Consider the following 72089-nt stretch of genomic DNA (forward strand, 5'->3'; position numbering starts at 1 on the left):
CACCTGAAGCAGAGTGGCTCTGAGGTTAAGCCACCACCAGGCATCTCTCTCTAATGAGATAGCAGCTCTATGGTCCTCTGGATTTATGGCAATTTTACCTTTAACTGGAGTATATTTAGAGAGAGCAAAACAAAACCAAAAACAACTTCCCAGCCTGACAGCTTCTGAAGCAAAATGGTCTCCTGCCCAAAATCCAATCAGCGCCAGTTCATTTTCCTTTTATGCTATGAAATGGTAGAGATAGATTTTAATATCACCTTCCAACAATAGTTAATGGACTGAGATCATTTGCAAAGGGATTCAGAATTAATACTTTCAATTTTACTTGTTTATTTGGACTTTGCAAACACTTCATTTTTCAATCTCATCACTAATGTGCTTCCTATCCTTATCATCAATCTGCACCCAAAACCCAGGGGGGGTTTGGCAGTTGATGGTTGGAATCTACAACCAGACAATATACTGACAATGCCTCAAGTTGAAATAGATAGACAAAATACTGGCAATACTCTGATTAAGCAGCATTTGTGAAGAGAGAAACAGAATTAATCTTTCAGATCAATAATCAGAACTCTAGATAAATCTTATTTTATTAGCTTCTTTTCATTTAAAAAAATGGTCCCACCCTCAGTCATTTCATTGTCAGTTATGGGATGTAGGCATTTCATTGCCCATCCTCAACTGTCCTAGGGAAGATAGTAGTGAGCTGTTGTCTTGAATACAAACAAGCAGCTTGCAAGACACTTGAAAACAATTATCAGTATTGAGAGTCTGGAGTTACATAAAGGTTAGACAAGGTAAGGGCAGAATCCCTACCATGTTTTATTGAAACATTTGGGATTTCAATCACAGTATTGCTGCAACAGTCAAAATGGCCATTCTCCACCTATCATATCCACACCAGTTTCCCAAATGAGCAATTCATCCAGTGTCATTCCTGTCTTTGCTCTGTAACCTCACATTCTTCTTACGTAGATGACAATTAGAATGCTTCCAATGAATTTGCCTTCATACACAAGGCAATACATTCCCAGCCTTAAGTATTCTCTGCATGAAAGACTTTTGCGCTGTTCTTGGTTCTTTTGCCAAATTACTTTAAGCTCTTGTGTTTGCAATCTTATCAGTGATCAGTTTCAACCTTTGTTCAGCCCCAAGATTTGAAATTTACTTAAGGTTTCTTAGGAGAAAGAAGAAGAGTGTGGGGTGCTGGAAAAGCAGAGCAGGTCAAGCAGAATCAGAGGAGCAGGAGAATTGACGTTTCGGGCATAAGCCCTTCATCAGGAATCTTAGTCTTCTCTAAGACGGTTTCATTCTTGAAGATAAGAGGACATGAGGAGTTCAAAATCATGACAGATAAAAACAGGGAGGGTACACTTGTTCTCATTGGTTCTTAAAGTGGAGAATAAAAATTATTTATGCAGTGAATGGTTAGATCTGGCACAGGTTGATTGAACCTGCTACTGCTATGCACTATCATAGCTTTTAAAAGGAAATTGAATAAACATTTGAGAGAAAGATGCTGCAGGGTTTCAGGGAAAAAAGCAGGGCGGGGGACTAGCTGAGTTGCTCTTGCAGGCAGGCAGCACAGAATTCAGGTTAAAACTCTTACTTTTATATTGTGGAGGTGCCGGTGTTGGACGGGGGTGTACAAAGTTAAAAATCACAATTCCAGGTAATAGTCCAACTGGTTTATTTGGAACCACTAGCTTTTGGAGTGCTGCTCCATCATCAGGTGGTTGTGGAGTTGCAGGACACAGAGTTCATAGCAAAGGTTTGATGAAGGAGCATTGCTCAGAAAGCTAGTACTTCCAAATAAACCTGTTGGACTATAACCTGGTGTTCTGTAATTTTATATTGTATCGGTTCTATGACACGATGACTTGTTGGATTGCAAGCTCTCCGTTACAAATTTTAATAATAGCTTTCAGTGAAAGCACAGTGGTTGAAAAACAGCAAAGCTGAAACATGCTTTTAAATCATTGCTCTGGATTAACAAAAACCATAAAGTCATTGTGACAAAATTGGTTTGTTAAGAAATGATGGCTTCTTTCTCAACCTCCCACCTCAAGAAAGCCAAACTGTCACAATTTACAGTGAGTTTGGTGAAAAGCTAAAGTTCAGACACACATAAGCAAGTTACTTATTGTGAATTGGAAAAAAGGAACAACTCAAATCAAAAGGTACACAAGGATGAAAGACATACAACTGTTCTGAAAATAATTTGCAATATTAACTTCAAAATTACTTCTAAAAAATGTAGGCTTTCATTCCAATAACTTCAAGGGTCAACTAATATAATACCTACCTTTGCATATTGCAAATTACACTTGAGTAAAAGATGATCTTCTGTTTCATCGACAACATACACTATGGATTTGTATATGCACACAATCATCTAATGACCAGTGAGAAAATCACAACATCTCAAAGTCAGAAGATAATTCAAGAGTCATGCATGCAAGATCCCCACCAATCTGCAAAACTAAACACTACCTTATAACATTCTTATATCGAAGGTTACGATGGTGCCCAGATAACAGTTCTTAAGCCTACTCTCAACGCATTGATAGAAATCCTCATCCTGAAGGAGGATGTAGAATTCTACTTCATGAACAGCTTCCCATACATGGTCTCAGACATGACTGCCACCAACAAACAAAATCCAGAAACTCAATTAATAACAAACTTTTGACCAGCTTAATTATTCGCTAAGTTTATACTAGATTTGGTCAACTGATTTATGTTTCTGTGAATTAATGTGAATAAAATCAAATACAAACACTTACCTTGGCTCCAAGGTGACAACATGTTAAAGTGGTGCTTGCTATTCCTTTTTGTCTCCAGAAAAGGTGCTCCAATCTAATTAGATGCAGATTGTTACAACCATAAATAGTATAATCAATAGTAATAAGAGCTTTTCTAAATAACAGTGCAGTTGAGAGGTACTTTAAAAAAATGACAAAAATCATGTTTAGTATTGCAGCTTTTAATACCTCCTTTCTTAAACAAGCCCATAAATAATTATACATGAATCGCTGCTTATTGGAATGTGCAATGCTTTATATATAAATAGAACTTGAATTACTAATTCACAATCAGACAGTAAAAAGTTAAACTGAAGTAAAAGTATGCTTTTTCCCCTCCTCCAAGATCCAATGGTTACAGCCACTGCTAAAAGTGGAATGTCTTGTGCAGCACTTCACCAATATTCTCATCACAGAACAGACGCACTGAAAGGTTCTTTACTTTTCTTTAAAAAAAAAGTAGGTACATAACCAAAAAGATACTTAAACAAAATGCTCCCATTACTTAAAAACCAGTATTTCAAAATGTCAACAACCTAAACATTGAGAAAGCAGAATATTTATTAAGACAATTGATTACCAATAAATAAAACAAGAACAAATTTAACACATTGTTAAATTCTTTACAAGTTGTATAACCAATGTTCTATTTTTCAGCAAGTTGGAGTAGATAATGAAATAAAATGGCCTACAATGTGCATAGAAATATCTCATAACACATAGCCAAAAAATTTAATTTTTGCTTTTGAATATTGAAAATTTCAGCAAAATCATTCCACCAAGTCTAATATCCAAGAAATTATAGTCACATTTGCAAAGATTCTCAAACGGAGAGAAGTCGTTTCGTTAACACGTCTAAAAGGTGGTCTTGATTAAGCTCATTACAGTTATTACAGTAGAAGGCAAATATAATCCGCTTGACAAACATTGGGGAACTAAAATATTAACACAATTGAAGATTAAAATCTTCCCTCAAGCTGCAATGTAAGCAGATTTTTTTCTCCACCCCCGACTTATTTAAAAGCCTCAACTGAGCTCATCGAGCAACTGCAGTTAAAAAGGTGGCAATGGTCCAAAAATAGACCAAAAAGAAAACATGGTCTTTTAATTCCATTTATTTTCAGTAAGCTTTGGTCTTAAGCAAACTAAAAAAATTATAGATTAATGAATGTATTTAGCTGTACAAAAAACATATGTGCTTTTATGCAGCCATTTGAAAATCATATGGCAGTATGTGGAAGTCAATAAACTAGAATAAAATGGTTATAGTCATTTTGCTGGCGGTGAAGGGAGAACAAAGAAGGCAGAACATAATCTCATGGTAGCTCAATACTCAAACCTAATGCCTCCTTAACATTAGGTTGAGAAAAAAAAATGTTCAGAATGGGAGATTTTATTGGTAAGGGCAAGTCAATAATATGTGTTTTTGGGGAGTGGAAACATGACCAAGTTGCCAATGAACAAATTACTTGTTTGGTGCTTCGGCAAGAATTGTAGTGAGGTCCACAACCAATTAATTGTCAAGTAGGCTGACATGGAAGTGGACAGTGAAACATTTACAAGGGAAAAAGGTTGCTTTATTTAAAAACCATGCTGCCAAGACACTCACGAGGGCAGGCCAATTCTTATAAGGTTGGAGAATTCAGAGTCTTTTAAAATAGTATCAAAACAAAAATCAGTGTGAGAGCTGTTAACACAAAGTGCCTAGAAATATACCACCACTAAAACGGCTATCCAATTCACCATTGTTGCATCAATTGTGTAAATATGCCACTTGTAAATAAAATGGAACACTCAAAACTTGTCAGCTTCACACAATGCTTTTTGATTACTCCCACATTTGTGCACTTCAATGTGCACACAAACTTTGAAATTTAAACATAATTACAGTAAGTGTACAGTTACTAAAAAGTTTATGGAATGATCATAAAAGTAACAGCTGTAAATACTATGGTATCTCAATTGAAAATATTGCACAAATACAGGTCTTCCTTTTCACTGATTCAAGACCAACAGCTCTTAACTATACAGTGACAGCTATTGCAACTTGTGTCCCTCAAGTTACATGGGAAAATGTATGAATTTAAAATCTCTTATTCTGCAAACCAAAGCCTTTAAGCTGATTTGAACAAACAAACCTCCCATTAAATTATCAATTTATGTGAGCACAGTTTCCATTTGTTTGGAAGACCTGCAAGTCAGCTATCAGTGCTCAAAAAAATTAGAGAACTTTGAGTGAATATTTTTAAAAACATTCACCTCTGGTTTTACAAGAACCTTTGCACATCAGTGGACCTGCTCATTTCCCAAATGCAGTATCTAACTTTTTTTAAGCATAAATGATCAGAGATGTCTCCCAAATCAAATTTTTGAGCACCACGCTAATCTGGCTTGTAACAAGACATCACTTCAAAAGACCTAAGGCCATGAGTTCCATTTGTAATGGAAAATAATTGTGCAAAAAAGCTTAAATTCCTACTTCTTTGTGCCAGTGTTAAAGTTTTTTTTAAGAAAAAGGAAAACTCCAGGTCCGACAAAGTATTTTCTTGATTTCACAACTTGATTTTTTTCAACTTATTAAAAGAGGCATGATTTTCATGAAAAAGTATCTGCAAACTTTATGACAGCAACAAATTTCATTTAAAAAGTCGCTTCAAATCACTAGCACATCATAAAGATGGCTCATAGCATCACCTTCCCTCACTGTGCTTGACAAGTACATTTTCATGAAGAACACTTCTTCAAACAAGTATATTATTTTATTTCATTTTTTTAAAAATTGCAAATGCAACTGGTATTTCTGATTAAATATATTTAATGTTTATTCACTAATATTCTAAAGCTTCACTGTTCTTTCTCCCTTGCAACTAATGTCAGCTAGATTAGATAGATTTTAATTGTGCCATTACTTCAGTTGAGATGGTGGAGGCTCATTACCAAGCCAATGTAGGTAAATTGTGCTGTATGTTCTGCCAATTTATCTTAATACAAAAGCATTGTCATTGGAATTGTGATCTCAATGTTTTATGGACAAATTGCCAAACAAATACAGGATCAAGTGCCTGTTCAGACTGTAAAATTATAATTTCAATTGAGTTCAATCTTTGTATCAAAATTTTGTCAAATAATCTAATTTGTTCACAATTCATTCGCAGTGTATTATCCCAGTTTTTGCACACAAAGGCATTTTTCTCGCAGGACAATAGTCCACAGGCTCAGCATTTGCATTTTCTCTTTTAATCAGTATTGACATTACTTGATGGATGGTGGGAGATATTATCAAGTCAACTTTCAGCATGCATTTAAGTACCACTACATATTTGAACTGAAGTCAAATGATCCTTCAAAACCAAAGGCAGCAAATAAACATTTCAATCTTCTTCACAGGTTATTTGCTGTACTGGCACCTCGAGTTTTCCTTGACCAAAGCCCTGACCAAAAATGTTAGTATCCCACCAAATCATTGTTGAAAAAACAAACCAAAACACACAATACTAAACATAACATACTGCAGTATAGAAACAGTATCCTTTAAAATAGGCCAAATTATGAAATTTAGTATCTCTTCCGTCATGTGCCTGCAAATCATAAATTGTGGTGTAGCGGAACACTTAAGTGACAATAGTACTGCTGTATTCTTTAATAAAATCAACTAATGTGCCAGTCTTTGCAGAGGTTCTTCTGGCTAGAGGGGTGTTGAAGAATCTGGCAATTGAGACACCATAAATGTTAACTATTTATAAAAATCTACAAGCAGATACTCATTCGCTTGCTTTTTTTCCCCCACATACATACACACACACACACGTATGTTCTTAAGTATATTAGGCTTCAGATGTAAAGTTTAAGAATGTCTCAAAAATGAGTTTAGAAATGCTCTTTATACTCCCCCCCCCCCCCCAAACCAAATAATTATTATACCAAAAGAAAGTAAGCACCCATTGTTCCTGAGAGTTCTGCTGCATGGGATACTTTTGGAACCATCGATCTGTGTGAAAATGATACTCCATGCATTAAAAATAAAACAATTATAAATGGCCGTAGTAAGATGTCAAATAGAAGATACTGTTCCTTTAACATGCGAGTTATGTCTTACAAAAAAACGTTTGAAATGCATGCTGCACCATAATCATGGTTTTGTGCTATGTGACAAATTAATGATTATTTCACATGTATTAGCCCATCTTTAAGGTTCACGTGTGGTCAGGGCTTTGTAAGTTACTTTTTTTTTTAATAACAGCATTTAAGTATTATATACAAGTTTTTAAACCACTGCAGTCATGAGTTATCGTCAGTGTTGTACTTAGTACATGATCGCATACAATCAGGGTTTTCCAAATCTCTGACTCTTTGGCTCAAAAGGTAGAGATCAGGATTTTTGTTTTATCCACGGTATCTAGATATAGAAGACAAAGTCTTCTCAATTGGTCTCATACGAAGAAAGCAATGCAGCATCCACGGGTTCCATACATGAAGGGCAGGTAAAGGATCGCATCAGCCAGTCATCTATACAGTCCAGGTGATAAATATGCATGCATGGAAGAAACCTAATTGGATCACCATAAACGAAGTCCATCATACATATAACACACCTGAAATGGCAAAATACACTGCTTAAAGTACAAAAACTAGTTTATTGGCAGACAAAACCATTACTGTATAACTTTACCCAATCCTCTTTAAAATAACGCTTTGCGAACATTTAAGATACAAGAAAAGAAATATAATTTCAAGATGAAGATTATGTTTAACATTTTGTGGCTGCCAGAAGATAATAAATCAATTCATGCAAAATTGTCATGAATGAGGCTGAGCGCCGCAGGGGGTGGGTGAGTAAATGAGGAAACTGGTGAAATCCACATTGATGTCGTGGGCTTGGAGGATCCAGAGGCAGAAGAGGAGACGCCCGTTCTTCTGGGCGCTGGGTGGTAAGGGAGTGGTGATGGAGGATGCCCAGGACCTGAATGTCCTTGGTGAATGGGAGAGGGAGTTGAAGTGCTCTGCCACAGGGCGGTGGGGTTGATTGGTGCAGGTGTCCCGGAGATGTTCTCTGAAGCCATTTGCGAGTAGGTGTCCTATCTCCCCAATGTAGAGGAGACCACACCAGGAGCAACGGATACAATAAATGACGTGTGGAAGTGCAGGTAAAACCTTGATGGATGTGGAAGGGCATCATCAACCATGTGGGAGGGGAAATTGCAGTCTTTAAAAGGAGGAGGCCATCTGCTGTGTTATGTGGTGGAACTGGTCCTGGGAGCAGATGCAGCGGAGGTGGAGGAATTGGGAATAAGGGATAGCATTTTTACAGGAGACAGAGTAGGAGGTGTAGTCCAGGTAGCTATGGGAGTGGGTGGGTTTGTGGAAGATGTCAGTGTTGAGTTGATCACCGTTGATGGAGATGGAGGGGTCCAGGAAGGGAAGGGAGGTGTCTGAGATAGTCCAGGGGAAATTAAGGTCGGGGTGGCATGTGTTGGTCAAGTTGTTGGACTGTTCAACCTTCCCTGGGGAGCATGAGGTAGCGCTGATACAATCATCAATGTAGTAGAGAAATAAAGGGTGGGGATTGGTGCCAGTGTAACTATGGAAGATGGACTGTTCCACATAACTGACAAAGAGACAGGCATAGGAGTCCATACAGGTGCCCATGGCTACCCCTTTCGTCTGGAGGAAGTGGGAGAATTCAAAAAGAGAAATTGAGGGTGAGGACCAGTTCAGCCAAACAAATGAGAATGCCAGTACAAGGGTACTGGTGGGGACTGGTGGGTAGAGGAAGAAACGGAGGGCTTGGAAGCTCTCGTCATGGTGGATGGAGGTGTACAGGGACTGGATGTCCATGGTGAAGAGGTGGCATTGGGGGCTAGGGAAACCAAAGTCTTGGAGGAGTGGAGGAAAATGAGGGGCATGGATAGGATAAATAGACAAAGTCTTTTCACTGGAGTGAAGAGAATCCAGAAAGAGAGGGCATAGGTTTAGGGTGAGAGGGGAAAGATATAAAAGCAACCCAAGGGGCAACTTTTTCACGCAGAGGATGATACGTGTATGGAATGAGCTGCCAGAGGAAGTGGTGGAGGCTAAATTTGCAACATTTAAAAGGTATTTGGATGGGTATATGAATAGGAAGGGTTTGGAGGGATATGGGCCAGGTACTGGCAGGTGGAACTAGATTGGGTTGGGATATCTGGTCAGCATGGACAAGTTGAACTGAATGGTCTGTTTACTTTGCTGTACATCTCTATGACTCTATGACATGAATAGTGTCCCAAACATATGTGGGGAGCTCCTGGACTGGGGGGGGGATAGGATAGTATCAAGGTACATGGAGGTGAGTTTGCAGGCTGAGACGATGCATTGGCCAGGGTGGTTAGGTTCGTGGATCTTGGGTAGGAGGGAGAATCAGGCACTGCGGGGTTCCTGAACTATGAGGTTGGAAGCCGTGGGTGGGAGATCCCTTGAGGTGATGAGGTTGTGTACGGTGTGGGAGATGATGGTTTGGTGATGGGAGGGGAGATCGTGGTCAAGGGGGGTGTCTTCGAGTTGGCGCCTGGCTTCAGCGATGTATCAGTGTGCCACACTACCACTGCACTCCCCCCTTGCCCACTGGTTTGATGGTGAGGTTGGGGTTGGAGCGGAGGGCTTCACGTTGCGAGGCAGAGAGGTTGGAGTGGGTGGGGGGGGGAAGCAGATAGGTTGAGGTGGTCAATGCCATGGCAGCATTTGGAAACAAAGAGATTGAGTGCAGGTGACAGACCGGTATGGGGTGTCCAAATGGATGGGGGGTGTTGGAGGTGGGAGGTGGAAGAAGGGGTCCTTGGGAGGTGGGTGGGAGTCTTGGTGGAAAAAGTAAGCCTATATAACATAATGTTATATGTTATGACATAATATGTTATACGGTGACTGAAGAAAAAGAACAGGAGAAGGTAATGCAGATTTGACCCTGCAAGGATTGAAAAAAAAATCAACATCAACAGGCTAATCTGAATCAAATCTCTGGTAAATGTTAAACAGAACAAGTACACTACCAATATTTACTGACAGGGAAACAAAAAAAAGAGGGAAGGTTTGTTCAATCAATTTTAGTAATCATTTAAAGCCCCTTTAAAAATGGTTTTGCTCCAAAATACTAGGTTAACTGTAGTGCACTTCTACTGGATTGTTGAGATAAGATTTTGGGCTGAGATTAAGTGACCTATTTCTGATCTTCAAAACTCACTCTCTAATTTTCTTTTCTGATCCATCGCTTCCTGGGTCATAGACCCCTTTGGGTAGGTGTTGAATGAGACCTATTCTTTGCGCTATTCTGATCTGTTCTTCTTCAGTAAGTTGAGTGGCCAGCCGGGTTTGACTTGGAGTAGGATGGTAGACAGGAACCTGAGCTTGTTCCTAAGAATAGTTAGAATGAGGAGAAATAAAACATAGGAATAATGTGATTAATAATGCTTAAGGTACAATAGCAAATCAAAATACTGTATATAAAATCATGTTTATATTACCAGTATCATTGTAGCATATTTTTTACATAATAGAATAGGAGCCAAGTAAAAGCAAAGTTGGCATGAGAGACACATTTCCATTATCCAATAACAGTAAAATTGTCAGTTACCCAAGATAGCAGTTTAGCAATGAATCAATGAAACCATAGATTCACAAGGTGTTGCGATTTTCCAAGTATTTTTGGAAATTAGTTCTTGTGAATGTTTAAGGCTGAGATACATAGATTCTTGATCAGTCAGAGAATCAAGGATTACAGGAAAAATGAAGGAAACTGGATAGGAGGCATGTCAAATCAGCCATGAATGGTGGAGCAAACTTGAGGGGCTGAACAGCCTTCTGGGTTCATAGTATTGTAATTTAGAATAGAAAGTTAAAAGAAAGATCATGTAGCAAAATAGCAAACTTGCCTGAAATAATAACCGTTCAACTTTAAAAATCATTCATATTAAGACGTCTGACATTGGGTTTTAATGAACTGTTTATTAAGAATGATTTGAAATTGAAATCAGTGTTGTGTTCAGAAGTGGTTAAGTGTCTAAACTGAAGATGGTGTTCTTCAAACTGGAATTAAGCTTCACAGGAACTCTACAGCAGGCCAAGGGCAGAAATGTGAATGACAGTGCAACATGCAAATTAAAATTGCACAACTTGGAGCTTGGAGTCATACTTCCTGACCAAGTTATCAATTCTGTTTATAAAGGAGACTGCATTGAGGGTAGATGATTTTAATTTATTCTAAGATAGTGAAACAGTGATTTGTTTGTATTTAGGAGTGGTGGGCCCTTGGACAATGAGGCAATAGGAGACAAAGTTACAGGTATTACATCACCTGCAACTTTTGTCCCTTTCTCAAAATTGTTGTTACGAAGGACGAATGGAGTCAAGAAACTGTGGAAAACAGGCAGAATAAAAGTTATTCAATTGTAAATGGAGAAAAATGCAGAGGAAGACAAGTCAGAAGCAACATACTTTGGATGCTGGAAACCTGAAATAACAAATCAGCGTTAGCTCAGCAAAGAAAGAAAAAAACTGAGTACCCAGAAAGAGACTGGATCCTTCAAACTAGGAAGGAAGGGTGCTCAGTGGTTAGTATTGCTGCCTCACAGCACCAGGGACTTACATTAGATTCCACCCTCGGGTAACTCTCTATGTGGAGTTTGCAAGTTCTTCTTATGGCTGCGTGGGTTTCTTCTGGGTACTCCAGTTTCCTACGCATTTTTGACTGTGGGAGGCGAGGTTGATTAGCCAAGCTAAATTGCCCACTGTTCAGGGATGCGCAGGTTAGTTGCATTAGCCATGGGAAATGCAGGGTTAGAGATTGAGTGAGATGTTCTTTAGTGGATCGGTGGGAATCCGATGGACCGGAGGATTCAATGAAAAAAAAATGAATTTTTCCAACCACAAACCACAAGAATCAAGCTCAGCAGATGGGATGGGCACCATCAGCTGAAACAGATTAAAACTTGAAACAAATAAGTCATGGCATCCAAGCTGTAAAAAGCAATCCACACAGCACCAGTCCTGATTTTCAGAAAAGTCAGGAAATCAAATCTCAGTATTTTAGTCTCTGAACAAGCATGATTAAAAAGCTATGTAGTCTGCATAGACAGGTGGCCTACCAATAAAAACCTAGTCTAAAAGCAGTGATGGAGAAAATGGACATTTGTGCTCATTTTTAAGGGCATACGGAAAGTAGCAGTACTTACATCAAGGTGAAATTATGCCATTGTATTAAATTCATTGAATAGAGTATATTACCACAGAGATGGAAATGTGTTGCTGGAAAAGCGCAGCAGGTCAGGCAGCATCTAGGGAACAGGAGAATCGACGTTTCGGGCATTAGCCCTTCTTCAGGAATGAGGAAAGTTGGTCCAGCAGGCTAAGATAAAAGATAGGGAGGAGGGACTTGGGGGAGGGGCGTCGGAAATGTGATAGGTGGAAAGAGGTCAAGGTGAGGGTGATAGGACAGGCGGGGGCGGGGGCGGAGAGGTCGGGATGAAGATTGCAGGTTAGGAAATGGACCCACCACCAAGGAACTAACCTCCATGTACAGCGCATCATCCGCCGCCATTTCCGCCACCTCCAAACGGACCCCACCACCAAGGATATATTTCCCTCCCCTCCCCTACCAGCACCCCGTAAAGACCACTCCCTCCGTGACTCCCTCGTCAGACCCACACCCCCCACCAACCCAACCTCCACTCCCGGCACCCTCCCCTGCAACCGCAGGAGGTGCAAGACTCGCGCCCACCCCTCCCCCCTCACCTCCCTCCAAGGCCCCAAAGCACACTTCCATATCCGCCACAGATTCACCCGCACCTCCAAACACATCATCTATTGCATCCTCTGCACACGATGATGCCTCCTCTATATTGGGGAGACAGGCCGGCTAGTACATGGAGGTTAGTGGGGTGGTAGGTGAGGACCAGTGGGGTTCTGTCCTGGTGGCGGTTGGAGGGGCGGGGTTCAAGGGCGGAGGATCGGGAAGTGGAAGAGATGCGGTGGAGGGCATCGTCGACCACGTCGGGGGGGAAATTGCGGCTAGGAACCCTCCAACCACAAGGGATGAACTCGGATTTCACCAGTTTCCTCATTTGATGGTTAGTTGATGTTCATGAATCCTGGTGGCTACTTTACTGCCTGTTTGTCCAAGTATTGGACCTGATACATGATCAACTAGCCATAAAAAGACATCACCCACTCTCACTAGTGTCCTTACATACAGAGGAGGAAGGACACCACTTCGACTGGGACAACATATCCATCCTAGGACAAGTCAAACAGAGACATGCACAAGAATTCCTAGAAGCATGGTATTCCAACCGGAACTCTATCAACAAACATATTGAGTTAGACCCCATCTACCACCCTCTAAGAAAAGGAACCGGAAATGACATCACCACAGGAAATGACATCACCAACCCAAAGAAACCTAAACACAAATAGAAATAAGGCCATACCACCAGTGCATCATCTGGAGGCTCACTGATATTACCTAGTATGGTGACGAAACATCTAAAAACAAACCTTCCAACTCAGTGAGCAAACCTACATCCAGTGCTTACTAATCGGTATCCTCACCATCACTTATTCAGCGAATGCCTCACCTAAACTGGTGCCAAAGCTCTCAGCCACACTTTCATCAGACATGGCTTCCCACCTTCCACCCTCCATAAACTTCAGTTATCCAATTCTGATGACTGCATCTCAATCTAAACCAAACTTGTCTCACTTAATGTTTCAGTTGTCTCAACTGGCTTCCACTCCACTGCTCAATGCCATCTCCCTTTCACCCAACCTAAATCTATTTCATTTCAAAAACTGCACCGTTCAATTTGTTTCTGGACTCATCCCATCCATGAAACTTCGCCAGCCTTATCACTGTCAAAAGTTTCATTTGACACTGTCCTCTTACGCATCCCTCATTCCCTTCATCCTTCAGTCATTTTGGCATCTAGTAATAGAATCTCCTCCAACTTTCCTTCATTCATTAGGCTCACTTTCAAAAACCAAGTTTTAGTAAACACCCAGAACATCCTTAGACTTGGTTTCAAAATGCTGGATTACTCTTCTCTCAAGAGCCTAAATGCTGTTTTGGAGGTTAATCAAACTGCTGCAGTTTGCCCTCCGGTTTTAAAAAAATATAGACTCATCATATGCAATAATTGTCAATGTAATTAGATCTCATTCAACTTCTGGATTAAAAAAAAAATCAAATACTTATCCAAAAGTGGCATAAACAAAGGATATCAGTCAATCCACTGGTTTCTCAATCTTAAACCATGTTTTTCTTTTCAAAAAGTACACGTGTCCAGACACATAATTCCCACCAAAAATAAAGTTTTGTGACACAAAAATAATTTTAAAAACTGACAAGGAAACAATGAATCACCATGTGTACTTATAAAGAAGCCAATTGTGACTTCTGGCCCCAAAAAACATAAAATTTTCATATACTTTGTACAATAAAGTTAACCCATTTTTCCCAGGGATTAATCCAAATTCCGTTTCGCTACTTATTGGTAATTACAACTATTCATTAATTCAAAGGCACATGCAGGAACTTTATAATTTCCCTATTAATCAACAAGCACCATATATTTGAACAAAAACAAAATAACTGCGGATGTTGTAAATCAGAAATAAAAAACAGAAGTTGCTGGAAAAGCTCAGAAGGTCTGGCAGCATCTGAGAAGAGAAATCAATGTTTTGGATCCAGTTACCCTTCCTCAGACCTGTTTGTGGAGAGGGAAGGAGGAAAGAGAAGAAAAATGAGAGAATGGTTTAACGACCAAGAAAATGGTCAGAGTCTTCAGGAGGTAGGAAATTGGCATTCCAGGATACAAAGCCAGTGCTGCATCTCATACAAATCATGAAAGGGCATATTTTAGTAATCAGAAACTAGTTTTATCTGAAATGGATGATAAAAATCAAATTCCACCATATTCAACATAAGAATGTACACCAATTGGCCTGCATTAAAACGTGGATGAAATACTCATTTTGAAAAGGTCCTCAAAGACGGTCACAAAACGCCTTGATATGGACAGCACAAAATTAAAGTCAATGGCAATATTGCCTCTCCAATGAGAAATTTCAGAGAGGCATCGTCATCCATATTCATGAAAAATACAGAAGGACGATGCTCAAAAGAACTGCATAACTGATGCATGGAGGACTGCGTGAAGAAAAATGGTTTGCTAAGACACTTTGGCATTCCACTTACTTTGACAGTGATCAGCAACTTCCAACTTGGCAATTCTGTGATTTTGAAAATCTTGTTCAGCCTTTGGATGGTATGTCTGAATGAATACCTTCCTCCTATATTACAACTTACTTCATGCCTGATTTAGCCCCAGTTGACAGTCAAAGTGAGGACTGCAGATGCTGGACATCAGAGTCGAAAGAGTATGGTGCTGGAAAAGAACAGCAACTCAGGTAGCATCCGAGGAGCAGGAGTGTTGATATTTTGGGCAAAAACCCTTCATCAGGAATGAGGTTCATTCCTGATGAAAGGCCTTTGCCCAAAACATCAACTCTCCTGCTCCTCGGATGCTGCCGGACTTGCTGTGCTTTTCTAGCACCACACTCTTGACTCTGTCAACTGGGGCTGTTTGTCAGCTATCGATTAACTAATTAGATTGACAGGTCAACTATTAATTGGGTGTGAAAAGAGCAAACTGGACATGTTCCATTGACTGGTTGCTTTTCAAGTTACAGCATACTCTAACTTGCTGTATCAAATCTTAAGTGAATTGAAGTAGATTAGTTTCTCACTTGCACAAAGCTCCAGAGTGAGGAATTCAATGTGAAAACATAGTTGGCTTACTTCAAAGATAGAAAGAGACAATGGCAATGACAGCAATGTCACTGGACTATCAATCCAGTGGCCAAGGCTCTGGGAACAGGTCCAGTTGTAGAATTTAAATTCAATTAGTAAATCTGAAATATGAATCCAATGTCAGGAACTGATTGGTGAAAAACCTTCTAGTCTTTTTAGTCTATGTGACTCCATATCTACAGCAATGGGGTGAATTCTTAACTTTGTTCTAAAATAGCTCAAAAAGCCATTCAGTTCCAGAACAATTATGACAAAAACTAATGCCTATATCCAGCAAAAGAAGAAAAGAAGAAAAAAAAACTCAGTTAATGTGAATTTTACAATTCAATCTATTTATAGAACAAAACCATGTGCCACATGTTATCTTGTAGAATCTCACAGAATGCTTAAACAAAAACAGAATCAGGAAAGAGGAAATGGCTGTATGCTAATGGAGGGGTAATTTGCAAGAACTGGATATGCATATATGGGAAAGTAGTAATCAGTGTCTTGGAATTTATAGAAATAAAACTTGGGCGAGAAAATAGGAGATTCAAGTTCAAATTCTTTCTGCTACAGAGTTGTTCCATAACATGCCTGTTAAAAGTTGATTTTTTTTAAAAAATTCACAGATAAAAGTATTTGTCTGAAAATGTATCTAACCAGGATTTAACATTGGCAGCAGAGAATGATTTGCAGTTTGACATTCAAGGAGTGATGGTTAGTAGGTTTGCAAATGACACCAAAATTGGTGGTATTATGGACAGTGAAGAAGATCATCTCAGAGTACAATGGGACCTTGATGAGATAGGCTGATGAGTGGCATATGGAGTTGATTTCAACAAATGTGAGGTGTTACATTTTGGTACGGCAAACCAGAACAGGACTTAAACAATTAATGGCAAGGCCCTTTGGAGTACTGTCGAACAGGAACACCTGGAGGTGTAGGTGCATATTTCCTTGAAAGTGGAGTTGCAGGTAGAAAGGGTGGTGAAGGCGGCTTTTGTCATGCTTGCTTTCATTGGTCAGAGTATAATATTAGGGGTCGAGAAAAGAGCTGACATTTCAAGTCTAACTGACCCTTTGTCAAAGCTTTGACAAAGGGTCAGTTAGACTCGAAACGTCAGCTCTTTTCTCTTCTTACAGATGCTGCCAGACCTGCTGAGATTTTCCAGCATTTTCTCTTTTGGTTTCAGATTCCAGCATCCGCAGTAATTTGTTTTATAATAGTAGGGGTGTCACCCTGTGCAGCTGCACAGAACATTCGTGACCTAACAATTGGAATACTGCATGCAATTCTGGTCTCCCTACTTTCGGAAAGATGTTGAGAAACTTGAAAGGGTTCAGAAAAGATTGACAAGGATGTTGCCAGGGTTGGAGGGTTTCAGCTACAGGGAGAGGCTGAACAGAGCGGGGCTATTTTTGCTGGAGCAACGGTAGCTGATGGGTGGCCTCACAGATGTCTAGAAGATCATGAGGGGCATGGATAGGATGAATGGCCACAGTCTTTTTCCCCAAGGTAAGGGAGTCCAAAACCAGAAAGCATAGGTTTAAGGTGAGAGGTAGAGGATTACCACGGACCTGAAGGACACCTTGTTTGTGCAGAGAGCTGTGCATGTACGGAATGTGATGCAACTAGAAATGGTGGAGGTCAGTACAATTACAAGATTTAAAAAAGCATCTGGATAGAAGGGACTAGAGGGATATGAGTCAAATGCTGGTCAATGGGACTATTTCATACGGTCAGAGCTGAAGATTTGGATCTAAAGGTCTGTTTCCATGCTGTTTAACTGTGACTGTATGAAAACTTCAGCAAGATAGGTGCATTTAAATGTAAAGGGTGCGAGTATAATAACTTTCTTTCTGAAAGCAAACTTTATGATCAGTGTGTGAGTGTGAGAGCAGCCTGGAAACACAGGTCTGTGGTCTGTTGGATCTAGTAGACAATCTCGAAAACAGGGGCAGAAGAAAGAACCCGAGTGTTGTTGGCATATGGAGGGGACGGAAGATGAGTGACTGGTGGAGTTCTTTGAGAAGTGGTTCCTGGAATTCCTTGGTTTGGAGGCTGAGAAGGGAAGGATAACAACAGAGGTAAACCAGTGGATCACGGCATGAAAGCCAGGTGCGGATCAACGCCCGTGCCCTGTCCTGGGAAGGTTCCATTATAATCAAGACAAGCAGAGGGTTCTGGAAGACTCTTGAGCTAGGAAGGGACCAGAGGGCTTTGGTATGTGGTGGCTCCAGGGTCATGTTTTTCCAAGACTTCTTGGTGGCAGTGGTTCAGAAAAGAAAGTCCTACAATGGCGCCAAGAGGAGATTGAGAAAGCTTGGAACCCAGTATTCTAAGATATTCAGCGGTGCTTCGGATCAATCATAACGGATCCGTACATTTGTTTGGCTCGCCAGAGAAAGCGAAGCACTTTGTAAACACGTTGACTTAGGTCAAACGATTGAATACGCTTGGAGGAGAGAGCTGTTCGCTTTTGTTCTTCTTGAAATAGGACTTGGTGGAGTCTCCTTTCTGGGAGTATGTTGAGTGAAATGATGTTCAGGATGGATAGAGTATTTATCTTTAATCTCTAAATTATGTTAAAGGACAGGCAACATTTATTTGCTGTTTACTTGTCCATAGTACTAACCTTGCTCTTGGTGTTTTTTTTTCCTGCTAAGGGCAGGTGACTGAGGCGTCAGTGGGGAAGCACTTTGGGGCCAGCGACCATAATTCTATTCGTTTTAAAATAGTGATGGAAAAGGATAGGCCAGATCTAAAAGTTGAAGTTCTAAATTGGAGAAAGGCCAATTTTGACAGTATTAGGCAAGAACTTTCGAAAGCTGATTGGAGGCAGATGTTTGCAGGTAAAGGGGCGGCTGGAAAATGGGAAGCCTTCAGAAATGAGATAACAAGAATCCAGAGAAAGTATATTCCTGTCAGAGCGAAAAGGAAGGCTGGTAGGTATAGGGAATGCTGGATGACTAAAGAAAATGAGGGTTTGGTTAAGAAAAAGAAGGAAGCAGATGTCAGGTATAGACAGGATAGATCGAGTGAATCCTTAGAAGAGTATAAAGAAACTAGGAGTATACTTAAGAGGGAAATCAGGAGGGCAACACGGGGACAGGAGATAGCTTTGGCAAATAGAATTAAGGAGAATCCAAAGGGTTTTTACAAATATATTAAGGACAAAAGGGTAACTAGGGATAGAATAGGGCCCCTCAAAGATCAGCAAGGTGGCCTTTGTGTGGAGCCACAGAAAATGGGAGAGATACTAAATGAATATTTTGCATCAGTATTTACTGTGGAAAAGGACATGGAAGATATAGACTGTAGGGAAATAGATGGTGATATCTTGCAAAATGTTCAGATTATAGAGGAGGAAGTGCTGGATGTCTTGAAGCGGTTAAAAGTAGATAAATCCCAATTACCTGATCAGGGGTACCCGAGAACTCTGTGGGAAGCTAGAGAAGCGATTGCTGGGCCTCTTGCTGAGGTATTTGTATCATCGATAGTCACAGGTGAGGTGCCGGAAGACTGGAGGTTGGCAAACATGGTGCCACTGTTTAAGAAGGGTGGTAAAGACAAGCCAGGGAACTATAGACCGGTGAGCCTGACCTCAGTGGTGGGTAAGTTGTTGGAGGGAATCCTGAGGGACAGGATGTACATATATTTGGAAAGGCAAGGACTAATTAGGGATAGTCAACATGGCTTTGTGCATGGGAAATCATGTCTCACAAATCTGATTGAGTTTTTTGAAGTAACAAAGAAGATTGATAAGGGCAGAGCAGTAGATGTGATCTATATAGACTTCAGTAAGGCGTTTGACAAAGTTCTTCATGGGAGACTGATTAGCAAGGTTAAATCTCATGGAATAAAGGGAGAACTAGCCATTTGGATACAGAACTGGCTCAAAGGTAGAAGACAGAGGGTGGTGGTGGAGGGTTGTTTTTCAGACTGGAGGCCAGTAAATTCCTCGAATCAGAGCCTTTGGCAATTTTTTTGTTTTTCTGTTTTTGCTATACATAGTTTTTGTAAATTTTGTAGATTCGTTGGCTGTTTTAGTCTGTGTAGGTTTTGGGATTTGTGGATTCTTTTGCAATAAAGCTCGGTGATCTGTAGTTCAGGTTCTTCCTCCCTGGAGTCTAAATGGTGTTATAGAGGGTTATGGCGAAGGTTGTGCTTAAGTGGTGCACCTGGAATATTAAGGGGAGTCGTTCATCTGTCAAGAGGAAGAAGGTACTTTCCAGCCTTAAAAAGGGAGAGGGTGGATGTTGCCTTATTACAAGAAACACACTTGGATGATGCAGAGCATTTGAAGCTACAACAGAATGGGTATGACCGGATTTATTTTTCATCTTTCAATATGAGGAGAGGGGCGGGCATTTTAGTTAGAAAGAATCTCCCATTTAAGTTATTAGAGTGTATTAAAGACACACACGGGAGATTTGCAATCCTCAATGCTTTGATACATGGGGAAGAATATAGGATCGTAAATACTTACTGTTCCCGGCCCACACCTTAAATGCTTGACAGATGCACTTTTGACTGGTTAACCTTGCATCTCAAAATATTATCGTAGGAGGGGTTTTCAATTGTCTAATAGACTCTACAGTAGAGAGATTGCCAAAAGGCCTGTCGATATCTTCTTTGCAATCAAAACAGTTAAGGGATTTGTGCGCTGAATTGGGGTTGATAGATGTTTGGCGGCATCTTTACCCTACTGGCAGGGACTTCACATACTTTTTGAACCCACATAAATGCCATACCAGGAATGGTCTTTTTCTCACCCCTGCAGCACATCTGGGCTTGGTGGAATCATGTACAATTGGCAATATCGCTATTTCCGATCACACCCCAGTGTATTTAATGGCTAAGATTAAGGATATGGTGGTAGATTCGAGGTACTGGCATCCTTAAGGAGAGCAAGTTTACTGAATTCTTTTCAACTGAGTTCAAGGCTTTTTTAGATATTAAATTCAAGCTTGGCCAGTAGCCCATCTATTCTTTGGGAAACAGCTAAAACCTATGCTAGGGGGTTGGTTATTTCCTATTCAGCCAGTAAGAAGTGGCAGATGAGTGAGCAACAATGCTTGCTTGAGAAGTGTCTGAAAGTAGCTGAAAAGGCATACTTTGACAGGCCCTTGCTGGTTAAACTGCAGAGGATCACAATGCTTCAGTCTATGCTGAATTCTATGCTCACACGGACAGCCAAGAGGGAGCTTGCATTTGGAAGTCAAAGGGTTTTTTTTAAAGCATGGGGATAAGCCAGGCAAGTATCTAGTGTACATTGCTAGGAAAAGGAGTGTCCCCCAACCATTACCTTGATCAGAGAAATTTAACCTACGGCCTTTAAAGGATTAATGCAGCATTTCAGAAATTTTACTTTCAACTATACCAATCTGAAAACTGTGGGAGTGGGCGGAGTTTTTTTTTAAGAATTTGGACCTTCTGGGAGCGACTCCTGAACATGAGTATCTCCTCAATGCCGCGTTGTCAGAGCAACAGGTGCAGGAGGCTATGAGGCAGTTCCAGAACTGAAACGTACCGAGTCCCAACGGGCTCCCCATTGAGTTCTATAAGGAATTTATAAGTATGTTGTCGGGGCCGAAGCTTAGTTTGTTTAATGACTCACATAGACGTGGCCTCCTCCTACTATCTCCAAGAGAGATGAACATCTCGCTCTCATTCTTAAAAAAGGGAAAGTCCCAGAGGACTTTGCTTCCTTGAGGCCCATTTCACTCCTGAATATCGACTTCAAAACCTTAAGACTCTGGCATTAAGGCTCAAAACAGTACTGCCCTCCATATTGAGGACGACCAGAGAGGGTTCATAAAAGGTCGTAGATCAATGGATAGTGTCAGGAGATTACTTAACATGATCCACGTATGTCAACATCGACCGGTAAAGGGATTGATGAGCTCCTTAGATGCGGAAAAGGCATTTGACAGGGTCGAATGGCCATATCTTTTTCATACTTTAAAGTGGTTTGACCTGGGCTAGACCTTCATCAGGCAGGTAGAGGTTTTGTGTAGTGATCCTCTTGCCACGGTCCTCACCAATGGTATACAGTCAAGTAATTTTAATATTTGTAGGGACAGTTGACAGGGTTGTCCCTTGTCACCACCGCTTTTCACATTGGTGATTGAACTGCTGGCAGAGGCAATATATAGGGATCCCAATATAACCGCTCCAGAAGTGGGGATAAAGTCACGTAAGATCACATTGTATGCAGATGACATTCTTGTCTTCTTATCAAGCCCAACAGTCTCACTGCCACACCTGATACAATGCATCAATTTATTTATGACTTCGAGTTATAACATCAATTTTGCAAAATAGAGGCGATACCCATGGGTGGTCTCCGAGACTGCCTGGTCCTGAGGGCGGATCTAGATTTCCCTTTAGATGGTCGCAGGAGGGCTCCCTCTACTTCGGTATATTTATTACTCCCATTTTTGATCGGCTATTTAAAGCCAATTTTGCTCATTTATTCTACAGAATCAATCAGGACCTTCGTAGGTGGGAGGCGCTTCTGATCTCTTGGTTACTTCGGATTGCCCACATTAAAATGAACATTCTATGCAGCCTGTTGTATCCTTTGCAAATGCTTCCTCTACTTTTTACGAAGCAAATATTTAGAAGACTGAACGGCTGGGTCAGTTCTTTTATCTACGATCGCAAGCAACTCCTAATTGAATTGACTAAATTGCAAAGTTACCTTCCAGTCTGGGAGGAGTGGGCCTCCCAGAAATCAAAAACTATCAAGCTTGTTGCTATCTTATGTGAATGATTAGGTCCCAGGGAGACCCTCAGTCGCTTTGGTTGGACATCAAAGCATCTCAGGCAAGGTGCCCCCTTATTAGCCTGCTGTTCTTAGGCAAAATGAGAACAATCAAGGAATATTGCCATAGCCCAATAAACATCAATACTGTCAAGGCATGGAGGGCAATGCATCAGGATTAGGGCAAAATTGCCAAAACATCATTGTTGATACCCACAGTTGGTATGCCAGGCTTTCAGCCAGGGATGAAGAACTCAGGGTTTAAACTACGTGCAGCCAGGGGCATGTCTTGCCTAGGTTATTTATTTGAAAAATATTGATGTCCTTTAACCAGTTGGCTTGGAAATAATGAATTGCACAGTAGGGACCTCTTTCGTTTCTTTCAAATTAGAAACTTTATACAAAAACAGACCACACTTCTAACTAATTCTTATTAGGTCCAACATGGAGAAGAGAGTGTTGAGTGCTCAGGGTACGTTATCTGTAAGTAACACTTATCTATTGGGAGGGGATCCCTCAGACAAGACCAAAAGGCTCTAAGATATGGGAGAGGGAGCTGGACGTTGAGATCTCTTCTGAAATATGGGAGGATATCTGGGAAAATGCAAGGCTCTCGATTTGCAACAGGACCCGTACCTTGCAATTGAAGATTCTCTGCAGGGTCCATTAGGCCCCAGACCGCCTCGCTAAATTTAAAGCAGGAACATCTCCAATGTGTCTTAAATGTAAAATGAGCATGGGCATGCTCACTCATTGCCTTTGGTCCTGCCACAGACTGTGGGCATGCTGGAGCACTGTGGTAAGCGAAATAGAGAAGGCCGTAGTGACAGAGATGGAAATGGACCTGGCAGCTCTTCTTCTGGGCTTTGTTAATTCACTTGCATACAAAAAAAAATGGCTTTTCAGTATCCTCACATTTTGTGCAAGAAAGAACATTCTATTGGGGTGGGTGTCGGAAAATCCCCCAGGGCTGGCGGGCTGGTGAAAGCTGGTCATGGAGTACATCCCCTTGGACTTTCTTACATATATGGTGCAACATAAAACTGAGAATTCCTGTAAGACATGGCGGCTCTTTTTGGATTACTTGGGTACAGATTGGTCCACCATACTAATAAGAGCCTTTATGTAGCCATATCAATTCGATTAATGGTATCCAGAGAGAAGAAACTATAAACGTATGAATATGCATAAGTTTATGCGCTCAATGATTGAGGGTTATTGCTTTGTTTCGCTGAGCTATGTTATGGTTATTATGATGATTGTAGTTAAATAAATAATAACCAAGCTAAAAAAGGAAAATCTTATGTAATTAGTGGATTCGTTTTTATAACATTGGTCTGAATCGATTGGCTTTGTGTTTGTTGTAATATTCAAAAGAAAAAAAAATTTCCTTTCTTCAATAAAAATATTTTAAAGAAACACTAAACCTTTTCTGAACAGTAGTCATTCCTTGGAAAATAACTGGAATCAATCATTTATCAGCATAAGTATAGAATCCAGTGATATCATATGGTTATCAAATAGCCTACGAAGAAAGCACAGATGAAACAACAGAGCTACTATCTTTGGAATTTTCACAATTGGAACAATTGGTGGAGAGGCCATGTTCTATTAAAAGGAATAAAGGGTTACCAGCATTTGGGGACAGAAATTTAAAAGTTAGAGAGTTAATTGCGTTAAAATTACATAAGCAATATGTCCACCTGATCGCCAAAAAGGTTTAAAAAAATCTTTGGTAAAAGACAAAATGATAGTATGCGAGAGTTGTAAGAAATACTGAAAGATTCCATCATGATCTAAACCAAGTTCGTAGAGCTAGTAGGGAAATCAACATTCATGGTTGTGTATCTCTAACTGAACTAAATCACAGAATGCTCATTGCTTAACGTAATGCCGTATTATTCCACTCAACTGTAATAGATTTAGATTTTAGTGCTTCAATATCATGTGACTCTGATTAATCTCACTACGACATAGATGAGGAGGAATTTCTTCTTAGAATGTATTGAATCTGTGGAACTCTATCACACATGACTGTTAAGACTGGGTTAAACATATTCAAGGGTGAGATAGACATTCTTAAAATCAGAAGGGGCATCAACAATTATAGGAAAAAGGCAGGCAAGTGAAGTGGAGGGTAATCAGATCAGCCATCACCTCCATCGCAGAGCAGATATGATAGACTGAATAGCTTAATTCTGCTCCCATGCTTTATGTTCTTACTTGACAAAGAAATACACCACAGAATTTTGAATAGATGAAATTGAATAGAACATAATGTTATAGAGATACAGGACAAGGTCGACGGGTACCTGTTCAGCTCATTTCCACATTTTGATTGAGAACATGCAAACTTCAAGATCATGAGAAACTTTCTGTTTCTGTCATAGAGGAAGTGTACAGCATGGAAACAGACCCTTCGGTCCAACTCATCCAAGCCGACCAGCTATCTTAAATTAATCTAGTCCCATTGGCCAGCACTTGGCCCAAATCCCTCTAAACCCTTCTTATTCATATACTCTCCTAGCACCTTTTAAATGTTGCAATTGTATCAACCTACACCACTTCCTCCGGCCGCTCATTCCATACATGCACCACCCTTTGTGTGAAAAGGCTGCCCCTTAGGTCCCTTTTAAATCTTTCACCTCTCATCCTAAACCTATGCCCTCTAGTCTGACTCCCACAACCCAGGGAAAATACCTTGCCTATTTATCATATCCATGCCCCTCATGATTGTATAAATCTCTAAGGTCACCCCTCAGCCTCCGACGCTCCAGGGAAAACAGCTGCAGCCTATTCAGCCTCTCCCTGTAGATCAAATCCTCCAATCCTGGCAACATCCTTGTATATCTTTTTTTAACCCTTTCAAGTTTCTTAACATCCTTCCAATAGGAAGGAGACCAGAATTGCACGCAACATTCCAAAAGTGGCCTAACCAATGTCCTGTACAGCTGCAACATTACCTCCCAACTCCTGTACTCAATGGTCTGACCAATAAAGGAAAGCGTAGTTGCAACTCCACTTTCAAGGAGCTATGAACCTGCACTCCAAGGCCTCTCTGTTCTGCAACACTCCCCAGGACCCTACCACTAAATGTATAAATCCTACTCTGATTTGCTTTTCCAAAATACAGCACCTCACATTTATCTAAATTAAACTCCATCTGCCACTCCTTGGTCCAATGGCACATTTGATCAAGATCCCGTTGTACTCGGAGGTAACCTTCTTCAGAGCATTCCATATACCTACCACTCTCTGGGTGAAGATGTTTCTCCTCAACTCTGTTCAAAGTGGCCTATCCCTTATTTTTAAACTGTGTCCTCTGGTTCGGGACTCACCCATCAGCGGAAACATGCTTCCTGCCTCGAGAGTGAAACGTTAACATATTTCAGCTCATGAACTCTGTCAGCAACCAAGAAGCAGAAGGATATTACGGAAAAATTGCGGTCAAAGATTTGCTGTTTGTTTGAAACTAGTTTTAGAAGTAAAGCAATTATATATGCAATTGAACATAAACTTCTGACTAAAGGTAACCTTTGTTACAAACACAGCACAGAACAAGGCCCTTCAGCCTACCATGACAACATATGACACCTTTCTAAAGTAAAAAACTTTTACCTGCACATGACCCATACTCCTCTCGTCCCTGCGTGCCTGTCTGGTCTTTAGGATTCCGTTTAAACTTTGCTTTTGAATTGCATCTCCCACCTCGTCTAAGTTTACAAAGCAATCTTGATCAATTGGGCCAATGGACTGAGGAATGGCAATTGGGAGTTTAATTTAGATAAATCAGGTGTTACATTTTAGTAATACGATCAAGGGTAGGATTTACACAGTTGAGACCTAGGGGTTCAGGTACATAATTCTTTGGAAATTGTGTCACAGGTAGACAGGGTGGTAAAGGCAGCATTTGACATGCTTGACTTCATTGCTCAGACCTTTGAGTAGAGGAGTTTGGATGTTGTGTTGCAGCTATACAAACATTGGCAGGGCATCTTCTGGAGTAATGTATACAATTCTAGTTACCCTGCTATCAGAAGGGTATTATTAAACTGGAGAGGGTACATAAGAGATTCACAAAGGATATTACTAGGACTGGAGAGTTTCAGTTCTAGAGATTGGTTGGGACATTTTTCACTGGAGCATAGGAGGTTATGGGGCAACCTTATGGACAATTATAAAATCATGCAGGGCATATGTAAAGTGAATGGCAAAGGTAGGAGAGTTCCAAACTAGAGGACACATCTTTAAAGGTAAGGGAAGAAAGATTTTAAGACAGACCTCAAGGGCAACTTTTTCATAGGTTCATATGTGGAATGAACTGCCAGAGGAAGTTGTAATTGCAGGTATAGTCACAATATTTTAAAGACGTATGGACTGGTACAAGAATAGGAAAGATTTAGAGGGATATGGACCAAACACAGGCAAATGTGATTAGTTTAGTTTGAAAAACTTGGTTAGGTTGGGCTGAAGGGTCGGTTTCAGTGCTGTGAGATTTCTTTGGAAGCACATTCTAGTCACTTACCATCCTCTAAGTAAAACAATACTGCTCACATCTCCTTTTAAACTTTCCCCTTTTACCTTAAACCTATATCCCCTAGTAACTGGCATTTCTACCCTGGGAAAAAGACTCTGTCAATCCATTCTCTCAAGTCACCCCTCAGTCTCCCACATTCAAGTTTGGACAAACTTGGCTTGTTTCAATCTCTTCACAGCTAATACCCTCCAAACTAGGCACATCCTAGTAAACATCTTTTAAATTCATTTGTGGGCATGGCTGGCTGGCCAGCATTTATTGCCTGCTCCTTGTTGTTTGAGGTGGTGGTGGTACTGAGCTGCCTTCTTGAACTGCTCCAGTCCATATGCTGGAGGTTGATCCACAATGGCTTTAGGGAGGGAATTTCAGGATTTTGACCCAGCAACAGTGAAGGATATATTCCAAGTCAAGAGGTTGTAGGGGAACGTGCAGGTAGCAACAGTTCCACGTATTAGCTGCCCTTGGCCTTCAAGATGGAAGTGGTTGTGGTGCTGAGAATCTTGGGTCAATTTCTGTAGTGCACATTGTAGATAGTACACACTGCTGCTACTGAGCACTAATGGTAGAGGGAATGAATGCTTGCTGATGGGGTGCCAATCAAGCAGGCTGCTTTGTCTTGAAATGGTATCAAGCTCCTTGTTGTTGGGGCTGCACCTATCCAGGCAAGTGGGGAGGAATAAGTGAGGAATGCAGATGCTGGAGATCACAGCTGAAAATGTGTTGCTGGAAAAGCGCAGGTCAGGCAGCATCCAAGGAACAGGAGAATCGACGTTTCGGGCATAAGCCCTTCTTCAGGAATATTCCATCACACTCCTGACTTGTAACTTGTAGATGATGGACAGGCTTTGGGGAGTGAGGATGAGATAGTCAAGAGTTCATTTGCTCTACTGTCCTGCAAGAAATTGAATGCCTTGGGGGGCAAGGTGATGTGTCTTTGTCTTATAGGTGGAATGTGGGAGGTTTACATGGCCATTTCCTTGACATTCAGGGATGATTTACATTTTTCATCCCCTATTCAGAAATCAATAAGAACATTACAGTTGGAATTTGACTACTCCTCTACAGTTATATATTAAATCGATTTGCAACAGATCTCACCATTAGGGGACGATTTGCATTACAGAGTTTCTGGAGGTGAGGTGGCCACTGCATTGTATCTTGACTGGCATGTGACTGGGAGGGAATGACTGGGGGTTGGCTTGTGAGCATTACTAACTGTGGTGTAAAGATTTTGTACAAAGGAAAGACTATTTTCCTTGTTCAGAGAGTTTCCCTGAACACGCCTCTCAAGCATGGTGAGGAGTGTTCAGGATTTCTCCAAAGCTTGTACTGTTCAGTGTTTAATAAATTTGGTTGCTTGTTTTCAATTGGTGTGTTACAGTTGCATCAAGTGTGTAAGAACCTCAGGAAAAAAAAACTGAACAAGGAGAAGAGTTATTTGCTATTGTATTCCCAGCCTCCGACCTGCTCTTGTTGCCACCGTGTTTACATTGTGGGTCCAGCTGAGTTTCCAATCCATGATAACCCCCCTGAATTTTGATAATGGGGGATTCAGTGGTGGTACTACCATTGATCGTCAAGGGCATTAAATACATGGCCTCTTCATGGAGATAATCATTGCCTGGCATTTTAATTGGTATGAACATTGCTTGTTACTGTCAGCCCAGGGTTGCTTCAGTATCTGAGGAGTCACGAATGTTGCTGAACATTACACATTAAACATCCCCACTTCTAACTTTATGATAGAGGGAAGGTCATTGATGAAGCAGCTGAAGATGGCTGGGCCTCGAACACTACTTTGAGGAACTCCTGCTGAGATGTCCTGAAGCTGAGATGACTGACCTCCAACAACCATGACCATATTCTGATGTGCCAGGTATGACTCCGAGTGGAGAGTTGGCCCCAATATCCATTCATGCCAGTTTTGCTCGGGCTTCTTGATGCCACACTTGATTGAATGCAGTCTTGATGTCAAGGGTGTCACTCTCACCTCACCTATGGAATTAAGCTCTTTTTGTCCATGTTTCAACCAAGGCTGTAATGAAGTCAGGAGGTGAGTACCCTGGTGGAACCCAAACTATGTGTCACTGAGCAGGTGTTCCTTGATAGTACTGTTGATGACACCTTCCATCACTTCACTAATGATGTAGAGTATACTGATGGGCAGTAACTGGCAGAGTTGGATTCGTCCTGTTTTTCATGTATAGGTCATATTTAGTCAATTTCCTACATCCGATACCATTGTTGTAACTACACTGGAAGAGCTTGAAGAGGAGCACAAATCTTCACTATTATTGCTGAAAGTCTGTCAGGGCCCAAAGCCTTTGCAGTATTCTGTGCTGAAGACCAGTATGTGATGCTGGGGATCACTGGGATAGGCCGTAATGGATCATCCACTCTGCATTTCTGCATGAAAATTTCTGCAAATGTTTCAGCCTCATCTTTTGCACTGATGTATTGGGCTCTTCCATCATTGAGGATGGAGATATTTGTGGAGAGTTAATGAGTTGTTTAACAGTCCATCACTACCTACAACTGGAGTAAGAGGATTGCAGAACTTTGATCTGATCCATTGATTGTGGGCTCACCTGCTGTTGGTACTGGTTTGGCACACAAGTAGTCCTGTTTGGTAGCTTCATCAGGTTGCCACCTCATCTTCAGGTATGCCTGATGCTGCTTCTAGCATGTCCGACTATACTCTCCATTAAGCCAGGGTTGATCCTCTCGCTTGATAGTAATGGTTGAGTGGGGGATATCTCAGGCCATGAGGCTGCAGGTTGTCCTGGAGTACAATTTGCTGCTGTTGATGGCCCATTCAGTATGGTGATGGTGCCACACAAGCTAATGACGATAATTCTCGATGTGAAGGTGGGACTTCATCTCCACAAAAACTGTGCACTTACTCTTAGTACAAGCGTCATGGGATAGATGTATCTGCAGCTACCTGTTTGGCAAGGATGCAGTCAAGCAGGTTTTTCCCTCACCACCTGCTGCAGATCCAGTTTGGCAGCTATGGCCTTGAGGACTCAACCAGTAGTGCTGCTGCCAAGACAGTCTTGGTGGTGGAATTGAAATCCCCCACCCAGAGTACATTTTGTGCCATTGCAACCCTCAATTCATCAGCCAAGGGAGGATGGTACATGGAAATTAACAGGAGGTTTCCTTGCCGATATTTAATCTGAAGCCATGAGACTTTATGGTATCCAGAGTCAATATTGACAATTCCCAAGACAACTCCCTCCTGAGCATATACCACTGCACCACTACCTATGCTGAATCTGTCCTGCTAGTGAGACAGGACATACCCAGGGATGTGGACGATGGTGTCGAGGACACAGTCATACTCATAGAATCATTACAGACAATGTCAAGCTGTGTCGTGACTACAAGGAGAGACAGCTTTCCCAATTTTGGTATTAGTTCCCAGATGTAAGAAAGGAGGACTTTGCAGGATCAACAGGTCGGTTTCTGCCTTTGTCTTTTCCAGTACCTAGGTCCATGTCCGGTTTCATTTAGGAGACTTTGTAACAACTGATACAACTGAGTGGCTTGCTAGGCCATTTCAGAGGGCAATTGAGAGTCAACTATATTGTTGTGGGTCTGGAATTATTTCAATCAGACCAAGTGAGGACTGGCAGATTTCCTTCCTTGAAGGACATTCGTAGCCTCTCAAAAGTCTCCAAATCCTTCTAGCAGTGTGGCAATATTCCAAATGTAGTTTAATTAATGTTCCATACAGTTGCAATATGACTTGCCAATTTTTATATTCTATGCCTCAACTGAAGGCTCCAAGCATGCCATAAGCATTCTTCAAAATCTCACAACACCAGGTTATAGTCCAACAGGTTTAATTGGAAGCACACTAGCTTTCGGAGCGACGCTCCTTCATCAGGTGATAGTGGAGGGCTCGATCGTAACACAGAATTTATAGCAAAACTTTACAGTGTGATGTAACTGAATTAAACATTGAAAAATTGATTCTGTTAAGCCTTTCATCTGTTAGAATACAGTGATAGTTTCACTTCTTTCATGTGTAAATCACAAAACCTTTTTATTTAAAAAGTTGCATTCTCCGGTTAGCTATTAACAATGGTGATAGCTAGACAATATGTTGAAGGTGTTCAACATATTGTCTAGCTATCACCATTGTTAACAGCTAACCCGAGAATGCAACTTTAAAAAAAAGGTTTTGTGATTTACACATGAAAGAAGTGAAACTATCACTGTATTCTAACAGATGAAAGGCTTAACAGAATCAATTTTTCAATGTATAATTTCAGTTACATCACACTGTAAAGTTTTACTATAAATTCTGTGTTACGATCGAGCCCTCCACTATCACCTGATGAAGGAGCGTCGCTCCAAAAGCTAGTGTGCTTCCAATTAAACCTGTTCAGCAATTAAGATGATGCATTGGGTGAATGTACAACATTAAACAATTAGACTATTTACTCTGGGTAACAAGTAGTTTAGACTAGCACTTTGGTGATCTTTTATGATTTTATATAGTTTTGAGGTTACAAATAATTTTATTTTTCAACATGCACTATATCATTTGCCTTTGAAGGTAATGAGAAGACTTTCCAGGCAGTCTAACGCTACAAGCAAAAAACCTTCAAGAACAAACAAATGGTCAGTAATAGATGTAAAAAAAAACTGTAGAAGCTGGAATCCAAAGTAGGCAAGCAGGAGGCTGGAAGATTGCAGCAAGCCAGGTAGCATCACGAGGTGGAGAAGTCAATGTTTCGGATATATAACCCTTCTTCAGAGTCAGGACCAGAAAAAAGCTGCAAAGTTAATCAGGTTTTAAAAAAGAAAACTACAAAAGCACTGATTGCTATTACCTGCTGAGCTTCGTGTCTTGTCTCTGATAATTAGTACAGTCTAGGATACAGGCAGAAAAGGTTTTGGATAAGGTAACAAGATCAAGGTTTGTACAATATTCAGAAATCAACCTGAAACGTTGACTTTTTCACCTTCTGATGCTACCTGGCTTGCTGCGTTCTTCCAGCCTCCTGCTTGCCTACAAATGGTGAGAGATAAGCATTCAAAAATTGAGACAACCTCAAGAATAATCAATCAAAATCAATCAGGTCCTAACAGCATAGCTTTCCCTTTCCAAAAAGAAATGGATAAAGAACATGTTAAACTATTATCTTGGCAGGCAGTTATAACAAATGACCAGAACAGAAATTATTGAAGAGGGTGGGCCCACAGATAACTGACAACTTAAGGAACTAGTCAGGAGACAGGCAGAGGTGACATCAGTCATCGCCCTTATGAGCCAATTAGAAATTGATCATGCTTCCCTTAAACAAATTAGCTTCAGGCCTCACCTCGGCAAAACAAATTACTAATTGAAAATGCTGTGGGTTGTGGCTTGTAAAGAGTTAATGCTCAGCTACTTCCGGCAAAGGCATGTATCAAATTTGAAACCAAAGTTATTTAGTTGTCTAATCAGAAGTAGGAGACCAGAGGCATTGTAGAGAGACTAAGAACAGAGTACTATTCCCATGCGCCAAGATGAACCAGAAAGTAAGAGTGTAGAATGCCTGCAGAATCATTGCCATGCTTTGTTAAGTATAATACAAGCTTCCTGAATCTGTCTTCTGTTGCTATTTTGGTTTAAAGCCTGAAATGAACAAATTCATCTTGGCTTTGAAGTTAAAATTATAATACAGAACTTACAAGTCTGTGTTTAGCAAGGGATTTCAATAAGCTAATGGTTCTGGATTTAAAGGCAGAGATAAATATTGAAAAAAAATTAATTTCATGTTTTGTAAATTTGGTGACCAGATTTAAGCAATGATCTACGGAACAATTAACAAAATAGTTGTGGGATAAAAGGTAATGGAAGAGTGGTTAGGGATTGGATTTGTACAATCTCTCACTAAAATGGAGGAGAATTTGCTGACAGTGAACTCAGATGCATGCATGCAAATTTGAACAGTTAAGAATACAGCAGCAAAAGCCCTTGAAGCGATGGTGTGATGACAAAAGAACCATGTGAAAATAGTTGAACTGGTTCATAAAACTTTTGCCAAATCAGCCAAACTTTAAATTGTCTGCAGCAGCATGAGTTACACATTTTAAGAATTCACTGCAGATGGTCAGAGGCTATAGTCCATGTTAATTAGTTTGTGGCAGAATCCTAAAATTCCAACAACACTAAGTAATCGGTCTCCAGCTTAAGAACGCACTATAATTAGTTCTATTATATCGTACTGTTTGAGTACACTGCAAGCTGGCAAAAAGGTTTCCATTAAAACAGAGGTCTCAGAAAGGATTCAGTGGTTCTTAAAGATATAACTGTAAGACCATAAGAAATAACAGGTGTAGTTGTTTGGACCCTTAAGCCTGTACTGCCAGTCAATAGGATCACTGCTAATCAGACAGATCCAATAGATCAAAAATCTATCTTTACACAAGGCTTCTGCCCTCACAGCTCTCTATAGGAAGGAGATCCAAAGACATTCAGCCTTGAGTGAAGAAATTTCCTTTCATCTCAATTTTAAATTGGTGACTTCTTTATTCTGAGACTATGCCCTCTGGCCCCATGAGGGAAAATATCCTCTCACCATTTACCCTGTCAAGCCCTCAAGAGACTCTGCTTCCACAGGATCACTTCTCTTTCTTCTTAAATCCAGTGAGTAGAATCCTAATCTATTTAACCTATGCTCATCATATTGGGAATCATCATCGTGAACCTTCTCTGCACATCCTCCAGTGAAATGATATCACTTCTTAAATAAAGGGGCCAAAATTGCTCTCAGTGCTCCAGATGTGATCTCACTATCATCTTGTTCGGATGCAGCAAGACTCCCCTATTCATACTTCAAACTCCTTAAAATAAGGACCAACATTCCATTAGCCTTCCTGGTCACCTCCTGCTAGTTTCAAGTATCCCCAAGTCCCTTTTTTTTTGCAGGTTTCTGCGGTTTTCAATTTTTAAACCAGGCTGTTCTTTTGTTCTCCCTTCCAAATAAACAACTTTAAATTTTTATGCAGGGAAAGAAGGTTTACTGTACTTTTTTTAAAAAGTGGGTGCTTAACAAGGTAAGAAGTCCAGAAAAGGTCAATGGTAAAGACAGAAAAAAATTACATGTGATAACTAGATCTTTTAGGTGCATACCTCAAGGTATGGATGACAAATTTGCAGATCCTAAAAGAAATTACAACCAAAGGTGCAAAAATACAGTATAATCTTAGTAATCTGCAAGCAATCAGGCTCCATGGAAGAGATCACAACTTGTTGGAAAAATATCCTATTAAAAGGAGGGGAAGAGTAAGGTCAAACAGTAATAGTTCAGAAAGAGATAAAAGGCAAGAGAGAGGGTGTACCTTCATGTCAAGGAATATAGCAGATGATGGAGCCAACAGGAGCAGAAGCCCATACATTTGGGAATTTGTAATGCTTACAATAAAATTAGAAAAAAATTATTAAAAGCTGCCAAACAGCAAGAATTACAAAGCTGGAGGTAATTGACATGTACACAGTTGCCAGACAGGGAACAATCAGCCCATCACAATGGAAATAAATGGAAAAAGGTCTGCTAATGGGGCTTAAGGGTAAAACAAGACTGGAGGCACAAGGGTTTTAACACAGGGAGGAGGAAGGAGGGAGGGATGTTAAGGGGTTTATTTGCTCCGCTGACCTTCAAGAAATTGGATGTCCCGAGGCTAAGATGATATGTTCCTCTATTTGCAGGTACAACTTAAAAACTTTACATTACCATCTCCTATTATTCAGAGTAAATTTACAATATCATGCCCTATTCAGAATAAGAACATTTCAGTTAAAATTCTGACTACTACCTGCAGTTAAAAATGATTTACACCAGATCTTCCCATTATGAAAATTATCTAAATTACATTATTTCTGGAAATAATCAGGTCACTGCATTATGTCTTGAGTGGCACATGACTGTGGGGGAGTAGCTGAGGTTGTCTTGTGGGCATTACTGTCTGCGATGTGAGATCTTCTATAAAAGATCTTCTATAACTGGTTCCTTTATTCAGAGAGTTTCTTTGACACGCTTTACAAACTTTGCGAAGACTGTTAAGTGATACTCCAAAGCTTGTACTTGCTTAATAAATTTGGCTGTTCACAGAAGTTGGCATATTGCAGTTTCATAAAGTGTGTAAGAATCTCAAGAAAAATAACCTAACAAGGGAGGAGAGGATATTAGAATACAATGGATTCACCGATGACAAGAAAAGGTATTGTGATAATTTTCTTGGCTTTATTAGCATCAAATATTTGAGAATGCAGATCCGTGGATAATAAAGCTGCATTTCTGCAGGGAGGTCATCTTAAAAGGGAAGCAATTCTTCAATAGATATCAAACACAATTGGTACACTTGACGTTAAACAAAAGGTATGTACAGTCTAAATAATGATTCTAGAGTTTGATATTTCCCAGTAAAGATCCACCTTATTAAGCCTCCAAATGAAAAGCAGACCAGCTATGTTTCCAGTCAGGGGCAGCTTTCAGGCATCTTTATGATGCACATAGATGATTCAGGGAGTTTAGGAGCAGTGAATTTGAAAACATAGTCATAAATGGTTTTAAAGTAGAATTTAAACTGTGAAGCTTTTAAGTACATCAAACCAGAATTAGGCAACATAGATTGAGTGTCACTTTGCATCAGCAAGCTAATTTATAACTTATTCACCCCGTTACAGTTGTCAAAAGAAGGTCTCAAAAATACATTTTTGTAAAATATCAGTGGCTTCCCAAACTGAAACAAACTGCAAAGCAACAGGAGAGAGAGAGGTGTCATAGTGGTAACATTACTGGGTCTAGTTAGTAATCCAGAACCCCAGCCTAATAACACCAGATACAGGAGCATAGTCTATTCAGCCTATCGAGTGTGCTCTATCATTCAATCGTGACTGATAGGTTTCTCAGCTCCTGCCACCTTCTTGTTATCTTTGATCCACTTACCCATCAATAGCCTCTGTCTAAAACTACATTCAATCACTTGGCTGCCATAACCATCTGTGGCAAAACGTTCCATAGAACCACCACCCCTGGCTGAAGAAATTCCTCCTCATCTCAGTTCTAAAAGGATGTTGCTTCATTCTGAGGTCCTAGTCTCTTCTACTAGCACAAACATGTTCCCCACATCCATTCAATCCAGGCCTCCTCAGTATTCTGCAAGTTTCAATCAGATCCAGTCATCCTCCTAAATTCCATAAAGTACAGAGTCCGCAACCGCTCCTCGTATGACGAGCCCTTCAACCTCACGATTACTCTTGTAAACGTCCTCTGGACCGTCTCCAAGGTCAGCACATCCTTCCTTAGATACAAGGCCCAAAACTGCTCACAATGTTCCCAATGTGGTCTGACCAGAACATACTTGATTGAGTTTTTGAAGTAGTAACAAAGAAGATTGATGAGGGCAGAGCAGTAATGTGCATTCGACAAGGTTCTCTATGGAAGACTGATTAGCAAGGTTAGATCTCATGGAATACAGGGAGAACTAGCCATTTGGATACAGAACTGGCTCAAAGGTTGAAGACAGAGGGTGGTGGTGGAGGGTTGTTTTTCAGACTGGAGGCCTGTGACCAGTGGAGTGCCACAAGAATCGGTGCTGGGCCCTCTACTTTTTGTCATTTACATAAATGATTTGGATGCGAACATAAGAGGTACAGTTAATAAGTTTGCAGATGACACCAAAATTTGAGGTGTAGTGGACAGCAAAGAGGGTTAGAGCTGAAAATGTGTTGCTGGAAAAGCGCAGCAGGTCAGACAGCATCCAAGGAACAGGAGAATCGACGTTTCAGGCATAAGCCCTTCTGAGAGCTTCTTCAAGGAAGGCATCCTTGTAAGAGGATTCGCAGTAGGTTAAAATCTTCGAGGAGAAAATGAGGACTGCAGATGCTGGAGATCAGAGCCGAAAATGTGTTGCTGGAAAAGCGCAGCCCCTTAGGTCTCCTTGGATGCTACCTGACCTGCTGTGCTTTTCCAGCAACACATTTTCAGCTCTGATCTCCAGCATCTGCAGTCCTCACTTTCTCCTCTTCAGCAGAGGGTTACCTCAGATTACAACAGGATCTGGACCAGATGGGCCAATGGGCTGAGAAGTGGCAGATGGAGTTTAATTCAGATAAATGCAAGGTGCTGCATTTTGGGAAAGCAAATCTTAGCAGGACTTATACACTTAATGGTAAGGTTGTTGCTGAAGTAAGAGACCTTGGAGTGCAGGTTCATAGCTCCTTGAAAGTGGAGTCGCAGGTAGATAGGATAGTAAAGAAGGCATTTGGTATGCTTTCCTTTATTGGTCAGAGTATTGATTACAGGAATTGGGAGGTCATGTTGCGGCTGTACAGGACATTGGTTAGGCCATTGTTGAAATATTGCGTGCATTTCTGGTCTCCTTCCGATCGGAAAGATGATATTGTGAAACTTGAAAGGGTTCAGAAAAGATTTACAACGATGTTGCCAGGGTGGGAGGATCTGAGCTACAGGGAGAGCCTAACAGGCTGGGGCTGTTTTCCCTGGAGCGGAGGCTGAGGGGTGACCTTATCGAGGTTTACAAAATTATGAGGGGCATGGATAGGATAAATAGACAAAGTCTTTTCCTTGGGGTCAGGAAGTCCAGAACAAGAGGGCATAGGTTTAGGGTGAGAGGGGAAAAGATACAAAAGAGACTTAAGGGGCAACGTTTTCATGCAGAGGGTGGTACGTGTACGGAATGAGCTGCCAGAGGATGTGGTGGAGGCTGGTACAATTGCAACATTTAAGAGGCATTTGGATGGGTATATGAATAGGAAGGGTTTGGAGGGATATGGGCCGAGTGCTGGCAGGTGGGACTAGATTGGGTTGGGATATCTGGTTGGCATGGACAGGTTGGACCGAAGGGTCTGTTTCCATGCTGTACATCTCTATGACTCTATTATACTGCCTCAGTACATCTCTGCTCTGGCAGTTAAATACAACTTGAGGGATCATACAAGATGGATTATGGTAGTCGGTGGGGGCAGCTGGAAAGGGTGAAAGATGGAGTAAAATGATACAATATTCCAAAAAAATTGGCTTTTGTTTAGTGCAATAACTGAGCATCGCACAATCTAAATGTCTTTCAGAAGCCAGAGCACAAAGTATCAAGACCAAGGGAAATGATTCTGTTTCTAAAAAAAAGCAACTGAGCTGCTTCAACAAAATACTTTACATTAGTGCCATTAACCAAAGAATAATAGTGAGCGTGCAAATAAAGTTAAATGATAAGTTTTTTTTTTAAAAAAAGGCATTCAGTGCAATAATTCAGATGTCTCAGTAAGGACATCTGAAAGCAGATGAAAACATAACTGTGGCATTGAGTGTAAAAGAATTGCTGATTGTCAACAGTTTAAGAATTCAGACAGGCTGGTTTCAATATCCATAGTGGGAGAGAAATTTTATTCAATGAGGAAAAGATATAGCAGAAAAGAGAAGGCAGCCAAGAATGTTACAAAGCCCATAGCTTAACGAGGTAGTGAAGGAAAGAAACAGACAAGGTGGCATTATGAGTCAAGAGTCCGGAAGTATAGAACATGCAACCTTCTGAATCCTTATCATCTACAGTGCTTCCTCCAAGTGGTGTGGAGAAGGACAACAGATTCATCAGTTGTTTCGTCAGCAACCTGCTCACTCATGCACAATTTAGATTCTGCCAGAGCCACTCAGCTCCTGACCTCATTAAAGCCTTTGTTCAAACATGGACAAAACAGCTGAATTCCAGAGGTGAGTGACAACCCTTAACATCAAGGCAGCATTTGACTGAGCTTGACTTCGAGGAATCTAAGTGAAACTGGAATCAGTGGAAATCGGGGGCTAACTCTTTGCTGATTAGAGTCATATTTCGCACATAAGATGGTTGTGGTTGCTCCAGGAAGTCACCCCTGCTCCAGGACAACACTGTAGTGGTTCCTCCTTGGCCCTTCATTTGTTCAGTCACTGACCTTACCTTTTCTGATTGACAGGAGAAGTGGGAATGTTTGCTGATGATTGGCATAATGATCAGCATCATTGTACTCTATGTTCAAATGCAACAGGACTTTGACAATATCCAGGTTTGGGTTGATAAGCAGCAAGAAGCATTCCTGATGAAGGGCTTATGCCCGAAATGTTGACTCTCCTGCTCCTCGGATGGTACCTGACCTGCTGTGCTTTCCTAGCACCACACTTTTCAATTCTGATCTCCAGCATCTGCAGTCCTCACTGTCTCTCATGCCACAAGACTGCCAGGCAATGTAAATCTCCAATAAGAGACAATCTAACCACTGCTCTTTGACATTTAATGGATTTGCCATTGCTGAACCCTCCAATTAATCAACATCCTATAGTTACCTTTAAACAAAAACTCAACTAGACTCAGTATATAAATAGAGTAGCTAAAGAGCAGGTCAGAGGCTAGGAATTCTGCAGCACACCTCACGTCCTGACTCCCCAAAGCATGTCCACAATCTCCAAGGACAAAGGCAGCAGTGTGATGGAATCCTCGCCACTTGCCTGGATGAGTACAGTTCTAACAATACTCAAGCAGCAGCAAATCATCCAGTTTGCATGATTGGCACCATATCCACAAGCATCCCCCATCTTCCCTCACCAATGTTCATTAGCACCAGTGTATGCTATCTACAATATCCACTACAGAAATTGCCAAAGATCCTTCAACAGCACCAATTCCACAATCACTTCCATCTATTTGGAGAAGTGGAACAGAAAAATGGAAACACCACCACCTGAAAGTTCTTCTCCAAACTACTCACCATCCTGACTTGGATCAAACATCAATGGGTCAAAAATCCAGGCATTCCCTACCTAAAGGCATTGCGGATGTATCATTGACTGCAGCATTTCAAGAAGGAGCTTCCTCAGCTTCTCACAAGGCAAATAGGCACAAGCAGTAAATTCTGGCATAAACTTTATGGAGATAGCATGGGGAAATGAAGTGTTTGATCAGCAATTACCATATTAAATGGTAGGGCAGGCCCAACAGTTTGAATGGCCAACTCTTGTTCTTTTGTTCCTTTGCTATTTGCTTTGAAGCAATATTGTATCGTAAAATATTTTTCCCAATATCCTTTTGAACATTAAATTGGGAAAGAACAGGTAGACCAGGTAAATGCAGTGAAAAACTAGAACCAAAGGCACGATAAGCCAAATAACTTAAATTTTTGTACTGCATAGTTTTATTCTAATCTGAAAATTAAAAACTGTATACATTTAAATTTTGTACTAAGATTCTGTTGTCATGATTTCAAACAAATTTACTTTGATTTAACTTGGAGCAGTTTAGCAAAGAAAAAAAGTAACAATGTGGATTTCCAAGCTCTTTCTAAACACAAATGTTAAGTTGATTAAATAATAAAATTTTAGAGAAAACTCACAATTAAAGTATTTTTTTAAAAATCTTGTACATTTGTAAGCAGATTTTAGCGACATCATGTCAGGTTATCAAATGGCTTAACTTGTTCCCACATTGAGGAAGGGAGTGGAGTCAGTGTTCAATGAAAATCTGTTGCTTCTGAAGCAATACAGGCCCTTTTGTTTGCCTTCTTTTTTGATGTAATGGTCCATGTGCCTTTGAGGGAAAAATATTCTAACTGATCTGGTGGTTTCTTTACTGACATAAAACAATAACCAGGTTTCAAAAAAAATGATCATGGGACCAGGTTGTCAGGAACAGCAAGAGAGGGAAAGAACTCAACAAGTTAGTTACAATGGGAGATCATTCGCCATTTAAACAGTTTATAACAAGTTGAAGGAAATAATATTTTGCAGAAAAAATGTACTTTAAATTCTGGGAGTTGACTAAGAGTGAAAAACTCATTCACTGGATGAGATTAATTTCTGATAAAGCTTGTACACTCAGCTTAGCTCTAGGTACAAAACTCAATAGCCAAAGAAAATTAGAACCAAGAGAGTTCTGATCAGAGGTTGCAACTTTCAAGAAACCATTATGTTGAACAGGGAGTTTAAGGGATAACCTTGCCTGAAGAAAACAGAAGAGGAGAAAGGATGGAGCCAAGTCCAAAAACAAGATCTGCATTTGAATTGTAGGCAGATTACATGACATGAGGGGTGATGCTGCGAGACAAAAAAAAGCAGATGGTAGTAAGACAAGTAGAAACCAAAAACTGTGTCTAGAAATGTCAAGGTAATGCAAGTCCTTACCGATCGGACACAAACAGTAGTTATGAGTTACTGTCTCCTTGTAGAGACAAAATACAAACCCTCATTGTTGTGAGGTGCTACAACTGTGTTAAATTAGAATAGGTTTTGCAAATCACAACTAGGGATACATGATGTACTGGAGGCCATTAACAAAATTATATCAAACCACAACATGATTTCATGTGCCAGTACATCCCTTGCTTGACCATTCCCTTCAAGCTGGAAGAAGGGACGCTGGTTCAAGAACAGTGCAAGAGCACAAACTAGGACAACACAAGGCAAAACTAAAAGACAAAAATCCCGTGAAACTACAGCACACAGCATTTAAATGCAAAACAGCGGAAACAGCATGCAGAGCTATGATTCCACAACTAATTGATCAGTTCCAAACTCTGTAGTCCTACCATATACAATGAATTAAACTGATAGAAGAAAACTTATGAATATCCAGATCCACATCTTGCCACATAGGAAGACAGCTGTGATTGTCGTTGAAGGTCAGCATCTTAGCTCCAGGATATCCCTGCAGTAATTTTTCAGGGTAGTGTCCTAGGCCCCAACCATCTTCAGTTGCTTCAATAACCTTCCATCATCATTTGGTCACAAATGGTGATTTTCACTGATGATTGTGCAACATGCAGCACCAGTCACAACTTCTCAGAAATAAAGCACTACATGTCCAAATGTAGCAAGATCTGGACAATAGGCAAGAATGGGGTGACAAGTAACATTTACTACACACAAATGCTAGGCAATGTCTCTTATTGGATTATTAATCATTGCCCCTTGACATTCAATGATGTCAATATGACTGAATCCCCCACTATCAACATCCTAGGGATTACCATTGACCAGAAACAACTGGACCCATCACATAAACAATGGCTACAAAGCAGATCGGAGACAAGGAATCCTGCAGCAAGTAATTCATCTCCTGACTCTCCAAAATATGTCCACCTTCTACAAGGCACAAGTGAAGTGTGTGATGGAATACTCCTAATGTGCAGTTCCAACACCACCCAAGAAGCTTGACATTATCCATGACAAATCAGTGTGCTTGATTGGCACCACATCCACATTCTCCACCACTGACTCAGGAGCAGAAGTGCAGTACCGACAAGAAGCACTGCAAAATTTCACCAAAAGATCCCGAGACAGCTCCTTTCAAACCCACAACCTATACTGTCTAAGACGACAATGGCAGCAGATACATGGGAACACTAACACTTGTAAGCACCCCTCAAGCCACTCACCAGAGTGAGACAGAAAGAACAAGAAGAGGGAGGGACAGTGGGGTAGGTGGGTGGGTAAAGGGGGCTGTGAAAGGCGTAGGTAAAAAAAAACAGCTCCAAGCCAGAACAAAAGCTTTTATTATCATTTGCTCAGCTAAGAGTAGGACGAAATGGGTGACCCCTACTGAATACATTACATGATAATAGGCCTACATGAGAATGAGTGACTGTGCTGAAAGCAACCCATATCATTACAGAACCAGGCACAGGGCATATAAAAACAATGGAACAATATAATCAGGCTGTGAAGCTATTGAACTTAATGTTGAATCCCAGAAGCTCCGGCTCTCCAAGATGATGTTCTTCAAGCCTGCGCTAAGACGGTCTGGAACACTGGAGGAGGAGTGGACCAGAATGCCTGGAGGGCACAGTGCCTGCTGAATGCTGACAAGGGAAGTGAGGGGAATGTGTTTTTGATCGTGGCACCCTGTTGGAGGCAACAGAAATGATGGCTAACAATCCTTTTGATGCAGAGGTTGGTGGAGTGGTAAGGGAGGACCCTATTATTGTTGTGGGAGGGAAAGAAATGGGTGATGGCAGAAGTGAGGAAGATGGATCAAACACGGCTAAGGGGCCTGTCGACCATGGCAGCATGGAATCTCAGTTGACAATTTAGCTAGACATTTGAGGCCACCCCTGAAAAAGGCAGCATTATCAAAACAGTTACAACAGAGTTAGGAAAACTGGGAGAATGGAATGGAATCCTAGGAGGAAGCAGGCATGATGATGGATAGTGCAAGTAACTGTTTGTAGCGCATATTAGTGGCCAGCCTATCCCCAGAAATGGAAGATGTCAAGGAAGGGAAGGGAAGGGAGGATTCAGAGGTGGACCAGATGAAGGTGAGAGCAAGGTGGCAATTGGAAGGGAAATTAATACATTTTTCAAGTTCTGAACATGAAAGGAAAGCAGTAAAGATGTTACCAATCTATTGGAGAAACAGTTGTGGATAGAGGCCAGAGTAGGACTGGAACAAGGAATGATCCACACACTCCAAAAAAACAGGCATAACTAGTGCCCATGCAGACACCTATGGGCACACCTTTGATTGGAAGATAGAGACAGAAGAGTTGAAGTTGTTCAATGCGAGGATGAGCTGAGCCAGGCAGAGGGTTGTGGTGGATGGGGAGAGTTCAGGCCTCCTTTCCAGGAAGAAGTGGAGGGCCCTGAGACCATCCTGATAGGGATGGATGTGTGAGGGACTGCACTTCCATACTGAAGACATGGCAGCTGCTGGTCGCAAACTAACTCACACTAAGAAATAAGTTGATTGGAGCAAGAATAGGCAGAAACAATGAGTACTGTCAGTGGATTTTGAGGGCAGGGCAGGGCAGGGGGAAGCACCAAACGCTGGGAGGCTGTAGCAGGGAGATAACCAGATGAGATGAGGTTGGTCAGACTCATGGACACAAAAGCATGTCAGACATCTATTTTCTATCTGCAAAAATGACCCTAAGCTTCTAGTTGCCTGTCACTGGAACACACCACCATCTTCCCTGGCCAACATTTCTATTGCAGGCCTGCTGCACTGTTCCAGCAAGCCTCAATGTGAATTCAAAGAACATCTCACTTTCAACTACAGTCTCAGACTCAATAAACCTTAGAGCTCAACTCCATCCTTCCATGTCTTTTTTTTAAAATCTGCCCATACCTGGTCCTGTTATGACATGGGCTGCTTTTAGCACAGTCACCCATTCTAATGCATTCCTAGGCCTATTATCACAATATACAGATTTCATTTTGTACAGCACATTTATTTTCTCCTACTTAGCTCTTATTATCACTTGTTCAGCTTTTCTTCTGTCCTGACATGCTATGAATAATCTCCATGTGTATCTAGACCTTTTATATATCTATCTCTCTCTCTCTCTCTCTCTCACTCATTACGCTCCATCTCCACTTTTCTATTCACTTTTCCCCTTCCCCACATGGTCCTCTACCATTTCAGCTTCAGCACAAGCACCACATTTCCCTACCTGCTGACAGCTCTGAAGAAGAATCACCGCATTAGAAATGTTAACTACTTTCTTCCCACAGATGTTATCAGACCTGCTGAGTTTCACCAGCAATTTTTATTTTTGATTCAGATCTTCAACATTCGCAGTTCTTGGTTTTATCTTTGTTTTACATTATTTAGCTCTCCTGGTCCACCGTAATTATTCATGGACGAGTAAACTGTTAAGTGACATCAAGTCATAGATATGCCAAAACAATCCAGGACTTAACAGAGGTAATTAAAGTCAAATGATTTGGTTCATACCATTGAAAATTTTAATTCTCGTGAATTCTCAGTGTGATGCAGATTGAGAGACATATCTGCATTATTTTTCATGCTAGTTACTGCAAGCTTGGATTTCTGGGATTGAGCTAGTAATTGGTTGGTTTTTCTAGCAGTCTGAATTTAATAAACAATTTCTAAGTATTTTTATGACCATGGCAGTTTCCTTTAAAAAAGAATTTTTGAAGCCTGATTGTAGAGTAGATAGCCGAGAGTGTGGTGCTGGAAAAAGCACATTCGGTCAGGCAGCATCCGAGGAGCAAGAGAATCTAGCCTTTCATCAGGAATGAGCTTAGATTGTTGATAACTCAACATAGTACATAATGGGGCCATTTTATTTAGTTTTGTTAGTCTGGAATCTTTAATCTTGGTGGAAACACCCTGGGCTAAGAGAAACTTCTGGTTTGACTTAATTTTGGGTAGTGGTTTAGTCTTGGGAAGACCTAGAAAGAGGATGTCTGTAAAGTGCAGTGCTCTTAAAAGAAGGCTACAGTGAATCAAGTCCTTCGAGTGAAGCGTTAGTGTTGGTTTCAAACCTGATAAAATCCAGATGTGGTAATTTAAGCTAAGTGCAGCAAAGCTTAAGTGTATGCGAGTTCCAGGAAGAAGGTGTCAAAGTTCTAGCTTGAAAAACAATTCACTTAAACCTACCAAAGTGTAAAACTGGTGTTTTAGGTACAGTAGCAAGACAAGTGGTGCTTTGAGAACTTAACAGGGGAGTTTTGGGCATGACAAAAACTTTTTCTTTTCAACTAATAAAAGAGAGTTTTGAGACTAACAATTTTCTTTTCGCTGTATTTAAAATGTCTGAATTTGTGTAGAGAGTTTAGATTATTCTATTTTATCTGGATTACCTTTGTAGAAATCTTCCATTTTGATATTAAAGCAAAATCTCCAGCACTTTGCGCTCATGGTTCAGCAAGAGACCTCTGCAGTAAAATCAAGATAGAATATGACCCTATCAAGCCCAGTTCCTGACAGGGATCTGACTTATCTGGTAATAACGTATGATGGAATCATTACACAGGAATACAAGTACCCAATTCTAGGGCTGCATGCAAAAGGTTAAACTGGGATTCAAATTATCCTATTCAATGTTTAAGTAAATTCCAAACCCATACCTTAATTACTGTAAAAGCATGCTCCCCCTCCCCAAACATGCCCAATTTTCATCCTTCTAACATTGAAATCCTTATCCATAGGAGAAAGTGAGGTCTGCAGATGCTAGAGATCAGAGCTGAAAATGTGTTGCTGGAAAAGCGCAGCAGGTCAGGCAGCATCCAGGGAACAGGAGAATCAACGTTTCGGGCATAAGCCCTTCGTGAAGAAGGGCTTATGCCCGAAACGTTGATTCTCCTGTTCCCTGGATGCTGCCTGACCTGCTGCGCTTTTCCAGCAACACATTTTCAGCTTCAATCTTTATCCATAGTTTATTAGCTCAAGATCGAATGTTTAAATACACTTACTGAATTGTATTATTTAAATTTCACTTATTCAGTCACATCCTATCTTGTACTGTGGTCTTCTTTATCCAGCATTAAATGACTTTAAAGGTCATCTAGTTACTAATGTATTTTAAAAATTCTTGATCACAAAAATCCCACCCATCTCCTTGCACCTTGCACCCTCTGGACCACATCCTACATTGACATTCTCATGCCCACCTTTAAAGGTCGAGAAAGCCAATCTCTGTAACTACATCTTCATTCAAAACCCCAAATCCACTTCTCACTGTGGAGTTATTTTATTAACAATCACTATAAAATATGTTAAAATTGCTGTCAAGTATCTTTACATTGAAAGACTGGGGATGGCGGAAAATAAAAGACCAAAACAACCCTGGCCCTGTAAATCACTGGTGTTTTGTTACCATAGGATTATTACCAAATAGGAACTTGAATAAGTCTATTGCAAACTTGATCCTAAAAAGTAGTATCTGAAATTCAGTGGTGCCAAAAGAAATTTGCGGTATGAGTTACAAGTTAATAAGTTGATGAATTAGTGTAGATATGAGAACTTCAATTTATCAATATAAGTTAGCTTTAAAAACATGCCACAATTTTCAAACAATATTATTAATAGTTAGTAATAATTAAACCTACAAAAGTGTCAGCAGCATCACAGGCAAGTCCTCAACAAAATTTCTGACATGGGTAGAACGTGCCAGTTGTGTCATAATGACATCATGCACAAGTGACAGAACTATGCATCTGGTCAGATTTTTAGAATTTTCTATTTGAAAGCAAGATAAGACAGTTAAGCAGGCTTTTCATTAGCATTTTTAATAAATTATTTCCCCTGGTTTCTTGCTCCAGCACAAGCCATTTTCAACATAAACAAAACTGACACAATAAAGCAAATAATTAATAATCAAGTTGCCCTCTAGCTCAACATGAATAAAGCAATTATCCTATAACCTCAAGAAAGTCAATTCTGTAAGTAAATAGACATTTCGGGCTCAAATCACTCAAATTCAGTAGCCATTAAATCTAGGATGAGAGAATGCCAAAATGCAACAAACTTCCACAATTTTAATTGAGGACACCACTACAGATCAGCATTATTCCATAAAAGAATGTTGGACAATATACAAAGCAATAGGATGTGGGAAGCTCAGACAAGAAATGAGAAACTGTTCTATCAGTACAGAGTGTTTGGACCCAAATGGTTGGCATTTTTGGTAAATGTTGAACCAATGCTTGAAGCCAGTAACAGCCTATATTGCACATTATTATAAAAAAATGTTATTGAAATGTGAAGTACTGAAATTCACTGTCAGTGCCAAACGTGCCACATATGAGTGATTCATTTGTACAAGACAAAGCAGAATCGTCCACTGTGCAGAGAAAACAGGAGTTTTCCCATCCACTATAAATACAATAGGCACTAACTCCACAAAGCTTGTTTTTTCCTCTTGACTACATTAAGTCTACTACACGAAGTGAAATATATAACAATGGTGAGACAAATTGCACAAGTTGGCTCCTGGAACAAATAAATAAGTGCATTTAATAAGCACCTTAATCAACGATGCTTCATATCATTTACGAATTGACATGTGTCCATAAGAAAGCTTAGTGGCATGTTTTCAATTTTAGGTAACGATAAGCCAGTGGCTTCAAATTCTACATGTTTTGTTAGAATAGTTGAAATTAAAAATCTCTCAACACAAGTCAATAAGGTTAAATTAGCTGTGTGAAAACATCCGTTCAACTATCTAGCCTTACCTTTTCAAGGTTCTTCAGTCCGAGATACCTAGGATTTTTTATTGTGTTAGTTTAAGTGAGGATTAGTGGTGTGTGCTTTTAATTCAAACAGGCAAGTAGTAAATAAAGGAGGTCTTTAGACACAATTAAAGCTAAAAATCCTAAAATAGTGGCCAAATATAAAACATTATACACTTCAACATCGTAGCGTGTGGTTTTCTTAGGCAGGTGGATAAATACAGCATCAATCGGTTGAAGGATACCAGACTGGAGACAAAAAGAAAACTTGTCCAAACAAAGACGAACCTGATATGGCGGCGGCGGCTCCTGGTCTATTTCGGTGCCGTCTCCGTAACTCGCCCGGTCAGAAGACTCATGAAGCAAAGAAATATCATCTGACGTAGGAGATTTCAAACAATTTCCCATATTTTTCCTTGAATATTACACCGTATTTACCATCACTGCAAGATACGGCGTGGGGAAAGCGAGGAGAAAGCTTAAAAACTGACGGAAAACGGGTGTGTTTTAAAAAATCAACGCTCGCTTCTTTATGGGAAACGTCGCTTCCTCCCTCTCTACCACCAAAAACAGAAGATCTTCTTTCCTGTCAGAAAACTAGGCCCGCCCGTTCCTCTTATTTCTGCCTGTCACCGAAAGCAAAACAAAAACAAGCCACCCTGTAATTCAGGGTGTGTGGGGGTGGGGGTGGGGGTGGGGGTGACTGGAAGAAGAAACACAGACTGCTGGCTCACTCCCAACTTTTCATTAACACGGCAAAATATGCTCTTTGTTGATCATTCACCGACTGAAGGGAGAGACCGGTTTAAGCCGACAGCCAGCCCTGCCTCCCTCCAGGCCAGAACTGGCGCACAGCTGTACCTTTCCCCTTCGCGGCTTTGACCCTTCTCTTCTTCCCCCAGCGCCTCGAGCAGGGCCCGTGTGCGTGAGCGCGGGCGTATTACGTCACCAACCAGCGCGCGCGGCCTGCCATGGGCGCAGATTGTTGCTCTCCCTGGAAACAAAAATGCACACAGCGTGCAGGACGAGCACTCAGCGATTTTCCCATTACATTGAACCATGCGTGGTTCCGTGGTTTGAAAAGCGCAATGCACTCCTCTTCTCCCGTTTAAATGGATGGTGTGTCTGATCTAGCTTCCTTTTCTGTCAATTTTATTTCCCACACCCTGGCGAAGGCAACATGTCAGATGCCGCAAAACCAGACAAAACATTAGCAGGGTTCTTTAGGGTGAGAAGAAGTCGAGAAATGGGAATTCAAATTCCACCTCAGCAGTTAGAAATGTATGTTCAGTGAATTAACTAAAGTACCATCATAACAATTCAACCGATTTATGTTACGGAAAGAAATCGGCCATCATTGTCTCGTCTGGCTCATATTTGTCTTCTGTTTCACAGCTTTGTGGTTGACTGTTAACTGCCATCTGAACTGACCATGAATAACCATACAATTGTATTTAAAGCTCTTAAGATGGACTGCAGTGCTGTAAGCACCAATTTCACATTAGGCAATTAAGGATGGTATATGAATGCTAGCATTGTCAATATTACTTCAACAAGCCGTGAACGAAATGAAAAACAAGTCCTGCGCCTGAATGTACAGAACTGAACTGCGAATCCTGATCCCAGAATTGGATCTCAAAGTAGAAAAGCCATCTTGATCATATGCACTAGAGTCATAGAGTCATACAGCAGGGAAACAGACCCTTTGGTCCATCTCGTCTGCACCGATCAGACATCTCAATCTGACCTAGTCCCACTTGTCAGCATTTGGCCCACATCCCTCTAAACCTTTCCTCTTCATATACCCGTCTAGATGCCTTTTAAATGTGGTCTTGTACCCGCGTGCACCAACTGGATCCAGACATGCAACACCCTCTGCGGGAATAAGTTACCGCTAGGATCCTTTTTTAAAGCTTTCCCCTCTCACCTTAAAAATATGCCCTCTGGTTTTGGACTTTCCCACTCCAGTGAAAAGATCTTGGCTTTCCCCTCTCACCTTAAAAATATGCCCTCTGGTTTTGGACTTTCCCACTCCAGTGAAAAGATCTTAGCTATTCACTCTATCCACGCCCCTCCACAAGGTCACCCCTCAGCCGCAGATACTCCAGGGAAAAAGAGCCCGAGCCCATCCTATTCAGCCTCTCCCTACTGTATAACTGAAACCTTACAGTCCCAGCAACATCCTTGTAAGTCTTTTCTGTACCATCTCAAGTTTAAAATATCCTTCCTATAGGATGACCAGAACTGTGCACAGTATTGGGAAAGTGGCCTCACCAATGTCATGTACAACAGTAACATAACATCCAAACTCCTAAACTCAAGTTACTTACCTATTGAGTATAATAACTAATCATAAATATTAAGATATTTTACTGACTATGAAGGAATGATGTTAGTGTGAACGATGTATGTAAGGCCACTGAAGGGGAAAGAGTACCAGAAAGAAGTGTTCAGTTGGAGGAAAGTGACTCTGTGTAGTTCGATATTGTATGGCTCAGTGTCAGTGTTAACCTGAGCACGTTTGGGATAGTGACTGTTGAGGATACTTTGGAGTAGTTTCGTAAATCTGTTAAAATTCAAATACCATCAAGCCATCTTGATCATATGCATTTAGCTTTTCATTTTAAAGTGTTGGCCAATAGGATTTCCTGGATCTCCTCTATATTGGGGAGACAGGCCGCCTACTTGCGGAGCGATTCAGAGAGCACCTCTGGGCCACCCGGACGAACCAACCCAACCACCCTGTAGCACAGCATTTCAACTCCCCCTCCCACTCCACCGAGGATATGCAGGTCATTGGACTCATCCACCGCCAAACCACAACAACGCGACGGTCGGAGGAGGAGCGTCTTATCTTCCGACTGGGAACCCTCCAACCGCAGGGGATGAACTTGGACTTCACCAGTTTCTTCATCCCCCCTCCCCCCACCTTGTCTCAGCCGAATCCCTCCAGCCCGGCACCGCCTTCCTGACCTGCAGTCTTCTTCTTGACCTCTCCGCCTCCATCCTACTCCGACCTATCACCCTCACCTTGACCTCTTTCCACCTATCACATTTCCAACGCCCCTCCTCCAAGTCCCTCCTCCCTACCTTTTATCTTCTCCTGCTGAACACTCTCTGCTCATTCCTGAAGAAGGGCCTGTGCCCGAAACGTCGAATCTCCTGTTCCCTGGATGCTGCCTGACCTGCTGTGCTGTTCCAGCAATAAAGTTTCAACTTTGATCTCCAGCATCTGCAGACCTCACTTTCTCCCCAATAGGATTTCCTTCCTTTCCAAAGGTTCGCTCCCTATTAGAAACGCTAGGAAATTTTGATAAAACAGATTAACTATATTTTGAAATCAGATTTGAGGTTTAAATCTTCAAAAACAAAAACAACACACTAATTGCCAGAGCCATAATAAAAACTTCAAAACGGTTTTGCAATCCAACCACTCCCCAAAGCAAAACAGTTGTAATGCACTCTAGAAGGGTGATGATAATCTGTAACTAAACTGTTCTGGTTCTGACATTGTACTTGCAGTTTATTTCAAAAGAAACATTTCTTCAGGGGTGAAATGGTTCTATTTTCTCAGAATTGGCGTGTTAAGAGACTCAAGACCCAGGACAAAGAATTGACAAATATCGATGTAATGGCTTCTGTATTCTGACTGGTGTCTTGTTACCGGCCATTTCCAAACAGTGCCGAGAGGGTGGTGCTGGAAAAGCACAGCAGGTCAGGCAGCATTCGAGGAGCAGAAGAGTCGACGTTTCGGGCATAAGGAGGAAGGGAGGATTCCTGATGAAGGGCTTATGCCCGAAACATCGATTCTCCTGCTTCTCGGATGATGCCTGACCTGCTGCGCTTTTCCAGCACCACCCTCTCGAATCTGATCTCCAGCATTTGCAGCCCTCACTTTCTCCCGTTTCCAAACAGTGCCTGGATACAAGGCCGTTCTGCAATCTCCTTTTCCGCCCGTAGTACCATTGGTTCTTTGGTTCACTTCATTCAACAATCTTATTAAAATGAAGGCTGAACCGTCACAGTTTACCAAAATTAGAGCTCTGTCCGTCACCCCTGCACTCCAACGGCTCTGCCAAAAACCACCAACCATTCGCTCAACAAAATCTAGCTCTTTAGGTGACATCCTGTGTCACTAAACTCCTCCCTCCCCCTAAAATTTAAAGAAATCGGGCCATTGTCCCTTGAAGGGAAGTCTGTTGTCAAAGTATTTAACAGGACACGGAACATTTAAATGCATCAACATTAAGAGGACACGGAAGGAAACAACCGGCTGAGTACTTTTGTTTCAATAAGCCAACTTCCAGATCATTAAGTACACGACAGCTAAACTATAATCTGTAAAAATAATCCTGCTCTCATAGATATGTGACTCCTATCCAACAGTGAGTTTGTGAACAAATAGAAATTGCTGGAAAAGCTCAGCAGGTCTGCCAGAATCTGTGCAGAGAAATCAGAGATAATATTTCGGGTCCAGTGATCCTTCCTCAGAAAGTTAGTGAACATATTTTTAAATCGAACCTGCTCTGGTATGTTACGACACATCTCTGGTGAAAATAGGATATAAACCCGGGCTTTCTAGCTCAAAAAGTAATACTTCCATTACACCACGAAAGCTCTCCACAAGTTGTTGGGTTCTTTGTTTCTCAAGTACCGACAGACGACAAAATAACAGTCCATGTTTCTAACAGTCCAGCCAGCCATACCCAGTCCCTTGTCACATTTATAATACAGCTCAGTGCTGCGTGCTTTCAAAAATTAACACTATCCATTTGTCAGATGCACCTAACCGAACTGTCGCACATGGAGAGTGCGGAACATGTTGGGCAATGTTGCTTTATTACAATTTTTAAACATCTCCCAATTATGAAGCATAAAACAGTTACGATGTCGCACTTTGATTTGACGGTTAGGAGTTATGTAAATGTTTTTGTTTCCGCTGTTTGGCGTTTATATTGTCAAGAAAGCTGTGAAAAATCCAAACAGAATGTTTCGTGAAATATTTCCTTTTGAACGCTGAACTGATTATTGATGGTTTTGCGGATCAGCCGCGGCTTCCTCGGGTTCGGAGCCAAACTCTTGCCCTCAGTTTCGATCCGTCTAAGTTTGAACCGCATACCATGACATGAGAAATACACGCAGGAACATGCTGCGGTATCCCGCCGAGCCTATAAAGTCCGGTAAAGTTTATCTAAGCGACTCCTTTGGGGCGTGAGTTTCGTCTGCAGTACTCAAAGCGTGAAAATCAGCAAGGGTGCACCAGTCGATTTTAGTTCGATTGGCACACGAGGGTGGGACAGTTGGATATCACGGAAACAGTAAAACCCAGTCACTTTCAGCCAAAGTCTGCCTTCAGTTTTTAGCAAGTGAAGTATCAAACTGGCCAGCAAGCAGGAGGAAATTCTGTGGTTGGAGAGGATACTGCTGCTCGCCACGAATTGGAACAGCCCCAATCCCCAGCATTACCGAAGTTCCGGAATCTGAGCTGAACTCATCGAGAGGGATTCTGTGCAGAGGTTGAACATCTTTCCCCTCCTGACCCATTACATTTCGCATACATATCGAATATTTTAACTTAATTGACATTATCTGAGCACCCGTGACTCCTAATACAATCTATTTGGCTGTCGGAGTTTGTCTTCTGACTCATATTTATAGTATTCATGACATCCAGTGAGCAATAACTTTGCAAATTAGGCATTGTCCATCCATAGCTGACTTCAGTGTTAGTGAAAATCAATAAGCAATGGGTGAGAGGAATTAGATTTCAGAACTTAAGTTAACTTGGAGAATATTAATTTACCTACACCAGAGGGAATGCTGGTGGTGGGGGTCGGGGACAGCATATTTAAAATGAACCCCACTCAATCACTGAATCACTCAATCTACCCTGTGTGAGAACCTCTCCAGCTATGTTGAAGGGCTCTTGAAACCTATTGTACAGGGGACCCCCCAGCTTCTGTCACGACACTAAAGATTTCTTACAGAAACTTAGCACCCACAGACCAGTCAACCCAGGAACATTCCTTGTCACAATGGGCTCTACACCAGCATCCCCCACAATGATGGCACCACGGCAACAGCCTCAGTAATCAACACCAACAACTTGCCAATCTCCGAGCACCATCCTACAACTCATCCATTTTATCCTCGGCTGGTTACAAAGGCCCAATAACATCTCTTCTTCCTCAGGCAGCTGAGGAAAGTTGGCATGATGGTGAATACCATTGCCAATGTTTATAGGTGAGCCATCGAGAGCATTCTGTCTGTATGGCAACTGTACCATTCAAGATCAGAAATGGTTAGAAAGAATGGTGAACTTGGCCCGGACAATCACAGAGGCCAACCTCTCAACTATAGAATTCATCTACAAGGCTCACTGTCAAGGAAAGGCCGCCAGCATTCTTAAAGATCCATCCCAACCTGGCAATGTTTTTCTACAACCTCTACCTTCGGGGAGAAGGTACAGCAGTCTGAACACACACAGCAGCCAGTTTTGTAACAGTTTCAAAGCTACTGTTGTTAGAATACTGAATGGACTCACAAACTCTTAACATTCACCTGTTTTTGTTTTTGTCACTGTTTACCTATTATTTACTACCTATGCTACTTAACTATGTGATCTGCCTGTATTGCTTGCAAGACAAAGCCTTTTACTGTGCCTTGGTACGTGACAATAAATTCAATTATTTCATTCATTCATTCACAACATTTTCCCCTTCGCTAACCAGTTTTTCATCCAGACACACCGAACAGCTATGGGGACCAAACTTGCACCCCAATGTGCCAACATTTTTATGCACAGGTTTGAGCAAGACCTCTTTTCTGCACATCACCTCCAACCAATACTATACACCAGATATATTGACAACATTTTCTTCCTCTGGACCAATAGTGAGGAGTCACTGAAAAGGACAACCACGTGATGAAGGAGCAGTGCTCCAAAAGCTAGTGCTTCCAAATAAACCTTTTGGACTATAACCTGGTGTTGTGTGATTTTTAACTTTGTACATCCTAGTCCAACAGGGTACCTCCAAATCATGACCGAATTGTTAAGGTGTAAAATGAAGCCATTCAGCCCACACCAGCTCTCTTTGAATTGGCATTATGACTTAATATCATTTTCCTACCCTTGCCCCATAACCCTGAACACTGTTTCCATTTAAGTAATCATCTAATGCCAGTTTGAGAACCTTAATTGAACTCACCTCTACCACACTTTCAGGCATTGTGTTCTCGGCCCCATCTATTTGCTGTGTGAAAAGAAATTGCCTCACATTTGCTTCTTTTGCAAATAATCTTTTGTCTATGCCCACTCATTTTTGATCCTTTTATAAGCAGGAACAGTTTCTCCCTATTTACTCCCTCTAGCCTCCAAGTTATTTAAAAAAATTCTGTCAAGTATTTTCTTCGTCTTCTTTCCAAGAAAATATTTCCAACGGATAGTCATGGAGTTTTACAGCATGGTGTGTTGTCTATGTCAGTCATTGAGCACCTGTCTGCTCTCCAGCCCCATTTTCCAGCACTTGTGTGCTATGATACTTCTAATGGTCATTTAAACACTTAAATATTGTAATGGGATCCCATCTTTCAGGAAGTGAGTTCCAGAAACGAACCACCCTCTGGGTGAAAATAAGTTTTCGTTGAATCCCCTCTAAAGCTTCTGCCCTTTACCTTAAATCTATGGTAAACTCTATGGTTAACCCTCTGGTTACTAAGGGGAAAATATTTCTTCATATCTATGCCCTAATTAAACCAGAGTGTTATGCTTAAACAAGGGAGATCTTAATGGGATGAGGAAGGAGTTGATTAAATTAGACTGGGAACGCAACTTATATGGTGGTACAGTTGAGGAACAGTGGAGAAGTTTCAAAGAGATTTTCACAGTACTCAAGGTAAGTAAATTCTGGTCAAAAACAAGGATAGCAAAGGTAGGAAGAGCCAGCCTTGGATAATCAATGAAATAAAGAAGGCATCCAATTAAAAGCTCAGGCTTACAAAGTAGCCAAGAATAGTGGGAAACAGGAAGATTGTGAAAATGTTAAAAAGCAACAAAGAACCACAAAGCAAGCAATAAAGAAAGGAAAGATAAATTATGAATGCAAACTAGCACAGAATATAAAAATACAGCTCGGAGAAGTTTTTATAAATATATAAAATGGAAAAGGGTGGCTTAAGTGGATGTGGGTCTCTTGCAGGATGAGAAATGGGAATTAATATTGCGTAATGCTGAAACGGCCAAGGCCTTGGATAACTATTTTGTGTCAGTATTCACAGTGGAAGATGTGCCAAAGAATGATGTTAAGGATACAATGGGAGGTGAGGAACTCAGTTCAACTGTTATCACTAAAGGGTATTGTTGAGCAAACTTGAGGATCTAAAGGAGATAAGTCCCCGGGTCCTGATGGAATGCATCACAGAGTGCTGAAAGAAATGGTAGAAGTTATAATAGATGCATTAGTGTTTATTTACAAAAATTCACTGGACTCTGGGCAGGTCCTGGCGAACTGAAAGACAGCGAATGTCACGTCGCTGTTTAAAAAAGGGTGTAGGCAAAAGGTAGATAACTATAGGCCAGTTAGCTTAACATCTGTAGTTGGGAAAATACTGGAGGCTATCATTAAAGAAGAAATAGTGAGACATCTGGATGGAAAGGGTTCCATCAGGCAGACACAGGAAAGGAAGGTCATGTTTGACAAACTTACTGGAATTCTTTGAGGATGTAACAAGTGCAGCAGATGGAGGAGAACAGGTGGATGTTGTATACTTGGATTTCCAGAAGTCATTCAATAAGGTTCCGCATAAAAGACTCATCTATAAGATAAGAATGTTGAAACTATAAACTGTTACGCTTCAATTGGGAGTCCCCTCTGTTCAAAGCAAAACAACTCCAGTGTATCTAATATCTCTTCATTGCTTAAATGCTCTAACCCAGACAAAATCCAGGTGAATCTATTCTTCACTCTCTCTACACAATCACATCTTTCCTATAGCATGCACAAAATATTCCAACTGTAGACTAACATCTTACACAGCTACATCATTACATCCCTCATCACCTCTACTAATCAAGGCAAATATTCTACATGCCTTTTTAACCACCTTACCGACCTGTCGTGTTGTCTTCAAGGATCTGTGCACATACATATCAAGATCCCTCTGATCCTCTGCACTTCCTATGATTCATCATGTATTCCCTTATCCTGTTAGTTCCTCAAAATGCATCACCTCACACTTTTCAGAATTTGTCATTGTTCTGCCTCTCTGATCAGTCTACCTTTATTATCCTGTGGTCTAAGCTTTCTGCTTCACTCTTTTATACATCATCAGGTTTCATGTTGACTGTGAACTTACTGATCAAACCTCTTATATTCACACCAAGATCAATAGTGTACATTACAAATAGCAAGAGAGCCAACACTGAACCCTGTAGTATGCCACTGAACACAGCTTCCTTTCATAAAAACAATCTGCAACCATCACCTTTTGTCTCCTATGATTAAGCCAATTTTGGATCCAATTTACAAAATTGTCCGAGCTCTTAGCTTGTCAACCAGTCACCCATAAAATAGATCATCAAAAGTGTGGCAGAAGTATATGTACAACATATCCACTGCACTATTCTCATCCACACATCTGGTCACCTCTTCAAAATATTCAGACCTGCAGACATGCTCTCTCCTGACAAAGTCATGCTAATTATCCTTGATTAATCCTTGTCTCTCCAAATGAAGATTAATTCTGTCCCTTAAATCTTTTTCTAATAATTTCAACGGTGCAATGGGACCTGAATGTCATTGTACATGAGTCACTAAAAGTAAGGTGCAGCAGGCAGTGAAAAAGGCAAATGGTATGATTTGAGTACAGGAGCAGGGATGCCTTGCTGCAATTTTAGAGACTACATCCTGAAGTATTGTGTGCAGTTCTGGTCTCTTTATCTAGGAAGGATGTTCTGGCTATGGAGGGTGTGCAACAAAGGTTTACCAGCCTGATTCCTTTGGAAATCCAGATTCATGATTGAAATGAATAGTTCATTAATTCTTCTGCTTAGGCGTCATTGCAAACTCTCCTAAAGATGCCTTCAGTGACCTAGCATATGTGGGCCTTGATGGCTCCTCAGCTGTTGTATAAATGGTTATATGCAGCTTGAAAATATCTGTAATATAAATTGAGAATTTTGTACTTTTACAGAGACATGCAGTTTGGTAGTATTTGTGGATTGGCTTCATTGTTAAATTTTTTTTTCTATTTGTTTCCTCCTTCTCCACTAATGCACAAAACCAGGAAGTTCCAATAAGGAAATATACATTGCTGTCTGATAATGCATGATGCAAAGTGGTGTGTGATGCTTATGGGAATCTAAAATGTGCCAGTGAAGGAGTTTCCAAAGAAAAAACAGAAAATCTGAATCATGTCAGCAAAACTGGGAAACAGACAAAATTTTCCATGCTGCAAGAAACTTTAAATGCACAATTCCCACTGAATAGGGGACGCCACAAGAAGCTTATTGAAATAACTTCACAGAGGCCGGTATCCCATCACCAAGTCACCCTTAATTGACAGATGTATAGTACTTACCATTGAGCCGGTTTCCTCAGAGCCAGCTGTCAGAGTTAGCAGGCTGTCTGACCTCCCATATATATCTGTCAGCCAGGACTCCCTGATTGGACCAATCCTCCAATCAGGGAACTCATATTCTATGAAGTCTACTTGGCTCACCTTATTCTAATAACTACATATCAACCTCCCACCCTCACCTCCAAGATTAGGGATGTATGCCTGATCTTTTCCTCAATGCCTCTCCTGGGTCTGGTTCCTCCGACTCAGCCTCAGAAACAGGTGGCGTGTACTGGTCTTAGCCTGCCTCTTGCACCTGGAGGATCTTGGAAGAAATTATTCAGGCTGAAAAGACATTGAAACTGCAATATCCGCCGTGTTCATCTCAGATCCCGAGGTTTCTTTGATGCTAGTCAGAGGGGGTGAATTCATGGGTTCCAATAGCCTTTTGGCTGTTCTGAAGAATTGGATATGTTTTGCTCCTGCCCTGTTTGCAAATTTGCAGCTTTCATGTGGTCCAATTGCATGCAGTTCTGGACTCCTTCCTATCGGAAAGATGTTGTGAAACTTGAAAAGGTTCAGAAAAGATTTACAAGGATGTTGCCAGGCTTGGAGGATTTGAGCTATAGGGAGAGGCTGAACAGGCTGGGGCTGTTTTACCTGGAGCGTCGGAGGCTGAGGAGTGACCTTATAGAGGTTTACAAAATTATGAGGGGCATGGATAGGATAAATAGACAAAGTCTTTTCCCTGGGGTCGGGGAGTCCAGAACTAGAAGGCATAGGTTTAGGGTGAGAGGGGAAAGACATAAAAGAGATCTAAGGAGCAACTTTTTCACGCAGAGGGTGGTACATGTATGGAATGAGCTGCCAGAGGATGTGGTGGAGGCTGGTACAATTGCAACATTTAAGAAGCATTTGGATGGGTATATGAATAGGAAGGGTTTGGAGGGATATGGGCCTTCTAGTTATCCCTGAAGTTACATGAGGGGTGATCCAATAATCAAATGGTAACCAGGACAGTTTGGTTCATGTGAAGCTGTAGGCTGTTTCTTTAAGCCTGTCTTCAAAAGTTTGGACTATTCCTCCACCAGACCATTGGCTGATGGATGATATGGAGCTGTCCTCATATGTCAAACCATTTGACTTTGGGAAGCACTTGAATTCCCTGCTGGGAAATGATGACCCTTTGTCTGTGACCAACACTTCCAAGATCCCGTATATTGCAAACGATGCTTGCAGCTTTTCTACCGTCATTCCCATGTTTGATGAATAAATCCTAAACACATCTAACCACTTTGAATGGGCATCACAATGACTAAGAACATTGAGCCCATGAAATGACTTGGCATAGTCAATGTGTAACCAAGGCCGGGTCATTCCCATGAATGTGGTGGATTTGCTAGTGGTTATGTTTGTTCTTGTTGGCACTCGGGGCACTGTCCCACCCACGTGGTTATGTCTGTCTACACTCTGATATTGTCAGTGGTGACTAGAAGGGTGTCCAGAAAGTTTAAAACCAAAATGGATACTTCCAGTGGCGGCATCTGCCGGTGGGAAACAGCTCAAGGTATCTGCATTTGTTACTTGACCACCCGGATGGTGTTTTGATTTTAACTGAATGCACTTAGAATGGGAGCCACCACTCAATTACATCTGCAGAAGTGAGCAGCATGATCTTGTCCTTTGAGTCGCCCTAGAATACCAAACCGTCTCTCTGTATTGCATTCAGCATTAAACTAAAGTCACATGCCTCTGCCAATCATCTTAACCTTGTCAAAAATCCCAACATGGATTCCCCTGGTTCTCGAACTATCGAGTAAAACTGAGAGTGTCTCAGAATTAGAGCTGGCTTGGTGTCGTAATATTCCTTAACTAAAAACATAAACTTTTGAAAGGTTTTAGTATCTGGCGACTCAGGGAATGTTAGGCTCTAATAACTGAAAAAGCTGTAGGGTTCACAAGCCATCAAAAGCTGTACTCATTGCTTTTCATCTGTCCCAATGTAATTTGTCGGAAAAAGGTAACACATTTTTTCCACATACTGGGCCCAGTCTTCAATGGCAGAATCAAATGAGTCAAGCTTCCTAAATATCAATATGATACTGGGAATGCTTACTCCAACTCAAAGATGACTGTTACATGCAAATTTCTTAAGGAGCACTTTTTTAACTTGCCACCACTGAAATAACTCCACAAAGGCTGGTATCCCATTGCCAAGTTATCCTTTGTTTAAATGTGCAAAGTAATTGACACTGATCCAGCTTCCTCAGAGTCAACTCGCAGAGTGGACAGAACCTCTGACACTCCTGCTTATATCTGTCAGCCAGGGCTCACTGATTGGACTAGATTAACTGCCCTGATCAGGGAACTCATATTGTATGAGGTCTACCTGGCTGACCTCATTACAATCACTAACGTTATGACTTATTTATGTAACTTACATCGATGGAAATTATGACTATCGAGAGTGAGAAATTCTGAAGCTTTAAATGATGCACCACAACAACAACTAACAATGGCACTACAGCCACAATAGAGATAAATGGTCAAAATTCACAGTGGAATTACCAGATAAGATGATTACAAATCAAAGAAGCAATGACAAAACATTTAGTTCAGAAACTGGATTTTAAAAGCAGGAGAACTAGAGGTGTCGAGAGAAGAAATTCTAAGCTGTGTACTGGAAAGCAAGAGGCATAGATAATGATACGGAAAAGCTGTAGGGGTGCAATCGAGGAATGGAAATTTCAAGCGTGAGGGAAGGGTGAAAGACTGGAGGACTTTGCAGAAATTTGGAGGGAGAAATCTGTAAAATGTTTGAAATATGATATTGATTATTTAAAATCAAAACAAAAGATGCTGAAATAACCCTTAGATCTGGTAGCATCTGTGGAAAAGAGAAGCAGAGTTAATGTTTCAAGTCAAATATTGGGTTGAATTATCTGCCACTTCCCCTTTCCCTCCATACCCACTTTAACTACTCTCTCTTCTGGTATACCCATGTAGCTCTTGCTGTTTTAATATTTTTTGTCAATTTACATTCGTAATCAATTTTCTCTTTCTTTATTAAATTTTTAGTCATCCATTGCTGGATTCTAAAAAAAAAATTCCCATCCTCTGCCCTGCCACAAATTTTCACTACTTTGTATGACTTAGTATTTAATTGAATATTCTCCTTGACAACCTTTGTTAACCATAGGTGGCTTGCTATTTTTAGATTAGATTAGATTCGGGCCCAACCAGTCCACACTGACCCTCCGAAGATTAACCCATCAGACCCATTTCCCTCTGACTAATGCACCTAACACTATGGGCAATTTAGCATTGCCAATTCACCTGGCCTGTGGGAGGAAACCGGAGCACCTGGAGGAAACCCACGCAGACACGGGAGAATATGCAAACTCCACACAGATAGTTGCTCGAGGCTGGAATCGAGCCTGGGACCCTGGCGCTGTGACGCAGCAGTGCTAACCACTGAACCACCGTGCCACCCATCGAGTCCTTCTTTTTGACCAGAATAAATTTTTGCTGATCATTTTGAAATATCAGTTTAAATGTCTGCCATTGCTCATCCACTGTCATGTTCCATTTTCACAGCTCACTTTCGACAACACTTTCTCCAAATCTCTGTAATTGCTCTTATTTAAATTGGAGTCACTGGCTTGAAATTGGAGTTTCTTGCCCTCAGGCTCAATTTCAAATTCAACTATATTGTGATTGTTACTTTAGAGAATACTTTATGAGATATTATATTAACCCTACTTCATGATATATTACTAGATCTAACAGCCTGTTCTTGGATAGGTCTGCACTCCTTGATGCAGTCTATAAATTCATCTTTTAAGTCACGTTTACCCATCTGATTTGTTCAGTCAAAATGCAGATTACAATCATCCATGAGACTTGTATTGTTGTGCCTTTCTTACAAACCTTCATTGTCTCCCAATTTTGTCCTAAAGTGAGGCAACTCTTTGGGGCCGATGGATGACTCCCACCTGTGACCTTTTTCTCTTACTTACATCACTACTCACCACTGCACCAATATTTTCCTTTATTCATAAAGTTACACCACCTTCTTTTCCTTCTTGTCTATTTTTCTGAATGTCAATCTTGGTCCCATTGTGATCATGTGTCTGTAATAGCTATTGAGTCCTATTCATTTTATTTATATTTGTACTGTCAACTCATCTATCTTGTTACAAATGCTATGTGATTTAGATAATGAGCCTTAAGCTTTGACCTTTTACCATTATTATTCTCTCTGGTTCCAATTTCTGCTGCACTCCTTTGCGTATATATTCTTTTCCTTCCATCAGACTTTGATTATTGTTTTCACTTCACTAAGTTGTATCTCTGCTCTCTTGTTCCTTTTTCAATTTTTAAAATTTCCTTCTGTTGATATCCTCATACTATTCCCACCCCCATTAATTAATTTGAAGTCCTACCTACAACCCTAGTTATATGATTTGCCAGGACTCTGGTCTCAGCATGGTTCAAATGAAGCCTGTCCCAATGGAACATCTTTCTCTTTCCTCAGTATTGGTGCCACTTCCCCATGAATCAGAACCTATTTCACCCATAACAATCTATAATCCTTTCCAACCTTATTTATCATGGCAAATTTGCACATGGTGCTCAGATAGTAATTGGAGATTGTTACCTTTGTGATACTGCCTTGTTATTTCATTTTGAGCTACTCATACTATCTCAACAGAGCTTCCTTTCCTAGAACTAACAATGTCACTGGTACCTATGTGGACCATGATGACTGGATCTTTCCCCTGCCATTCTGACTTCCTCTTCAGTCAGAAGATGTCTCTGACTCTGTGTCTTCACTGCAGAGACTAGTATTTATTCCCCCAGAAATGCTATCCCCTTTTATGGTCACATTTCCCTTTACACCCCCACTTGAACGGTGTTCTGGACGATGGTGCTGTGGTGAGATTATTCATTGTTTTTGCAGACTATGCCCTCAGTCCACACTGGCAACAAGAATGTCGTACCTATTGGACAAGGATGCTGGCTGAAGTACCTCCAAGTCTAAATTCTGGATCCCCACACCTGCTTCACTCGCAGTCACACTCTCCTGACTTTGATCTTGACCACATGCTGAGTTTGACGTAACTGCCTCCTGAAACAAAGTGTCCAGGTACCTCTTCCTGATATGTTACAGAGTCCACAGCGCAGACTCCAGATTGTCAACTCCGAAGCTGAAATGCTTTAAACAGCCAACGCTGCTGTGGGTGTACCTACCATGGACTGCACCAGCATCTGCCAATGCCCAAATAGTACAGCTGCAAAATATCACCTCCATCACTAATCTATTCAATCAACTTGGATGTTAAATAACTTAAAGGTAAATTTGGGTGGCAAGTGGCTCAGTGGTTAGCCCTGCTACCTCTCAGTGCCTGGGACCCAGGTACGATTCTAGCCTTGGGCAATTATCTGTGTAGAGTTTGCATATTCTGCCTGTGTCTATGTTGGTTTCATCTGGATGCTCCAGCTTCCTCCCACAATCCAAAGATATGCAGGTTAGGTGAATTGACCATGTGAAATTGCCCATAGTGTTCAGGGATGTGTAGGTTATGTGCGTTAGTCAGGGGTAAAAATAGGATAATAGGGTAGGGGAATGGGTCTGGGTGGGTTACTTTTCAGAAGGCCAGTGTGGACATATTGGGCCAAAGGACCTGTTTCCACACTGTAGGGATTCTATGATTCTCAATTGTACTCTTCAGTTATAATACATCTCACGATTTAAGCCAATTGATCAAATGAAAGATATGGAATAAATATCCACCAATCACCTACTAGTTTTCCTGTGATGTCACACTTTAGCTCTTTCTAAAAGAAATAAGTTGAAGGAGCTCTCTGCCAAGAGTTTTTATCTTCCACCATCACTGCTTTTCTCACACAGGTGTACTCTTTATGAAGCTGATGCCCTGCTCTCTCATGTTGTTTGAGAATCTACTAACTCCACACCCTTTTGTTCTTTATGAAGCTGCTGCCTCTGTTTTCGCACACTCTTTTTCAAGCTGCTGTCCCTGCACACTCACATTGCTTCAAGAGCACAGAATCTTCCTTTGTTTTGCTTAGTCCACATCACAATGATACTAACTCATGGCACATATCTCACAGGCCAACTCATAATGATGCTGACTCACTGCATGTACCTACCAGTCGACTTCAGTGATGCTGACTCACAGTGATGCTGATTCACTACACATGCCTCCAGTGTCCAAAGAATCCTATTGGCCCATCATATCTAGACGGATAACAGCCATTGCTGAAAACTAGAATTGAATTAGGGACTTTAGAACTTCATATTAATGCTCTCCCAACTGGGCTGTTTTGGTTGATGACTTGCTAATATAATATTATTCAATTCAAAGTCATTATACCGAGGCATCTAAAACTCCCTTATTAGGTGAAGATTAGGAGGGAAGAATTATTAATTTGGAGTGCAAAGAATATGTGACATCCTTGGCCATTGAAAACAGTAGACAAACATGTTAACAGATTAACAATTTTAAATACATTCATAAATCCAAACAATATGCACCTAAATGATATTGCAATTATTCTAATTTGTGATATTTGTGTTTTTGACAAAGTACAATCCTTGACCCTTGACACAACATATATTATGTCATTTCTGCTTTCAAGTTGTTTCAGCTGGAGTTAGAACATCTCAATGAGATATTTTCGACAATTCTTTGAAATGAACTTTCTTCGAACTGATGGGGCGTTTGGCAGGTTTACTCTCTAGCACAAGGAAGTAAGGAAGAGCATGAAAGATTAATCCTGTTCCAACTCTGTGAATGGCTGGATTTTAGTCCCCACCACACCAGCTAAAAGCAAGCAAGGAGCTCCCCAAGTGAATAATGGTTGTCCTGGTCAATTTGTAATTAATAGATTGAGCGCAGAATTTTTAGCCCTAAGGACCAGGATGATCAAATAAATGACTGGCAACTCTGACGTCCCAGTAGCAACAGGCAAGATTGATCATAGCTGGTACTGAAGGCAACACCCAGTGGAGATCATTGTTGGAGGGAGAGACCAAGGTAAATTGGAGTTTTTCATCAGGTTCAGATTGGCAGGCTCTCTGTGACAGGGTTTTTGGGCTGGGTTTTAAAGATTTTGAGAAAGGTAAATGGGGAAGTATAATGTCATGTGGGAGAGCTACCATAAATGGGTACAGGGTACCCTCGACCCTTGTTCAACACAGACTCCTGTTGTTATGAGTAAAATAGCACCAGGATGGGATGAAGTCTTTAAGTGGCCATTTTAGGACTCAATAGACCCAGGGCAGGTCAAACAACTTACACATCAATTTTCCCCTGTAAATATTTCAAGAGGCATGGGTAAACAGTGATGGGCCACAGGGCGATATTTACAAACCCTTGCTTGCATTTTGAAGCCCAGTATGAGGAGTGTAAAATATAGCTGTGTGTGTGTATATGTGCTAGAAGGAGGAAATTTAATGGTTCCCAGGAGGAATCACGGCACGGCAACTGGTAAAATTAAGGACATTATAGTGGAACCAGCTCTCTGATGCAGTTTCACTACTGCGGGCATTTTACTAAAATTAATTCTGGTTTCTTAACATAAGGAGGCAGGAAGCAAATGTAAACATTAGTGGCCACTTTAAAACAGGCTGTCAGCTGCATTGATAACTTGCTTGATGGGAAAGCAATCACATGAATGCAGGGAGCCTCAAGTGGTGGCTTGTGGAGAGGAAAAAAACAATAAAACTTGTAAAAACCTGAACTCATCTTTTATCATTTAATATGGAGCGCCAGTTCAGATCAATAGCATAATTTGAAAGTTTGTTGGGTTTTTACACATTTTTCCATTTTTACTCATTACTCATGGAGTGGGGGTAGATTATTTCTTCATTCAAAGAGAAGACTGCAGAAGGAGAACACGCCCACCCCCAGCCCCATCCGCCCACCCGTGTCCACAGTGGTTTGGTCAGAGGTGTTTCCATCCAGTAATATTGTTTTCAAGTTCCAAAAAAATCAGTCTACCTTCTCTAGGGTCCAGGGCCCTGGTTAGCATTCCCGATGGCACTGTTGAGCTCCTGGTCCCCTGCAACACCAGTTTCAGGGAGTGGGCAGTCATTCTGCATAGAACAGCTAACACGATGGGGTGTTCATTCAAGAGCTGCTGCTAGTGAAACTGAGCAAGTTCAAAACTGCTGGGCATGTTTGAGACCCCACTTTACACGTAACATGAGATCGCTGACTTGAAAGATAAAGTTCAGCCACAAATTCAGTTAAATTCACACATTAGTGCTTTCATATACTGAATCACCACAATACCTTGTACAGTAATATTTTTGATGTCCAACTTAGATTGCACATATGTAAAAATGTCCCATGATAGTCACACTAAAAATAAATATTTTCACAAACACAATTATAGCCATCATTTCCTGTTCATTATTTGAAATTTATTGCAGTGAAAAACTTCATTGCAGCACCGTCACATATACATTAAAGACCATAATGAACAATTGCTCAGTTTTGACTGAAACTAATACAGAAGTGCAACCTTTCATGCAGATGAAATAAGAACAATATCTCAACTGTTCATTGTAATATCCTGTTTAATTACATGGCCTTTGCCAAAATAGTAACTCGAAGTAAGAATTGCTGCTTTCTAAATGAAAAAAAAAATCCTTGGTTAGTAAACCAAAGTCCAGTTTATGTCAAAATAAATGGTTTGCTCTATTGTGCTAATTTGTGATGGGAAGATCCATATATTCAAAGGAAAGTGGAGGCTGCCACTTCATTGTGGACCTGGTTGAGATCCCACAAAGGGAATTTTTAACATAACCTCAAGGACCTCTTCTGTTTTTGGACCAGTTGCAAAACTACAATTGCTTTGTGGCAAACAATAAGCAAATGTCCAGTTTCTATCAGGTAGATCCTGGGTTTCCTTGCCAGTTGAGAATAAATCATAGGTTTATAATAAAGTAAGAAAGAGAAACTGTGGGTAAAATATTGTCCAACAATTTTTGTTACAATGAGACATTTTGTGAAGGATGTTGTGAATTGAATTTTCAATTACCCTTCAGTTCCAATCAATTTTGGGCTGCAAATTGCTGGAAATGCAAATTGATAATAATGCAGCAAAATCAATGAAGCAGTAGAGATCTTGGACAGTTTCTCTCCTTAACTAATAAAATGTAAAGATTTACATGATTATCAAAGTTCTAACATATTAATTTAAGTAACTGGCTCATTGAAACACGGTTTATCCCAGAGATCCGGGTTCAATTCTAGCATTGGGCGACTGTCTGTGGGGAATTTGCATATTCTGTCTACGTGGGTTTCCTCCGGGTGCTCCTGTTTCTTCCCACAATCCAAAGATGAGTAAGTTAAGTGAATGTGTAACTAGGTGCATTAGTCAGGGTAAATGTAGAGTAATAGGATAGGGGAATGGGTCTGTGTGGGTTACTCTTTGGAGGGTTGGTGTGGATTTGTCTGGCCAAATGGCCTGTTTCCACATGGTAGGGATTCTTCTATGAGAATACAGTGAAATTGCCAATAATCAAATTCTGTTAACATAAAAATGTAGCTGTGGCAAAGTTGTCAACTGTTCTTACAGGAGAAGGATGCCCTGAATGAGCCGATGTTCCAGAGTGATAACTCTGGATTAGCTAATCCCCTAAAACCATAACACATAGGAGCATAAATTAGGCTCTACTCGAGTCTGCTCCTCCATTCATCATGGCAGATACGTTTTCCAACCCCATTTTCCCGCTTTCTCCCTGTAACCTTTGAAAGAGAGAGAGAAATGTGAATGCTTGTGCAGGCCAACCAACTGCTGTTGAGGTAGACCACACCACAGCACAAATCTACAAGTCACAAAATCTGCACATATTTATGTACAAGTTAAAAGACTATGTATGCTGCAAATACTGCCACTAGGTGGCGTACAGATTGCACACACATGAAGCACTCCAAGCTATTCTTAAATCACTGAAGTTAAAAATCACACAACACCAGGTTATAGTCCAACAGGTTTATTTGGAAGCACTAGCTTTTGGAGCACTTCACCTGATGAAGGAGAGCACTCCGAAAGCGAGTCTTCCAAATAAACCTGGTGTTGTGGGATTTTTAACTTGGTCCACCCCAGTCCAACACCTTCACATCTAAGCCACTGAAAGCAGCAGCTTTCGAGAAGTACTTTTAGTTGGAGTGTTATCTTGGCCTAAGGAGGACAGAGATAATCACTCCATTGTTGCTGCCACTTTACACGGGATGCTAAAATCCCTGTTGTTCTCTAGACACCTGATGAAGGAGCGTCGCTCCGAAAGCTAGTGTGCTTCCAATTAAACCTGTTGGACTATAACCTGGTGTTGTGTGATTTTTAACTTTGTACACCCCAGTCCAACACCGGCATCTCCAAATCGTTCTGTAGACAGTTTGAATCCTGAGCCGAAAAATGTGTTGCTGGAAAAGCGCAGCAGGTCAGGCAGCATCCAAGGAGCAGGAGAATCGACATTTCGGGCCCGAAACATCGATTCTCCTGCTCCTTGGATGCTGCCTGACCTGCTGCGCATTTCCAGCAACACATTTTTCAGCTCTGATCTCCAGCATCTGCAGTCCTCACTTTCTCCCAGTTTGAATCCTGAAACTTCTAAGTGGTCACATTTCAATTACATTTTTAATTTGCAGTATTGCCGGAATGCACAATGAACAAAAGAGCCTCCTATACTACCAGGAAAAAAAAAGTCTTATTTTAATGTTTTATGTGGATTGTGTTGTGCAGACATTCAAAGGAAACACAATTTGCAGTTATCAGAGTGGAGTTTCCCATAATCAGCAGTATCTTGTTGCTGTTGCTGTTTTGAATGCGGACTCCTCTTCGCAATCTGGGGAGAGATCCTTTCCTTAGCTGTGGGGCTGTGCCTGGGGAGCTGCTGCTGCATCTAATTGAACCCCACCTCCCAGAAACTGCTGTTTCTCCCTTGCCACCACTGTGTAAAAGTTTAAGGCAGGCAGCAGCAGCCTTGGTCCCTGGGTATAGCTTCCTGGTTTGACAAAAGTACTCTCCCTGTGTAGAGATACATATTCCACTTCCACCTGGCCCTAGTCTCGGAGGTGAAATCAGCAGTCCATGCACACATGCGAAGACATCAGTAGGACATGTGCACATGCACTCATACTGACGCCAGAATGTAGAGATCTCAGCAGCGCATGGTCAGATATATCTGAACAAGGTGACGTCATTGGTCTATGTGCAGGTGACTGCTGTGGCTTCTTGCAGCCAGGTGACATCACAGACTGTGTCTGTGAGTGTGTGGGGTCATTCTGCCTTTTGGCACATGCTTATGTGCCATATTGATATTATAGATAATCATTCTAAAGTGACGGTGAAGACAATCATAGATGCACTATGTTCCTCAACCAAGGAGCACAATGACCAACCTTTGCTCAGCCGCTAAGAGACTCTGTGTGTACAACTTGGCATGACAATTCACTGGCTACTGCTTGCAGAAGCTGCTGCTGCACAAAGAGCTTAGAGGTCAATCATTCCTCCTCATCACACGTCTGTTTCCCTCGTTGAACTCAAAAAGGTTGTTGAGATGTTCCAATACTTCACCACTACAGCACAAAAATATGGAAAACAATTTTGACTGTATTGACAATTTGACAGAGCGCATCACACTGGTCTGAAGACAGGATCTTAAATAGAAAAAGATTACTGAGTATTTTTAGTGTTAATGTCCAATGTTTATCAATGCCTTTTGCCAAAGTCTGTCCATTGAGAGGTGAAGAAATTGGAGAGAGAAACTTTTCATGTAATTCCTGTATCAGTTTTTTAACATGATATGTGTTTATAGACAAATCCAGTTACATAGGAACATGACACACTGGAGCAGAAGGAGGCCATTCTGCCCATGGAGTCTACTTTGCCATTCAGTGAGACCATGATAAATCTGATCATCCTCAACTGCACTGTCCATCTCAGCCTTGAATATACTGAATGGCCCAGCTTTGACAGCCCTTTGCAGCAAAGAATACCACTGACTCACAATCTCAGAAAATAAAATTCTCATCTTGGTCTGAAATGTTCTTAAAAATTCTGTCCTCTTGTCCTAGATTCTACTGCAAGTGGAAGCAACCTTTCTGCATCTACCCTGTCAAGTTCCTTAAGAATCTGGTATGTTTCAGTAAGGTCATGTCTCATTCTTATAAATTCCACTGAGTACAGAGCCAAGCTACGCAACCTCATATGACAGTCCATCCATACCCAGTATCAACCCAATGAATATTCTCTGAACTGTCTCCAATGCTTTACTTAGATAAGAGGCCCAAAACTATTTGCAATATTCCAGCTGTGATCTGATTGGTATCTTGCATTATTTTAGCAAAATCTCCTTACTTAGAGACATAGAATCCCAGTGATGTACAGCACAGAAACAAACTCTTTGATCCAACTTGTCCATGCCAACCAGATATCCTAAAATAACCAAGACCTATTTGCCAGCATTTGGCCCATATCCCTCTAAATCCTTCCTATTCATATGCCTTTTAAATGTTGTAATTGTACCAGCCTCCACCACTTCCTCTGGCACCTTGTTCCATAGATGCACCACCCTCAGTGTGAAAAAATTGCCCCTTTGATCTCTTTCAAATCTTTCATCTCTCACCTTAAAACTATGCCCTCTAGTTTTGGACACCCCTATGCTGGGGAAAAGACCTTTGCTATTCACCCTATCCATGCCCCTCATGATTTTGTAAACCTCTGTAAGGTCAGCTGAGGCTGAGAGGTCAGGGGAAATAGCCCTAGCCTATTCAGCGTCTCCCTGTAGTTCAAATCCCCCAAACCCTGGCAACATCCTTGTAAGTATTTTCTGAACCCTTTCAAATTTCACAACATCTTTCCTACAGCAGAGATCCCTGAATTGTACACAGTATTCCAAAAGTAGCCTAACCAATTTTCTGTGTACCTATAACATGACCTCCCAACTCCTATACTCAATGTACCGACCAATAAAGGCAAGCATACCAAATACCTTCTTCACTAGCCTAACTATCTATGACTTCACTTTCAAGGAACTATGAACTGCACTCAAAGGTCTCTTTGTTCGGCAACACTCTCCAGGACCTTACTATTAAGTGTATAAGTTCTGCCCTAATTAGCCTTACCAAAATGGAGCATGTTACATTTATCTAAATTTAACTCCATCTGCCACTCCTCGGTCCAGTGACTCATTTGATCAAAATCGCATTGTAGTCTGAGGCAAACTTCTTTGCTGTCCACTACACTGCCAATTTTGGTGTCATCTGCAAACTTTCTAATCACAAGTCCTATGTTCACATCCAAATTATTTACATAAATGACAAAAAGCAATAGACCCAGCACTGATTCTTGAGGCACACTGCTAGTCAGGCAGCCAGTCTGAAAAACAAACCTCCACCACCATCCTCTTTTACCTTCGAACCAGTTCTGTATCCAAATGGTTAGTTCGCCCTGTATTCCAAGTGATCTAACCTTGCTAACCAAGGTTAGTGGCAAGCATTCCTAAATTGTGTTCAGGAGAGTTTCCTACAGCGGTATCTGTCCAGTTCAGGAAAAGATGTTTTGTTGGACCTGGTTCTTGTAAATGAAGTGGGCCAACTGGACCAAGTGTTA

At 41.0% G+C, this 72089-nt stretch overlaps 1 protein-coding gene across 1 annotated transcript; it reads right to left on the minus strand.

Annotated features, from left to right (window-relative positions):
- Positions 1–6526: 6526 nt before the first annotated feature.
- On the minus strand, positions 6527–48568 carry rnf11b (ring finger protein 11b). Its single transcript, XM_043699218.1, has 3 exons — positions 48171–48568; positions 10015–10184; positions 6527–7396 (listed from the first exon to the last, which is right to left on the minus strand). The coding sequence occupies exons 1-3, from the start codon at positions 48288–48290 to the stop codon at positions 7225–7227; spliced, it is 462 nt and encodes a 153-aa protein (XP_043555153.1). The 5' UTR covers positions 48291–48568; the 3' UTR covers positions 6527–7224.
- Positions 48569–72089: the final 23521 nt, after the last annotated feature.

The sequence above is a fragment of the Chiloscyllium plagiosum genome, chromosome 11 (assembly GCF_004010195.1).
Source record: "Chiloscyllium plagiosum isolate BGI_BamShark_2017 chromosome 11, ASM401019v2, whole genome shotgun sequence".
NCBI classification, from domain to species: Eukaryota; Metazoa; Chordata; class Chondrichthyes; order Orectolobiformes; family Hemiscylliidae; genus Chiloscyllium; species Chiloscyllium plagiosum.

Bases quoted from the DNA above. Each gene is read 5' to 3' on its own strand.
- rnf11b (XM_043699218.1), bottom strand. From the start codon at position 48,290: ATGGGAAATTGTTTGAAATCTCCTACGTCAGATGATATTTCTTTGCTT. The intron at 10,185-48,170 runs GTTCGTCTTTGT...AACTATTCTTAG, and splicing joins AGCCGCCGCCGCCATATCAG to GAACAAGCTCAGGTTCCTGT. The intron at 7,397-10,014 runs GTGAGTTTTGAA...TTGCCATTTCAG, and splicing joins TCAGAAAAGAAAATTAGAGA to GTGTGTTATATGTATGATGG.